This window comes from Parambassis ranga, chromosome 2 (genome assembly GCF_900634625.1).
Source record: "Parambassis ranga chromosome 2, fParRan2.1, whole genome shotgun sequence".
Classification (NCBI taxonomy): domain Eukaryota; kingdom Metazoa; phylum Chordata; class Actinopteri; family Ambassidae; genus Parambassis; species Parambassis ranga.
Window position 1 is genome coordinate 17,422,505 of NC_041023.1, and position 60,948 is coordinate 17,483,452.

Consider the following 60,948-nt stretch of genomic DNA (forward strand, 5'->3'; position numbering starts at 1 on the left):
GGATCAACTGATGATTGTGGTAGACTCTTCAGAAAACCATCCATCCAGTATGTGAACCCACTTTATCCTGCAGTGCAGGGTCATGAGTCTTCAGAAAACCAAGTGATATTGATTTATACCTAAAGTTCCCTTCAATCAGTACTGCACCTGAACGCTTCCTGTGTACACACAGATAGAGGCTGTTCACACTAAGCCTCCTGTGTGGATACTGTTAACAAAATGCAAAATGAAGGCAGATTTTTCAAAGCTACTTTATATTGTCAATGGATCAGATGCTTCAACATCCAACTGCAGCACTGAAAACAATATTTAATAGGCTGCAGGTCACAAGGAGTATGTCAACGGTAGCTACACAGGCCTGACAAAGTACAGAGTCGTGGCCTCACTCTGAACCATCTCTCATCTGTGCTAACTTTCCTAAAATAACCTCTATAATGCATAAATAACCCTGACTGACAGATAAATATGAGGGCAATGCTTGTTGGTACAGCGCTCCCTCTGCTCCTCTTCACAGAGCAGGACTTTCAGGAGCACCATAAATGCACAAGCTGCCAATCTCAAGAGGATTTTCACAACCACCCCTTCCCTCCTTCCACAGAACCGTCTTTGAGGATTGTGCAGGGGGTGGTGGGTTGATATGCCAGGGACAACCCCCCCTCCCTTTCCTTCCGTCCCTCACCAGACACAGCGGACGGGTACAAACGCTTGGCACTGAGCAGCGGCAGATTTGCCAACAGCCTCTCTGGCAATCGCAGACTCTGAAGGTTCAGTGAAAGGTGAATCATCACTCACAGAAGCCTGCCACATACTGTACAGAACACACACCGCCGCAAGCTGCAACTGTACATATCATCAGCTGGAAATTACACACCGAATTATAGAAATGATTGCTAAGCTAATGATAACAATTGAGAGTATTTGTAGCTGCTGAAACCAAGTGGTGGTTCATTTCTGTTATTATTTTCCACTCACTTTTATTGTATTATCCTAATCTTTCCAAAGCTGTAATTAGAAAGTTTCTTCTCCACACACAAATGAACTCAGTGCATTCTGGGTATGGAAGTCCTGCAGCATTTGTGGCATAAGGGAAAGTCAAAGCCCGTTTTCTCTCATTTTTCTTCAGAACTGTAAAACTGCTGATCTTACTACTCAAATACTAAAATAAAAAACTAAATAAAATATGCCTTTAATTTAATTTAGAATTCTGCTTAATGAATATGTGTCTGCACTGTAATATACCCCAAAAAGTAGAGCAGTGTGGCCACTTTTTAAAACAAGACATAGACATATGTCTATATATAAATATAAATATGTGATAGCACTGGTGACCTCTATGTGAGCTGGATGGCTATGGAGACGCTCTGCCAAGGAGATTCTCACCTTTTGGTTAGATCCAAACAACAAAAACCTTCAAAGTCCCTCAAAGTCAAATAAAACTTTAGATTTTGCAGATTAAATTGCTTTATGTGTTATGATAAGGAGATCAAGTGTAGTTTTTTTGTGCGTATCGACAGGACGGAATGACAGTCAGTGTTTCTTTACAGGCTCTGTGCACATACTAAATTGTCCTTTAGTGTGGTTAAAATGAATAAAATAGCATATAATAAGATGGGCCCAAAAAATATGTTTGTGAGACACAGAAGGAGACAGAGAATGCTGCTCGCCCGAGTCTAACCTGCAAACTTCAAGCAGGCACATCACTTAAGCAGTGCTTTGGGGAGCTCTTGATTTGCTTTGTGGTCCATTAGCGGAGCACACATTTTCAATATTGGTCAATTATGTTTGTTTAAAACCAGTGCTGGTAGCTATTTTATCTAATAATTATCGTTATCGTTAATAATTATCGATTAATTTATTAATCATTAGTTGAATGATCTCATCGATCAATTAACAATTAATTGATAAGTTTCACTCAGTTTCACTAAGATTAAAAGCTAAATATTGTTTACTGTCATATTCCTTAATGAGTGACAGTATGACATTTATGTAGTATAACAAAATAAATTCTTCATAGAAATTGAATAAAATATTCAGGCTACTTTAACATGAAAATAAGTTGTGCACTGGCTCAGCTGTTGCATGTTAAACACTAGTAACATAAAATAAATCCTGAATAGAAAGCTGAACAAAATATTATTCATTATTAATCTAGTGGGCTATTTACAAGTAAACATTAGCAGCACCTACAGACGTGGACAAAATTGTTGGTACCACTCTTTTACGGAAAAAAAAAACCTACAATTGTCACACAACAACTTGACACTGACTGAAAAATTTACTGAAAATTAACCAAGGTAAATCAGACATTGCTTTTGAATTGTTGTTCAACATAATCAATTTAAAAAACATAATAAATAAAATAATTTGATAATAGGGACATGTTAAACTAAGTTGTGTCCTCTAATTAGCATCTTAGGTGTCTTCAAACTTGTAATCAGTCAGTCTGCCTATTTAAACAGTGACAAGTAGTCACTGTGCTGTTTGGTGACATAGTGTGTACGACACTGAACATGCACCACATGCACCACATGCCTGACGAGTGAACATGAGTGATCGTGTGTCTGGATATGTGACAAAACCTTGTCACTTGTTTACGGTAAGGGCAACTACTGAGAACACGTGTTCTATTCAACTAGCATGCTAATTAAGAAAGAAAACAATTCCAAGTACTTTATTGGACCGCGTATTCACAACGAGTACAAATGGCAATGCTGATTATGACGTGGCAGTCTTGTAGGTTGATCTACTTTGGGACTATATTCTGACAGAGCACTGCTACATGGGCACAGATATCACGCAGCACAAAATGCCAGCATGGCTAGGCTGCTAATAACTTTTCAACCGAAAGCGTGGTGCTTGACACATTTTTTAATGCACACTCTCTGTTCACTGCTGGGAGTGTGCTCACATGTATGTGCGCACACTTGTGTGTGTGTGTGTGTTGGGGTGGAACTCCACTGTGCACAGTACAGAGAGAGGAAATGACACATCGAGCAGAACAGAGGCTGCCACTAGGGGGAGACTGATGAAACGTCTTCAAAAAACAATCCTTGAGTCCAGTTGTCTCGATTTAAAATCTTAGAAAATCATTGTAACTGGTTAGTGTTGACAGGAAATTGTCCCTGTCAACTCTTCCAATAGCTGCACAACACAACCTTGTTCCTGAGGCTTTCAGAGTGTAAGCTGGCCTGTCAGGTATCTTTGATAATCAATGCTCTGCCTTCAAACTACCGCCAAGCGGGTTGGAATTACACAGAAGATCAAACTCTGATGAACCGATTCAGACTTGCCATAATTAGCGACTCCACTCTCTTCTCACAGCAGGGAAAAGAACATGAGAAGCCAGCGTGAGCAGCATGAGTCTGTTCATCTGTTGTTAACTAGAATAACTCAAGTGTGCTTCATTACGACCGCCTACTTTATGAACATTAAAAAAAAGACACACTGCTGAGCAGGGAATGTGTTTGAACTCTCATTTTCCAACGTGGTGGCTTTAATTACCTCCAGAACATAAAGAAACAGAGAAATAAACTCATTAGAGGAGTTAAGGACGAGGAAAATAGAGAAGGCGGAGGGAGGGAGGTAAGGGTGGAAAAAAAAAAAAAAAAAAAAATCAGGTTTGTCTCTGCTCTTGTTATAGTCACCATTAGAACTACAGCGCTGCACTTCTCAGCTATTATGTCAAATAAAAATCCACATTTCAGAAAGTTTGACAGCAACTTTGCTGCAAAAAAAAAACAGCCTCCACCTGTTCTCTTCCATGCAGACGCAGCAGGAGAAGGTCACTGCCGAGCTGGGAAACTAACTTACACAAACTTTACCTGCATGGCAAACATTACTGTGTGTACCAAATGAGGTGGCAACAAAAATGTTCTTAAGGGTTGTTTGTGCTTATTACTAAAGTGTATTCAAAATTTTAGAGGCAGAAGTATGTACGATACGTTGTCAAACCAGAATGGAAATAAGTTTTTTTTTTTGCACCAGATAACTTCTCTATGTCGGAACTTCCTGTCCCATAGGGGGAGCTTTCAAGACAATCCAAAATGAATCAGGTTCAATAGAGCCTAAAAACGTTCATGTAGTTATAACAAGGGATGCTCAACATGCACAAAATTGCATGATATAAAATTGCAGATACCAATATTCATATATTATATATATATAGAATATATATAGAATACTCAATATTCAGAATATTTCCACAGAGTATGTCAAGCCTTTCCTATAGTCCTTAAAAAAGGAAATTCTGCTTATTTCGCCTACAACATTTCTCTGCGTTCACTGAACAGAGATTTGTTGCAACGGTAGCCAAAAATGGGAGCCGTTTTCCTCGCAAAATGTGTTTGATGTTATAAATTTGTGTTTAGCAATGATCGTTTCCCAAGCCATTACTTATTACCTAAATCCAACCAGGATTAAAGATGAAACTTAACCCACAGGTAAAAACATAACAGCTTGTGGAGTTAAAGTTCACTGCATTGCATGTATCTCCACTATCCCCAACCCTACCTGCTAACCTGGACTGTTGTGGCTGTATCAGTCCCATGATTGGATAATGCAAGGCAATCTAATCATAAACGCAATCTGTTGTATCTGACTGATATATTACCAATTAATCAAGTGTTGGATTTTTCTACCAAATATTGCAGTTCTAATTGGAAGGGCCAAGCTCTAGTTCAACATTCACTCTCAATAATCACTCAATAATAATGTCTGATTAAAAATAAATATATACATTTTTATTTTATTACAAGAACGAATCCATCCGTGATCATTAACTTGGAGGCAATCCACTTAATCCTGCTGGCAAGACAGTAGTATAGTACTAGTATGGTCAGCTGAAGCCAATAGGTCCGAATACATCTGAAATTCTCAATTAAACCAGATTTTTTCAGATATTATTTGACTTTTTGAGTGTGGCTGCACACATAGCCTTCTCCTCTCCACTTTAGCAGACTTTATGAAAATATTTTTCACATGGATGTACACAAGCTGTTGTGAACTAGCTGCTGTGTACAGTGTAATAACCATTACATTAAAATTCAGCAGCTGATATGTACACATTTGTGCAGAAAAAATATACAAAATATACACAATAATCTCCTATATCATGTCATTATAAACATGTAATGTTGCATTTTGATTGGCTGTCAGTCACTTTTTAATTTTTCGGAAATGTCAGCTATAAATAGCAGTGTTTTCCACTAATAATATCAATAATACAGGGGATACGGAGGGAGATACAGCTCCATTTTAAAACTGCAGAAGAAGAAAAAGAAGAAGAAGATCAGAGAAGCTGAGGGCTGCAGCCATAGGCAGCCAGCTAGGGTGTAAGCTCACACTTGTACAGCTATGCATTTATCTACACCAGTACACATTTGACGTGTTCACCTCTTTTCAAGCTAAAGCAAGGTATATCAGGTGTATCAGTATTAAGGCTGTGCAAAATAAAAAAATGTAAACAAATTTTAAAAAGATATTATATAGATATTTTTTAAAACAATAAAATAGGCGATGTAGCTTCCCTGGTCTGTGCAGCATGCATATTTTGTCTTCTCAGATCAAAAGTGATGCAAGTTGAACAATTGAAATGTCAAAGAAGTGTCTCCCATAGAGTTACATAAGTGGGCACAAACATTTTTGTGTTATTGCACGTTTGTCGTGGTCTGGCATCACAACCGCTAGCTTGCTTAATCAGTGTGTGTGTGTGTGTGTGTGTGTGTGTGTGTGCAAACTCCCCAGCGCTACACGGACAGCAGAGGAGCGTGACCATGTAAAGACATGACATTGTAAATAAGATCAATAACACAAACTTATTTAGTTTGTGTAATAAAACACACGGTATAGATGTTAGCTCCGACCAGCAGCTCTGCAACCCGCCATGCCAACATTGTGGCCCAAGATTAAGATGTATGTGTTTTAATGTCATTAACCTGTTCGAAAATAACATACAAATCTCTGAAATCAAACATTTTTAAGAGGGCAGATCTAACATTTACTATTTAAAATTCAATGTTAAAAAAGAAAGGATAAATAAATATAATAAACATTAAAAGCACCTTGATCATTTTACTGTAAAAGTGATGGCGTCAGTCCAAAAAAATAAATCTGTAAAACAACCTCCAAAGCTCTCAGCCATGTTTAGTTTTACATGACCTTCCCTGAACTTAAGGAACCCCCTCTAATGCCAAAGTGTAAACAACAACAACCACTGCCATTGTTATTTGGCCTGTTAGTTCAGGGAGAGAAAGGGGACTTCCACAGTGGCAGGCCTTAAGACAGAGTGTTAGGTAACCAAGAGGATTATTCAGATGAGAATGAAGTCATTTGCATTGCAAATGAAACCAGCATTTAAAGCACAGTAACATGCCCTTCAAATAACTTCTGCTGCAGAGAAATCCCACTTCTCCTCCCTGCTAAAATAGTTATAAGGCAGAAAGCACAGCACATGAAAGAGCCACAGCAGCACCATCACACTGAATTATCCTCCTCCTTTATGAGATACGTGTCATAATCATTTCATGGGCAGTTTTGTAAGGGAACTGAACATGTGATTAATTCATTAAAATCACTGTGTTCCTCCCGCAGGTTAAATAGCTTAAAGAATCAATAAGACCCTGTGACGAACTGATGCTGGAGAGGAAGATGCCAGTGCATTTGTGCGTGGGAGGTTAAAGATGATAGAATGAATAAGTATATATAAAGTATAAAGCATATGTCGCAATATATATGATATGATACGGCTGCTTAGCATAAGATGAAAAGAAGTTTAGACCTAGATCTTTGCTTAGGTTCAAGGATACCAGAGACTAGAGTCTGTTCAGGGTAATTATTAAAGGAGACCGGTGGGGTGTCAATGTTGTACACCTGGGTAAAAGAGTGCTGCAAAGGCTGTTGAACTACAGAATGTGTTCAGTTATATTTAGAAAAAACACCCTATTTGAATTGTATGGTTATACCATCAGAATAGGGCTGGGCGATAATAATGTTTCACAATAATTTCTTTCCATATCGATATCGATAATTAACACAATACGTAAAATCTAAATTTATTTCACATTTAAAGGAGAACAGTTTGTAGAAACCAGATGGGTAATTGTGGTCTTAAGCTTCTCTTTATTTGTCAAAACATGACATGACCAATTCTTCAACAAACTACGGTGTATATCTCTTGATAAAATCTCCATAAAATCAATATTACAATATAATATCTGGTCTAAGGGTGTTTTTGGGGATTTTCCTCGCCTGGCATTCTTTGTGAATTTTTGCTCATTCATCTTGTAATGCATAATCAGGTAATATACATATTTTTTAAAAAATTCTAGCACCATAAAGAGAAAAAAAGAAAAAAATAAAGCGAAAAATAACCTTCATATATATCTATTGAAAACACACAGAAAACTGTAATAAACAACTTCTCAGACATTATAAACTTGTAGTGTATTGTGTTAAGATAAGATAAGATAAGATAAAACTTTATTAATCCCGAAGGAAATTCTTGTGCCAGAGGTATCAAGTTACAGTTACAGTGTTAGGGATAAGTGTGTAAAAAATCAAGTCAAAGTCAAAGTCAGCTTTATTGTCAAATCTGCTATATGTGCTGGACATACAGAGAATCGAAATTGCATTACTCTTCACTCCGCAACATATAACATGTAACTAAAAACTAAAGATAAATATAAAGTGTAAAAAAATGTACCTACAATGAGGCACACACACAATACAAGGCACATAATGAAGGCACAATGCAGTAAGAGTGCAAAAGATGTATAGTGCAAGACAGTGCAGTTGGCATAATATAAACAGGAATGGTTTAACTTATAACAGCTTATTGAGACTGGTATGAGAGTGAAAAAGATGTAATGGTGCAAGACAGTGCAGTTGGCATAATGTAAACAGTCCAGGAATAGTTTAAGTTATAGCAGCTTATATGAGACTGGTATGACACGACTAAGGTGCAAGAGAATGCACAGGGTAAAGTGGCTGGTGCACAGAGTTCCTATCTTGGGTGGTAGGGCTGGGGGGATGGTGGTAGGGGTAGGGGGTGGGGTGGGGTGGGGTGGGGGGTGGTGTCAGGGAAGGGGGAGAAAGTGGGGCGCAGCAGGGAGAGAGTTCAGCTTCCTGACAGCCTGGTGGATGAAGCTGTCCCTCAGTCTGCTGGTCCTGGCCCGGAGGCTGCGCAGTCTCTTTCCTGATGGCAGCAGACTAAAGAAGCGGTGTGAGGGGTGGGTGGGGTCTCCTGTGATGCGGAGAGCCTTTCGGGTGAGACGGCTGTCGTAGAGGTCTTGGAGGGAGGGGAGAGGGAAGCCGGTGATCCTCTCAGCTGCTCTCACTATGCGATGAAGCGTCTTCCTGCAGGTGGCGGTGCAGGCTCCGTACCACACAGTGATGCAGCTGGACTGGATGCTCTCAACAGCCCCTCTGTAGAAGGTGCACAGGATGGAGGGAGGGGCTCTGGCTCTTTTGAGCTTGCGGAGGAAGTAGAGGCGCTGCTGTGCCTTCTTGGTCAGTGATGCAGTGTTGTTGGTCCAGGAGAGGTCCTCAGTGATGTGCACACCCAGGAACTTGGTGCTGCTCACCTGCTCCACAGCAGCACCGTCGATGGTCAGAGGGGTGTGCTGACTGTGTGCTCTCCTGTAGTCCACAACCATCTCCTTTGTCTTCTCCACATTCAGGGAGAAGAAGATGGGTCTAGCTATAGTACAAATGTAATTTATTACAGTATAAGTGAAAAAAGTGCCATACACTCCATTGACTTTGATGACACTGTTGCAGCACTGCATCTTTGATATACCACGTGACAGCAGAAAGCTCTACAATTGGATTTTGAGCACCTTGTGATCTCGTTCAATCGCACCTTGTGATCTCGTATACGAGCCGTTGACTCCGAAGGGGCAATATTATAAAACACAAGTAACGTGGCTGCATGTGCTAGTTCTAAGTGCTTTAGGTATAATTTCAACAAACAAAAAATTTCAAAAAACAAAATATAGCCAAAGTATCTCCACACTACAGATGTTTTATGACCTTTCTTCTTCACGATGTCTGTGCCCTCATCACTTCTCTGGGTCGCTGCCGCAGCATTTTCTTCATTACTTCTCTGTCCATTCATTTTTCTCTCACCACTCCTCCAAGTCACAGCTCCTCACAGTGACGGTATAGCTCCACATGTAGCACCCGAGTGCCTGGCATACAATGCGCATGCACAGCATCACACAACGTGTACACATTTTTTGAAGCATTATCAAACTTTTGTCATATTGTTATTGAAAAAAGTTATATCGCAAAAATTATCGGTATCGTTTTTATCGCTCAGCCCTACATCAGAATATAGTAGGGCTGTCCCGATCCGATATTGATATCCAAAAAACAAATATCGGATTTTATCGGAAGGCATCTAAAATCTCCGATATCAACGCTCTGATAAAAGTAGGTGACGCTTCACACTATCACAGTAGTTGGCGGTAGTGCACCCGTTGCTGCCGCCCACTGAAGAAGAAAAGCGCCCGGCTCCAGCATGTAGAGATCACGTGATCACAACAACAAGTGTGTGTACGTGTGCGACTGTAGCAAGGAGAAGACATGTCGGCTGTGTGGCAGTATCTTTCCTTACAGTCAGAGGTACAGTATCTTTCCTGCTCTCAGTTGTTCTCACCATAGTGAGCTTGCCGTGAATTATTTGCACTTTAAAAGTATAATTTGTTTTTATTTTATTACAGAGGTTATTTTTCTGGGTCTCCTAATTTTGTTTTTTTACTTTTGTATTTTATTGAATTATTAATAAATGGGTCTTTCTCATACCTACTGCTTCTGACAATTTATAAAGCCTTTTCTAACATTCCACTCTACAAAATTTGTAATTAAAGTATGTATGATATGTGTTGATTTAGTGTTTAGTGAATATCGGCTCAATATCGGCATCGGTCGATATTCATGGCTGCAATATCGGTATAATATCGGCAGTGAAAAAGTTGTATCGGGACAGCCCTAGAATATAGTGAAGAAATCATCTGATTGTTAGCAGTACACCCTTATTGTTTCCATAGGGATTAAGACGGGAAGCAGCAGCCAGGTGCTGCTGATCATCAGTAGTTGTACAGTTCTCTATAAAAAGGACAGGGTTTTCTGTCAGTTTGCTGCTCTGGACAACTGTGTGTAAAAACAATGGCAAGATGGTAACATAGGCAGTGGTGTTAGAGAAAAACTGTTGCTGCACATCAGACTCTTCTCACAAAAAAAATGGCATGGCAACTGAGGTTTGATTCCACCATCAACTCCTCTTTAAAGTATGTAAATTCTGCAGATTAAGCCATGCAACAAGGCACTGATCCAAAACACAGCAGCAAATCTCCAAAGGTTGGCTGAGAAAGAAAAGAATCAAGGTCTTGCATTGCACCCCAGTCAAAGTCCAAACCTCAACCTGATGTGGTGTGAGAGGAACTTATGCATAAACTGTGGTTAAGAAAGAATGGTCCAAAATTCCTTAACAACCATGTAAGAGACTGATAAAGTCATACAAGTTGATGATTATCTAAGGTTTGGTCTTTCTTTTTACCATGACCTTAAGTTCTTACTACACTGACAAATTTCCAACTTGACCAATCCAATATTGCTGCTCTGTACATGAACATCATGGTAATTTAATGCCATTATTAGTCCATTTCTATTGTAGACACGGTATTATCCAGGCGATGGGGATTCTAGACCCATTTCATGGAGACAATTATCACAAAGTGAATAAGTATGGCTGGCCAGGCTAATTTTACCTTGTTTACCCTGATGACTGTATATACTGTATATATAGGTGTGACAGCTTTGAGTGACAGGCGAGTGCCGGGTCTTCACATGTCAGCTGCACTGCTTTGTCTGGGTTTAATCGGTTAAGCTAAAAAGTCTGACAGATAATTTATAAACCCAAGGATTTATTATTTATATCTTATATATGTGTGTATAAGGTTTAAACACCACATACTTTAGAGTGGAAAACAAACAGCTTAGATTAGTTAGAAAACAAGGGAAGGTGGAAAAATAAGTGGTCTTCTTTTCTTTGTTGTTCCTTGTTGTTTTAACACCCCACCCATTCTCCTCCATTGTTGTCAGTGACAGCTCCTTATCTGGCTAATGAAGCATAGCAAACACCCTGATGCAATTTTTACATAAGGTTCATGGTAACAAATCAGTATGCCAGTTAAGTCAGTCTTCCACTGAACAAGATATCTTTCATTCATTATTGATGTTGTGTGAGAGGAGCTTTCCCCTGAAGGCACACTAGGATTCCCATAGCCAGACTCGGCATCAAAGGCTTCTCTATAATCTTGTCTTCTCTTTTTCTCACCCCCTCCGCTCCCTGACTCTCCACATTACACGGTTCATCTTACTCATTTACAGCTTTCCCTCGCCATACTGTACGTGTTTAATTATGCTATCGCTTGTAGTAGATGATACGATAGTGGGAGGAAACAGAGCCGCGGCAGCTATTTGTGATATCATTATTAAGAGATGGATTTGCATGCATGAGAACGTCGTGCATGGATGTATTGTACTTCAGGTCTGCACACTTTTCATTAGTAACTCACCTTGTCTTGCTCACACTATTTTTTTGGCTAAACAGCAGTGACAGCTTTGACAATGACTACCAAGGGCGGTCACTCGATGAAGTGATTTCTACTTTTATGAGTTGTCTCGAGTGGCAAGTGGTTTGTTAGCTAACCGTGCCAAAAGGAGTCATCCAAAACAGATGCCCGAGCCACCTCAGCTGACTCCTCTCAATGTGAAGGAGCAGCGGCTCTACACCGAGCTCCTCACCCTATGTCTAAGGATGCGCCCAGCCACCCTTCAAAGGAAACTTATTTCGGCCGCTTGTACAGCTCATGACCATAGGTGAGGGTAGGAATATAGATTAAGCGGGAAATTGAGAGAAAGACTCTTCTTCACAACACACTGGTACAGCAATTGCATTACTACAGAAGCTGCACTAATCTGCCTGTCAATCTCCCGCTCCATTTTACCTCTTACTTTTGAATGAGACCCCGAGATATACAAACTCCTCCACTTGGGGCAGGAGCTAGTATATATCTAGACTATTTATAGCATCCACTGTTTCAATGACCATAAAGTAGAGCAGCCACCGTACCATCAACTTTCCACATACAAGGCCAGGTGTACAGCAATCAGCTGTTAGCATTTATGTAATAGCTAATTGACCTGTTTTCTTACATTATAAGAAAACAAGTCAACTAGGCACTCTGCTATTAGGATGTATTTTTTTTTCTAATCAACATGACTGAGGTCACCGTTAACACTCTCAAGGATCGATGATCAAGTCTAGATTTTCCAGACCGCTGACAGAACAGTGAATTGTTGACCTGTTCCCTTATCAATGCACTGCTGCTAATTCGGCATCAGTTGATCAACTGAACCACAGAGTGAGCTGCAAGTCAACAGTGTGTTTCAAACATCTTGATGCCTGTTCACACAGTGGCTGCTACTTAGCTTAACATTTTGACTATCAAGAGGGCTCTTTTGTTTAAAAGCCACTAGAGACAAAGTGGACAATGTTTCCCTGGTTGTTCACTCTAAAACAAAAAATCATCACTACATCTAGTGGCAGTATAACTGTATGCCACTAAAGCACAGTTATAGTCTCTTGACATTAAAAGCTGACAATAAATTGTTATCTTTGGTTTCACAAAACTACATTTTCAATGAAAATGTGATGCTTCAAAATATACATGTTTACTGGGCGCTTGAAGCCAAGACCAGTTACCTGTCTTGTGTTTGATTAAGCACCTCATTACAGATTTGTCCAACAAACCCACTCAGAACACATGTAAATGTCAAACATAAGAAGATCAAGTATGGAGCCTTGTGGAACTCCACATCTTAATTTATGATGTCAGAACACTGCAAAGCAGAGCCTGTCTTTCTGACAGGACTAAGTGGCACAGTCAGGTGTAGTACTATGCTTATTATATACTGTAAGCTTTTCGAAGAAAATGGAGAGATTATCAGTAACACAGACCATTATTAATTTATAATAAAGTACTAAATATGATTTACATTTCTATAACAAATATTATATGTATGTTTTTCTTTTGACCTCAAGGCAGCCATGAAAGACATTCCACTGAGTCTCACATCCAGACCTATAGCACTGAGAGCATTTAGCTCAGGCTAGCTTACAAGAAATTACAGTAACAGAAGTAATAGTGATTTAGCCTCTGTATTGAACAAGACTTGGGTCCACAAAAAATGCCGAGATTGGAAGTCTATTGTTGGACAGGCTGTCTGTAACTAACATGATTGTGTCCACACTGCCAGAGTTTGGGGGTTCCATTCCCTCAGAGCATGCTGGTATGCAGGCACAGGGCACATCTCCAAACAATTCCTGGACAACATGTCCTACACACAAGTATTAATTATTACATGCAATTAGGGGTGAAAAAACACTTTTTTGGGGGGGGGGGGGGGTGTAATTTATTATAGGTAACCATAAAGGTATGCCATGCTAGCTCTTGTAGATACAGAAATGTGTTTTTAACACTGTATTATCTACATTTTGATGTAAATGTGAACTACAGCTGTTTTACAGTGTATAATGTAGTCTTTTGTTTTTATTCATTTATATATTGCACATACAGTATATCTCCCGGCATACGCACACACCCACACATCTGTCCCTGTGTACTGCTGCATGTGAATTCCCCCTCTCAGACTTTGCCACAGGGCCCCCATACCATATGTGCATGCAGCTTATATGATGCAGCAGGTAATGTACTTTTGTGGCACAAATCTCTAAACAAACTCTCTCTTAAGTGTGTATTTGTGACATTGGAAACATCCAGTTAATCTCTAAACTTTCAGAGGCTCATATGTGGGCCTTAAGGAACCTGTCTTAAGGTCCTGTTATTTTGCTTTTAAATAGTCCAGCTACACTCTGCTCATGATTCTAAATTAGTAGTACCTGTTTGAGGTCATCAGAACCAGCAACAAGAAATTGGGGGAGCGCTCCTTAAAAAAAATGATAAACACAGTCAAAGAACTAAATCAACTGTTAGAATAAAATTAACTAAATAAATAAAAACTAAAGAAACTTTACAAAAACGAGTCTTTGCCTTAGCAGCCAGAACACAGCAAAAGGATCTAGCTCTGCAGTAAGACTGAATATCTTTTTTTTTTTTTTTTTTTTTTTTTTTTTTTTTTAAAGGGCCTGTGTTTTGTCCTTAAAAGACTTCTCTGGGATGAGGAGCACCAGCGACTCCTTTGAAACTCAGCTGAGCATCTCTGACTCCAGAGGCGCCCTTCAGAATGTCACACAGCGTCCTGACAGATCTCTCTCTTATCCCTGAGAGCGTTTTGCCACCTGCTGACTGTTAGTGGTAATCACATGACTAATCTCATTTAACATTGTACCTTCTGCACTCGCTGTAAAAGTAATATAAACATAAATGGAGGCCATATTTATGGGAAATTTGAAAAAAAAAAGTGAAAACTCGCATGTGAGAATATGAAAATGTATGGAATTATTCAAAAGCTTTGATTGTGGCTCGTGGCTCGACATGAAAGCGCTGAAGAAACACCACTGATAGAGTTAAGCACATTATTAATGTGGGCTTATACACTTCAGGCTATTGCCTCTCTGAGGCTCATCCTTTGATATCTTTCTAAGTCATTAATATTGCATAGTGTAGCTGAAGTCTTAATCACAAACTCCAACTACTACACTGTACAAATTCCTCCATCCGAGATCTCCAAATTAAGGACAATGCCAAACGTCATCATTTAAATTAAAAAAAAAAAAAAAAAAAAAGCACCAACTGACTTTGACAACTCCCTACTGACAGCGTGTCATTCTGCGTCGGCTCCTCTGGCATTTCACAGACGAACAATGCTGCGCCGCGCATACAAGTGGGTTAATTACAAGATTCATAAGTCAATCAGAGAACATTAACATACTGAGAGAGCAGGGTTTCAATGCGCAGGGTGGTTTGAGCGCGAGGAAAACATCAAAGGAGGCATGAAAGGCATGGGAAATGAGCTTTCAAAAGGAGAGGCTGCTGTACCAAAGCCTGCAGGAGGAGAGGAGCCTCTCGCTGACTCTCAGGTAAAAGAAGCCCCTCTCACACCCCGGCTGGAGGAGGAAGAGGAGGAGGAGGATGAGGAGAGAGGATGCAGCTCAATTCTGTATTTGTGCATCAACTCGCAATATTGCGATGCGTTTTATTACTTGAAGGTGCACAATAGCCAATGACAAATGCAACCTCTCTGCAACAAGTAAAAGAAAAAAAATTGAAGGAGCATCATCCGAGCGCAGGATGCTGTGACCCGCGCCGTGCGTTCACACAACAAAACAAACAAACAAACCTCGGACAGGTGCAAGCCAAGCAGCCACGCGAGTCATTCCCACGTCACAGCGATAACTTTTCTGACACATTTAGAGTCACTGCAGAAACGGCACCCAGACATGCAAAATATGGAGAAACTTACCCGCATTACGCAGCCAGTCTTGACATCTTTATTCTAAACGCGCATCCTATGTTTGGCGCTCCTCGCCCTCAGCGGCGACACCTATGCCACCTATAGCAGGAGAGAAAAGAGGAGAGCGCCAGATAGTTCCTCTAAGGGAGCTGAGGTAAAGTCCTTGTATGTATTTGTTTTATTGTTTTTTTATTATTATTTTGGCACAGGAGAGCAGCCTTCCCGACCCGGCTGCGCGCAGCCGCTGCTCTCAGACGGAGCTCTCCGTTATCACTAACGGGCGCGCTGCCGCAACATGGCACCACGGGTCTAACCCAGCGATGAGGGGAGCGCTCCTTAAACTGACACCGTTAACCACATGACACGAGCATTTAGGTGACGCTTACGCGCGCGCACACACACGCACACACACATGAACACACAGTTCATCTTCACTGACACAAAATTAAATCTGAGAATTTCTGAGAAACAGTCCTCTAAAATGGTGTAATTTTTTAATGCTTTTTTTATTTTGGAATGAGCTACTAATAAATCAATAAATTTCATTAATTATTCTTACAGCTCACACAGGACAGTATCACACTGGCCAATCTTTCTTACCCTGCCTGGGCTCTATATGTGACAAAGGTATAAAGTCCCATTCCAAATGAGAGAATACAATCTTAGGAACATATTATATAACTATTACATTAGCATATTTACAGAGATTCAGACAGCTAAGAATTGTTGGCACACTTGCCACATCAGGGGTTGCCACACTATATCCAGGATCATTTCACATATTGGATTATCAAAGTTATTAAATCATAAACTTTCCTCTGGTTAAATGGAGGTTTTCTTAGCATCTGTTGCCTTAAGGGTATAATATGTAATAAATATACTTGGATTATACATAAAACAATGTGATGGTGCTACACACAATAAGCAAAAGTTAAACAGAGTAGCTATTCCTTGGACCTTTGTATTATGCATCTTTTCCAAAGAGCAAAGGAATTTCTGTCATGTGACTGCTGGTCACAAGTAACTCAATCACTGCACTGATCACCTCTTACTGTTGACCTGCAAAATAAGCAAAATATACTGCTAAACTAAAGGGACTGAGTAACATCTTTGTGGTGAATCCTCCAGATTTGATGGTCTCCTGGCATAGACCCTGGTCTTTAATCCACTCCACAGAATTTGATCAGATTTAAGTCAGGTCTTTGTGAAGACCAATCAGTAACACTCACTTTTCTCTCCTGAAGGCAGTTCTTCACTAGAGTCGATGCGTCTGGTGGTTGTCATGGTGGAAGAGGAAACCACGACCAAGACCCAGTTTTACTGCAGACTGCTTCAGGTTTTCTTTCAACATACACTGATAGTTCTTTTTATTAATGATTTCTTCTACCCTGACCAGACTTTTAGTACCAGGTGCACTGAAGCATCCTCACAGCATTATACTGCCACCACCGTGTTTGACTGTGGGAACTGTGATCTATACGTCTCTCCTTTCTCTCTAAACAAAGTCAACATCTCCAAAGGACACAGTCTGTGTAATCTGTCTCCAGGTTGTCTCTAGCAGACTTCAGTCTGTCTTGGAGGTGTCTTTTCTGCAGATGTGGATTTATTCTTGATCTGCAGTCTGACAGTCAATTCCTGTGCAGGACTCTAGTGGCTCTTCAGGTCCAGACTTGGTTAAATCCTTCATTAGTGACTCTGCAGGTGTCTCTTTAGACTCATCTCTTACTAACCTTCCACATGTTTCTCTTTCTGTCTCTGCCAGTATAGTTCTGTTTGACTATCTTTGAACTATCAAGCACTATCTTTGAATAAAACCTTTCACAGCAGTTCTTGGAATTTTGCAATTTGATAAACTTGAATGTCCTTCATCTACTCTCTCTTATATACTTATATATATTTAAGAGAATGTGGGAAATATTCAACTGTAAATAAACCCAACACTGCCTACACTGAACACATCTTTTCTGCTCAGTGTGTGTGGTAGAGCTTGAATGACCTCATGACTCTTGAATTCACCTCAACTCCGACAGCATTACATCATCAACAACATGACAGCTTTTGTATTGTTTTAAGCTCATGACTACAGATACTTTGTTAAAACCTAAGATACCCCTTGTGGAATAAGTCTTAGTGGACTTAGTAATAAGACTTAGTGGTACGGAAATATGACTCACACTGTTTGTTGCCAAATTTAAACCCATAGAACTTTAATCTTACACCCCACTGAGCTTGTCTGATGGGGGGCATACTGTTCTATGTTTAATTTCCTTCCTAGCTGATATTGTGCTTTTAAATTGCAATAAAACTTCATACACGGTCAGTCAATTTTCACCAATCTGATTGGATAGATGAAAACAAAGTTATAGTTTTTGACACTTGACAATATAATTGTAAAAATGCACCCACTAGATTTTTCAGTCAGAGTATGAGACGACTCTTCTTGTAACACTTCACAGTGGCGATTCCACAGACATGAGACCTCACAGAAACCCACGTGATCAAATGTGACTTGCGAAGAATCATATGTGATATGTTCTGTATGCTCTGTGTGTTGTTGCCATTATTATGGTCTTCTTTTTCTATGTTGCAATTTTGTCATAGTTGTGCTACATGTTTAGGTTGCCGCCATGTTTGTGAGCTATGCATGCAACATCCAGGGCAGATATGCTATTGCATTCCAACCAGAGTCCATAACCATGATTAGAAAGGCTCCTAAACACAATTAGGAGCAATAAAATTGCACAACACAGTTGAAGATTACTTGGACAAATACTCATTTACAACAAGCCTTGTACTGGGCCACACCACCCAAGATTGTCAAAAGGGGGCAAATCGGTCCGTGGCACAATGGCCGTCGCTACAGCAACCAAACAGATGTTAACTGAATGGAAGAAATGAATTGCATTAGAGCTGGAGGACATACCAATGGAGCTGATTATGCACTGAAGTGTTATCAAGATATACAAACCAGACAGAACAGCCTTTTTGTTAGATTATCTAGAACCTACCTTCATTTCTGCAAAGTGCATCCATAAAAAGTATTACTGGCTTCTAACTCATTTAAGCGAGGACAACAGATGGTGTGTCCTTGGAAGTTGTATAGCAGAAACTCAGGGTACCTACATTGGACATGAACAACTGCTATCAAATCATCCCTACTACAAAAAAAAACAATAACGGTAGTCTCAGTTTTGTCCAGAACACCACAGATGGTAATAGCATTCACCTGAACACACACACATGTAAGGCCCACCAGAAGTCCTCATAAGGAGGTTCAGGGTTGGATGGTGGCTCCAAGGTTGCCATCTTATGTTATGCCATTGAGCTGATCCAAATTATGCGGATAAGAATAAGGATAAGAGCTGACAATAAAACACTGTCAAGGCAAAGTGGGTTTATCTTCTCTTGACTTTTTTTTGTTTTTGGCAACCATGGCAGGCCCTGAGTGGCTAATCAGGGATGCCCTATGACTGCATTAGAGAACCAGATACATATGTGCACATTGATCATTCTAACGGACTGGACAGTGAGGAATGTACCAATGGGAAAGGATCTCCTGTTGCATATCAGTCAATTGACCAATCAGCATCTGGTGAGCAGAATGTATCTAATAACTGAACTATTAGAAATAGACTAGAAGAAAGAAAGAAAACACCCTAGACATTGCTCAAATTATTGGTTTAATCCCAGAAGTTTTAGATGTTTGGACTCCATAGAGCCCCATTTATTCTGGGAAATCTTGCAAGCACCCCCTATGGACAGGAAAGTGTCACCATCTAGGTATGCATTCAGAATTTCTTTGACTGTACTGTGTGACCTATGTGGCAATAATCCTGTATACTGGGATTATGGGACTACCGTAATTACTTTGCTTTCATTGACTGTGTATAAACATGGAGGACATGACAGCTCCCCAAAAGTCAGGCCAAAATATCTGGATTGCCCCCCTGGTGGCTGGATGCAGTATATGTCATAAACCTAGCTTCCTCCATGTGAGTGAATAGGATACAGACCCGACTAAAAATGGGCTTAAAAGTTGAGACTGGTTTAACAATGTCCATCTCTGACTACTTTCAAACTTCTTCCTGAGTTTTTACCAACAGCTCCAAAGTATGCAGTGTTATCAAACATTCCTCATATACTGGAGGAACACACTGCATTATTAATCCACATTTGGTCCTCTAGTGGTTACAACATGTCACTCAGTGTGACTCACTCATGTGTTTCAATAGTTTGGGAGGGTAAAAAAAAGGGAGCCCTGTGTCACAGAGGAATAAGTTACATAAAGCTCTGACACACACACACATGCTTGTTAGCAGGATAAAGTCATTGTTGGTTTGGGGCTTTTTTTCCTGAGATTTGAATAGGAAAAATATAGAGCAGTGTCAGCTTTAACAAGACAGAATGGAGGCGATGGCGTCAACATCGTATTTGGTATACACTGACCTACTTACTGGAACATCACAGAGACTGCAAAGAGCCTCATTTTCCCCACAAACAATTACGCAAGCAGGTACACAAACATTCTTTATTAGCACACAGTGGCACATTTAATGTATGTAAGAGGCTGTGGTAGGGAAAGAAAACTTTCTGGGGCTGCCTGCAGTTCACCTGCATGTAACTAGAGACCACTATAGTCAAGAAGACACATAACTAAAGCTAAGCTAAAAGGTCCATTACCATGGAAGTTCAAGGGTGTCTTTGCTACATTTGGGAGCCTGACCTGGATCACATTACACTGAATGAATTGTCACATCTTTACTAATCACACCTTCTCAGTCAAGTCAATGCTATAAATCTCATCTGTCATCACCATGCACATACAGACAACCACTAGATGGAGTGCTTGAGTCCAGGAGACAATCCTATCATTTTACCTCATAAAAATACATCCTTACATACAATACGCACTCAGTCAATAATCGCCTACAACAGGAATGACACATGGCTTTGCCGGATGGCCAGAATGTCTAACCTTGGTACCAATACAACAACAAAAGTCTGCTCACCATTATGGGACATCACCAGTCAAACGTTTAAATGACAAGATGAAGCCAACGATTTTCATCATTTTTTATTATTTTCTACATTGTAGTTTAATGCTGAAAACAAACATGTATGAAATTATGTTTTCAACAAAAATGTCCAACAGTTTAAATCTAGGCGACTGGACTCTTTTTTTTTTTTTTTTTTTTTTTTTTTTTTTAGATTGTACAGGGGGTGATTTTGAACTCACTTGTTTTAATTACATTACAACTTGAAATTATGTATGTGTAATTGTATGTAATATGTATCAAAGCACAAAATTCCTGCTTCTGTCTACCTGCCCACTTCAGCTCCACTCCAGCTACCCCATTTGGAGTTTTGGCAGACTGTGACACTGCCAACATGGCAATCAATGTTTTTTCCTAGTTCTCCTGTTTCCTCTCACATACCAAAGACATACATTATAGGTTTCTGAACAATGCAGCCCAAACTATTCCCCGATATATAAAAACATAGCCCTAAAGACCGTTTAGGCCAAAGAACCTTCCGGAACAGAAGTTTTTAAAGCAGCAGTTCCAGTAACCTTGAAAAGTAAATAATACCTGCAGAGCACAATATATAATGAGGAAGGCTATATAGGTAAAATAAAAATGTCAACTTTCGATGGAAACTAATGCAAGTATTGTTCATCACAGTCATTTAAACAGGACTGAAGTATGTTTCCCAAGGTAAAAAACTAAATAAATTATTAAAACGGTTTGAACAGAAATGAAAGAAAAGAAACTTGAGGTTATCTCTTAGTGCAGTGTCATTTAGAACACAAATTATCAGTCACTTCAGTCACCTCTTTCCACCGTTTGCTGGCGTTTTCATATGGATCGCCTATATCAAATGCCTACGTTACACTTGCTTGTTTCGGTTTAACATTGTTAGCTGTTGCCTCTGGCTTCAGTGTGGTTAGTCTCTCTGTTTGGCTCTCAGCAAAGCCAAGCTGTTTTGAATAGCTAGTTAAAAGGACACATAGATTTTACATGGTTGAAAAAATTTAAAATGACCGTTGTGTCCTTCCTGTATGTGTCCATGTATCTTATACTGCAGTCAGATAAACCATCAAATGCTCTGATGAGGACCGCCCCAGGAAAAGGAAGACCAAGCGTTAACCCTGCTGCAGAGGATCAGTTCATCAGAAACAGCAAATGAAGAGCACCTGAGAGCAGAACCCACATAAATGCTTCACAGAGTTCAAGCAGCATAAACCTGTCCAACTAAAACTGTCCAATACAGACCTAATGGTCAAACTTGGTGTGACAGACCTCCATGTTAAGATGTGGAGGTATAAACATAGTCATATAGATTAAGGTCAAATGATATTTTCATGTCCCTATAATAAACTGAAACATTCTGTTATTAATAGAAAGAATACTAAATGCTACAGAACACAGCTGTGGCCCCGCTGCTGCTACTCCACACCAGCTCCGATGTAGCACTGTTTGATATTGACTTCCTTAATGTACTCCAGGTCCCCCTCCTCTCCCCTCCCTCAGCAGCCCATTCAGTGGCAAAAGATGATGTTGTTATCAGCACTAAGGGCTGAGTGTGCATTCCTCTTCCTGGAGATATTATCTGCGCCCTCCTCTGCAGACAGCCACAGAAAGGAGAGAGCGATGGTAGCAGATGGGAGGGAAACTCCTCTTTTTGACACCGTATCAACTTGCCGCTCCTTATCGCTCCCATTTGCTGCTGAGCCAGACGATTACCAGAGTGGCTTTATTCGCACGGCCCCGACACTCAATTAGTCTCCCACGCCCACTCGCTCTGTTAGAGCTCAGCGTAAGAGAGAGACCAGACAGAAATGCAGATGAGTTGACCCACATCAACAGATCGAAGCAGGGCGTGTTTTAAGGAAAATCCACTCCTGACCTCTTGTCTTGGATAACGATTTTCTGTGTGTGTGTGAGTGTGTAGTGTGGTAGAAACATTTGTTTCCTGCAGTGTTTTGTGCTTCACAACATATCTTAAATAAAACAGAACAGATAACCACAGCACACAACTGGCGTTCCTGTCTCTCTCTTATTTTGCACAAAGTAATTCCAAATGCCAAAAAAATCTGAAGCTAAGACATAAAGATGGTCACACTCACAAACATTTTCTATGAACACTTACAGCTGCGTACTTTTCCCATGAGCTAGCAATCTGTGCATAAAATTCTGCAGATAGAGGAGGATAGAAGGAGAAAAAAGTCATCCAAGTGATGAATGATGTCTTAGCATTTCACTACAGCCATCTTTATGGTACTCAGAGTGGAATGATGCAAAAGTGAGCAGCAGTACTGTAGACTAAGCTAAGGTGCATGAGGGGGATGAGAGATGCAAAACTGGCAACCTTACACTATCAAAAACTTGAAAGCGAATCATGCAAGCCATCAGAGTCACCACAAAGGTTGGAAATAAATGTGACTTACTAGTCATTGAGGAGCCAGGGGCCGCCTTGCAGTTCCTTCTGCATCCATGCGTCTTTTGGGGCTTCCTCTGCCTTTTTTCTGGTCTCAAGTGCGGCCTAGAAGGTATCAGGTGGGACCACTGCGCCCTGCCGATGTCTTCTAGCATCCTGGCAAGCCTCTGATCTCCGGTGCGGCCTGGCTGTCTTCCAGGTGTGCCCTACCGGTGACTTCATCTGCGTCTTGGCGCGGTTTTAGTGCGGTCCTGCCGGGGCCTCCATGTCCGGCCATTGCACTCGATGTTTCCTGATGCCTGCTCAAATGTGATTGAAGACGGTTTATGCAGAGCCTGTGAATCAACTTGGAGATTATTTCGACCTCTGCGCGCAAATTTCGCGCTTTGACATGAGAAAGAAATTTGCGCTTTGAATGAGCAAAGGGCATAATAATTGCGCAGGTGTGTGAACAGGAAGGGGTGTGTCAGAGGTGTGGTCCTGCTCCTGACCACACCTGCTGTCACTAATGCTCACACCAGACATATTAAGATGGGAAAAGGGTCAATTTAATGATATGTAACCACATTTGTTCACATTTTGAGCTATTCAAACTCCCACATTTTCACATTTATTTACATTTTTTAACTACCTACAGTTATTCTGTAAAAAAAAAAAAAAAAACAAAAAAAAAGAAATGCAGTGGTACTGTTACCTTTTGGGTGTCAAAGAGCCATGTTTTAGGCTGTATCATTTAGAGTCTGGAGAAGATACTGTCCCTCAGATTGTAATCTCTGTGGACAGTCCAGAAGCTTTGAAAAGTATTTTTCCCACAATTGCCATTTGTGCTGCCTGTCTTTTACAAATAACCAAATAACATCCGTATCAGGTCCAGATCTGCTATGACCGACCTCCTCTGAAACAAAATGGGGATCTCAATCTTCCTGACGGCTCATTGGTGATCTGGACGTGCGCTGAATTAGTCGTCTTCACCTAGTGTTTTTTTCTCTGGTTGCTGTTAATGTGTTTCTGTGTTTGACAGGAATACTCATTTGTCTTATTGACTCCCACTCAAAGCACGGAAGACACACTAACACCCAAGAGCTGAGAGGATGAATTCAGCTTCCCTCTGCTCCAATTCACCAACATAATTACACAAAGTCTATTTGCTGGGAAGTAGATCAATGTGCACACTGAAGCCCTCTCCCTCTTTCTGTTTTTTCTCTCTCCATACCTGTCAGTTCTTCATCTGACATATTTACACAATTGAGAATGTAAACTTAGCAAGTGAGGTCTGATGTCAGTCATATTTCACAGTGATGCCAGAGTCTCGATCCTTGCAGTCAGCTCGTTTCCTGCAGACGCAGTGGGACTTCCAAGAGATTCTCTTTCATCCATGTTCATTCATGTTTCCGTCGTTGCTTGTGTGTTTATATTCCAAGTGCACAGAAAAAAAAATTAAGGAACATTATTCTGGCAGTGGGTTAAGACTTTCACAAATCCCAATATACACTATCACTCAGATTTGTGTATAAATTTAAAAGATAATTAGACAATAATGTGTAGAAGATGTAATCAAAAATGAATGGATTACAGAAACCAGGGAAATACAGTATTATGAGTCTATGGGCCCCTGAGCGGCCTCATTAAGGTATCAGTGCTTAGTTGATTATGGGGCTCTATAAGATACCACTTGTTATTTTATTGCGGGGGACCCCTTCAAGTATCAGGGGCTCTATGAAGGTAAATCACATAACATAAGCAGTGTTACTTGGCTACAGGGTCCCATTAGCATATCATATTAGCAATAAAAGCAAAGACATCAGTTAGGATGACATAGCAGAGCACAGGTTTGGGCTTTAGGGCCCCTGGAGCGTATCCAAGCTATTAATGGGCAAGAGGTGGGGTACACCCTGGACAGGTCTGTCACAGGGATAACATAAAGAAGACACAGAAGCAGTCACACACACTGTGGTGATTTTTAATGTCTCAGATAAACCTAACATGCACGTCTTTGCTATGTGACATGAAGTCCACAGGAACCGGAAATCTCAGGCCTGTCCTAATACTACAATAAAAAGTAACCAAACCAAACTAAATACCACAATCAGCTTGTTGGCCTTGTAGGATAGAAGTAAAAGGGTGGGATATATCATTTCAGACATAAATATCTTTATAAAGACATACATTTATTTGTGAGACATCAGGCCTCTCTGCCTGGTGTATGCAGAGATTGAATTTATTTCATTTGAATACATTAAGATTTTATGAACTGTGTCACATTATGAAGTTAAACCAGATTCACAATGGTCCCACGGTCAGTATGTTCAGGTTAAGTGTTCTCTGTCTTAACCTGGTCCACATACAGTTGGAGACAAAATAATCTTCCCCTATGTCATATGTCATTGTATTTTACAAGTGCTGTTTAATAGAGCAAATAAATGTTCACACTATATTTTTAGCATAGTATTTCTCTTAAGATGCCCTAATTACTTAATTACTTGTGAGCATTTGATTTAGTTTTAACTTTTGTTGAAGCATCATTACAAATGCAAAGAAATAAGTTCATACTTGTAACTTGTTAAGTATGTTTAATGTCTACAAAGTAGGAGAAGATCTACAAGTTTGTCAAAGAGCTTTAACTGCTGTGAAAGATTTTATTAAGAAGTTCGAAGAGAGTGAAACAAAACAAAACTGGCAGAGACATGAAGAGGGACATATGAAAGGAAAGAATATATGAATGGAAAACTAATTTGGTGAAAAGCATTGCACCCATGGACAGAAATCCATCATCACCATTATGAATGTTGCTCCAAGCACCGCATCACCTAGGCCCTAATGAAGGACGTTATGAACACACACAGACTGATGCCCTGTTTGTCCCTAAAAATAATATTGATCTTCTCTTTTTGAGAGTTTGTAGAAAACATACTTGTAACCCAAAAAAAACCCCCTAATTGTCCTGTTATAATATAACAGTCTGTACTCGGCCATATATAAACCCATCATCTCTTAAAGGTCCGTGTTCAATGAATCCAAGGACTGTATCACTTATCACTGTACAAGGGCTCATAAAGATCTTTACGCTCTGGCCGACTGACCTTGACTCCATCCCACCTGTGCCCGATGTCCAAAACAATACATTTTAAATTAAATATTCATTTTTATTTAAAGTTATATTATTTATTGTGATCATGGTCAACCTGGAAAACACTTAAGATCGGATGAAGTGGAGAGAACCTTGCAAAACAGCAGGACCACTGCTGAGAAGAAGAAGGATTCACTTGTTTATATTTATTTATTTATTTTAATATTTTCAGATTTCAGATGGAGACATACATACAACAAGAGAGGTAGAGAGAGAGAGAGAAATAAGGTGCAGCATGTACAGCTAGTGCTCACAGTTACCAAATTAAGAGCCTAAAAAGAAAAGGTAGTGAAATCTCTCAGAAAACAGCCTGGGTTTTATATTTAATTGGTTAAATTATGTATCACAAATCAATAAAAAAACTCATGTGGTGAACAGTGTAAACTTTAACTCCCTGCAGCTCTTATTCTTGATCAGATCAGATAAGATGGAGGAAAATAGTAAAATTTGTGACGCATGACTTGGCGCTACCGTTTCATCAAGCTCTGGGTGATGTAATCTGATTCTGCAGAGTCTCTTGGGCAATCAGAAAAGGTTTGATGCAGTGCAGACAGTGGTCCTTGAATGCATCATGGCTGAAAACAGAGGAATTCATCAAAACTCTCAGCATTCATCAATCAATTGCCACATTCCCATTTCTCTCTCTCTCTCTCTCTCTCTCTCTTCTCTATGCCGAGCTTCCGATGCTGTATAGTTAAATGATATCGTCGGAAGCCTTTTTTGTGCTGAGAACAACACCTCTCCTCTCAGGCGGATGATCGTTCGCGTTGGCCCTGTGGTGTATGATTGCTTATCTCTGATGACAGGCAGTGTGGTGTAAGCTCACCAGGCTTCGGAGGACCATCTATCTGAGTTTGCAGTACAGCTCAGGGGAACTATTGAAGGGGTCAAAGCAAGGGCAGCCGGGGAAACAATAACATGGAGCAGATAATGACCCAATACAATAGAGACCCCCCCCCCCCCCCCACTGAAAATGGCTGTCTTATCATCAAGGATATCATATGTCGGGTCATATTGTGACAGCAATATGAAAAACAAGCACTCCCCCTAGTGAGGGAACACAGGTGGGCCTGTCATGTATCACATGTTCCATCTGACACTTGAGACTCTGAAAATACTCTACAGTACAGGAAGTACTGATTTACATGTATTTTACACTTGATTGCTTGATACAAAATGTTTAAGCTATTAATGGTTAATATATGTTGTTTAACGTTAAAGACAGCTAATATATAGATTCAGTACCCACAGTGTGTCTTTTGATTGTAACGATTATGGCTTACAGTTAATTAATACTCTCACAAAACTTCAATATTGTAATATTCTAGTGATGCCACACTGTAATCAGTCAATGAACTCAGAACACCTGCAAAGGTATCCCAACCCTTTAAATGGTCTCTTAAGCTGGTTCAGTAGGAGACACAATTGCGGGGAAGACTGCAGACATGACAGATCTCCAGAAGACAGCCATTGACACCCTAAACCACAAAAACCTATTTGCTAAAGAGGCTGACTGGGAAGCGTATCGGAAAGTGTGTTAGGAAAAGATGAACAAGCAGCAGGAATGTCTGCAGACTTGGGAGGATCGTCAAACAAAAGCCCATCCAAGAATAGTGATGGGAATTTGGTATCTTTTAAGAGAACAGGTTCTTATGAATTGGCTCAGTAAAAAGAGCCAGCTCTTTTTTTATGTATTGTTTTGCTTAAATTAATTTATTATTAAAAATAATGTCAAATTATTTGTGAAAATAATTACTAGTGTACAAAACCTATGTGATATCAAATGTTTCTTATTTTTATGGCTTATTATACTGAACAGAGTGCTGTGTGTACAAAAAATACATTTTAAATTACAAAAAAATATTAGCCAATTTGACAAAAAGATCCAATGTCCAATGATTGTATGTAGCCTATAATACCTATAAAATTTTAAACTACTAGCTACTACTAGCACTGATGGATGTACAGCTCTATGTGCCCATGCAGCTGCTTGATATGAGATTTTAACCTTGCAAACTGCACACTCACCTTGTATGTAACTGAAATGAGAACTAACCCTAACATCACTTTTCAAGAATTTGGGGGAACTTCACAAGGAGCCAGTGCTCAAGACTCACCACGCACAGATGTGTCAATTAATTTGGCTACAATTGTTGAATTCCTTGTGTTAAGCCTCACCTGAACCAGAGACAATAACTGAAATAAGAAGAACTTTATGAAAAATGATGAACAAAAACCAAGACTTGTTCACTTGTAATGTGACTGACTGTCTGCATTGTATTTCAGCATAGATAAAGAGTTATAGTCAAATAGTAATAATCAAACAAAAATCACCTGACACAATCAGGCCTTCTCTCACTGGCTTGTTCCCTCCTATACTGTTTCTTCCTCCTGTCCTAGCTGTGCTGTGGACTGTATATAATTAGACAAATGCTAAATGGACAAAATTATGTGGACACCCAGCCACTACATGCACACAAAGTTTTGTCATCTAAACCTTCATTATATATACACACTAAACTGATTGATCAAATAGCACGTGCAGTGGGGTAAAGGCTGAAGTAAAGATCATGTTTTGTGTTTGTACATTGTACAATCCTGGTTTCACCGTTTTTGGTTGCCATGGTAATAAGTCCTCCCCGTAAGATAACACAAAACTATTTCTGTGAAAAGCATTGCACCAATTCATAGAAATCCATCATCACCATTATGAATATTGCATCACGCATCACAACACCTAGGCCCTCATGAAGAGCTTGTGTGTGTTCTTAACAGGTTTATTACAAAGCCAGATGCCCTGTTTGTCCTGAAAAATAATACTGATCTTCTCTTTTAGAGAGCCTATTTGATAGAAAACATACTTGTAATCCAAAGGTCCTGTTTATTTTCCCAGGTAACACTCTGTACTCGGCCATGTATAAACCCATCATCTATTTTAAAGTCCCTATTCTGCATCAATCCAAGGACTATAATTATTGATCTGATGGGGGAAGATAAACTGTGGCTGATCCCGGCTTAGTGGACAACTATACATAGGAGGAGAGATGCTGCTAGTAAACTGCTCACACTGAAACCGTAACAGCTGACAGTAGTTGTGCTCCTGAAGGGAAAGCACTCGTTCACAAGAAGTAGTGTGTGTATCAAGGAAGTAGTGTTATGATCCTGTGTTCTGTGTTCTTGTTTTTTGTTTTAGATTCTGTTTGTAGTATGTGTACTTACATGGTCCTGTTTGCATTTCTGTTGTTGGGTTTTATTTCTTACCTAACTAAGTCTTGTGCTTCTCTTTGTATTTGTCAGTCCGTCTGTTTCCCCGGTGTCGTGTCCTGTGCTGTACCGCTGTGTCCCTTAGTGTGTTCCGGGTCACCAGTTCCCCCGTTTTGGATTGTCAGTACCTTGGTTTGTTTAGTTTATGTTTTACTCTTGGCCTCTTTTGGTTTTCATTGTGTTTTTGGCTTAATTATTAAAGTCCCCTTTTGTTTAACTTTTGTCTTTGATTTGAATGCGTTTGGGTCCACACAACAATTTGGCTGCAATTGTTGAATTCCTTGCATTACCTGAACCAGAGACAACAACTGAAGTGTCTTAACTGGGCTAAAGAGAAAAAGAACTGGTCTACTGCTCAGTGGTCCAAAGTCCATTTTCAACTAAAAACAGACCAGGTAAAGCTGCACGTGGTGTCCATTTTCTTTTGATCACATAGGCCTGGCTTTATTGCGTCATCAGGAACCAGACGAGGCTCCTGTTCCTATTGTACATCCCAGGGTTTCTATGGAAACATGAGAAGGTTTTTTAAAATTGACAGTATTCAATCATAATATGCTACAGTTAAGCTAATCTCCTCATAGTTATCACAGGATAACTGTGATGCCAGGAAAACAGTTATACTACATAATAAAATTGCCATTGACCATTGGCCCGTTTGTGTAAAATAAAGTACACTTTTTATCTGTGAGTGCACTGTCTTGACACCATAATAATATCAAACTATAGAACAAAGACTTTGTCCAGATATTATTATCCTCAGTATGAAAAAAAAACAAACTACATTCTTGCAGTAGAAAGTTGTGCAAGTGGAGTAATTTTAGTCTACATTTGCTAAGGCAAATATGCAGTAAGTTGATTACACACTAGATGGCACCAAATCACAGCAGCATTAACACAGGCTTTGTTGAGAAACCTATATGCAGATTGACACAAAACAGAAAAAGTCAGATGCTCATCTGCCAGTATGCAAACATCCTTCACTGGGGCACCCTGCTGCTGCTGCTTTGGACAGCCATGTCAGACATGTCAAGTGATGAGAGGTTCTGTGGGTCTTGATTGGCTCAGACTATGCTTCTTCTGGAGGCAGGAGTGTGACGGGCTCCCTAGACTGCTCCTGCTCCAGAATACTCAAAGGATGTCGGAGCTGATGTAGTTCTACCCAGCAGAGAAGTAGCAAAGTCTATTTGTGGATACCTTCACACTGTGTTGCTCAAATCCCACAGAAGCTTTTTGGTAGCTTCCTTGTGTATGGTTGTGTAACTGCTCCTCTTAGATTTGTTAGGGTTTGGATGTGAAGACGGTGTTCTGGCATGAGCACTTAAAGAACTTCCACTTCGAATGCCAGAAAGATACTTTTTTTAACTGCTTTTTAACGGTGCTAAATCTTTTTGCTGCTCTCCATTGTGTCTATCAGCATTCATCGGTGTCAGAGAGAGTCAGACCAACAAACCCAGGACATTTCCTTGTTTACTTTCAACTTCATGTTCAAAAAGTTACATAGTATTTTAACAATTAAGATGTGCTAAAGCACCGCATTCTAAACTTCTAAAAGCTGCTTCAGACAAATACATAACATTTCAATGAGCATAAAAAAAGAAACCTCTATATGTATCATAATAAAAAGTGTAAAACACCTACACAATAAAAATCATTAAACGTCACCATTAATGAAAAGAAAATGAAACAGGAAATGTACAAAAGTCTGTGGGAACACGCAAGGAGGAAACTTCCTTACAAGTGGAGTGTGTCTGAATGTGACTAACTTTGCTTTAGAACATGTCATCGTCTTCATCGTCGTCTTCTTCGCGGTCGGACTCGTCGAAGTACTTGACATCCCTCTTGGCACGGCCTGGTCGGTCGCGGGAAAGGGCGCTCATGGTGTTCAGGTCGTTGCCATCATCGTCATCGTCATCGTCGTCGGATGGAGGCTTCTGTGGCTTCTGTGGAGGAAGATGAGGGAGGAGGGTTGCTTTATGAAGGCATTCTTTGCATGTGGCTGATATAAATACAGAAACACTCACTTTGCTGCTAGCTGATTTTGGTGCTTTCTTCTTCGGATTGTACTCATCTTCGGAGCCAGAGCCCTTCCTCTTCCTCCCCCGGCCCTTACCTGCAACAAGAACAAAAACTGACTAAAAGTCCAAAATTGTATGCGGTTTAGGGCAAAACTAAGAATGTGTACAGTACCTTTAAGGGCTGGTGTGGTCTTTTTGGAGCCAGTGTCGGAGTCAGAGTCCCAGATGGATTTATCTGGCTTCTTTGCTTTTGGTGCTGGTGTTTTCTTAGGTTTAGGAGCTGCATCAGAGGGCTTTTTAGCTGCTGCACACCAGAGAACAAAAACATTATTTAATAGTGTGCACATACGTGACCTTAATGGGACACCTATGTTATTACAATGGTGATTATCTACTTCAATATCATGGGGAAAACTGCAATTCAAAGTACTTGGAGCACCCTCTGCAGGACATAAAGGGACATTACCTTTTTTTGCTGGCGATAGTTTGTCGAATGCAGAGCTACTGGAGAAAGCAGAGAACACTGGGCCGTTGTCATTGTCGCTGTCAGACTTGAACGCATCTGGAAAACAAATGAATCAGGTCAAAGGCGTGCAAAACAAACCATTACTCATACAGACATCTCCAAATTAAATACTAACGGTAGTGTTTGTAAAAGCTTGGAGCTGAGCTGATACTCACCACTGTCATTGCTTTTTTCAGAGAAGGCTGACTTGGATGAGAAGATGCTGGTTGTTTCCTTCTTTGTAGCTGCAGTTGTAGACCTTTAGACATAACAGAATGTGAGAGGGTAGACAGGGTCACTGACATGCAACAAAACTGGGGACATAGTAGGCCTAAAAAAAAGCTGGAAAGCAAGACAATCTTACGTGGTCTGTAGTCTGGAAGAAGACGTGTAGGACTCCAGGTTGTCGTCATCTTCGTCATCGTCATGGTCATTGTAGCGGTCCTTGGTGTCAGAGAAACTGAAGTCCTCTTTGAATGACCTGACTGGAGATGTAGCCCCGTCGTCATCTCCATTCTCCTCTTCATCTGCCTCCTCCTCTGAGAAGTCGAACGTGTATTTTGGCTTGGAGGCTGAGAGACGAGAGTCAGACATGTTTAGACTGGCAGGGATTCTGACACTTTGCACAATAATTATTAGTGTTACGGCTGTGTTACATCAGGCGGTGCTGTCAGTGGCTAATCAGCTATTTACAAATATAAGTGCAGAGCATGCATTCTAAAAATGCTTTGAAAATTTTGTTCAGCGACGTGTGCGTTTTAAACCTCTGATCCCCAGGCAGCTTTGGGCGTTTCTCCTATCAAATTTTTAGTCATCATGGTTTCATTTATATAGAAACGGCAAAATCATGTAAAAGGGAAGAGAGCCCTAACATGACTTTGTGCACTATGCTACTCTCTATAACTACTAGACTAGGTATAGTAAGGAGGATGCATCCTCTTAAAGATGTGGTCTACAGAGGTCTGTGCTTCATAGACCACAGCTGTAGTCCCTGAAGGTTGCACCAATGATTTTCAATAGGACAAAAGACTTCCTTATCACAATGTGCTGCTCCTGTTACTTAGCGACTCAATGTACATGTTAACATATGTTAATAGACAATGGTCAGCTGCATTTGAAGTAGCCTTTAAAAGGGGACAGTCATGTAATGCCACAGTGACACAATTTGAGACAGCAGGGCAGTGGTTGTGAGTCATAATACTCTACAAACTATATATTCTAAGTAGGGATGTCCCGATCCGATCACGTGACCAGAAATTTTTTTACGTGATTTCAGACTCGTTAGGAATTGGACAGTACCTCCCAATCGGCAGATACTCAAAATCAAATGACTCGGAGGCAAAAAAATCTGATCGGGAAATCCCTAATTCCAAGTAAAGATGCCATCCAGTGCAGTAGTGGATAACAATGGAGCTCTGTGGTGCAGGAATCAGACTTTTTGTTTTTGGATTTGTTGTAAATATGAACAATAAACTGATGGTGATGCTGGACATGGCTGTACCTGATGCCCTCTGGGACTTCGTCTCTCTGGGAATGACGGGTTCGCTGTTCTCTAGGTCACTGTCAGAGTTAAGCTCATCTTCAGACCATGGGTTTCTCTTCTTCACTTTCTTAGCACCTTTGGGTGTTGGCACTTTCTTCACTCTCGGAGTTGCTGTAACAAAAATACAGCAACGAGTGTCAATATCAGTACTAATACTATTGTATTTTTCACTGCACTGGAAAACCTGGAGTAAACCAGTCCAAACCAGTCCCCGTTCTGTTTTTTTGGAGTGGAACGATGCACAGTAAATGGTACACACCAGGTTCTTTCTTCTCTTTCTTGACACGTGGAGCTTTTGGTTTGGGTACAGAGTTTTCTCCCGTTGCTCCCTCGCCACCTAAACCATCATCATCCAACTCTAACTTCACAGTCGTGTCTATGTCGCCCTGAGTGAAGAACAAATCCTTTCATGTTACTGAATTTTTTTCAGTTAAATGATAAATTGTTTTCTTGTGAATGCCACAATATTCTTTTGGCATTACCGTACCTTCTTCTTTTTGGTCAGTTTCTTGGATGCATCTGATTTGAATGGCTGAGTTGGAGGCTCCACCCTGCGGCCAAAAGGTGACGGCAAAGTCTCCTCAAGGTTCAGCTTCTTCGCTTTAGGTTTGCCCACTTTTCCTTTAACCAGTTTGATGGCCTTTCCAGCATTCTGCATCTCCTCTCGCTCCTGAGCCTCCACATTCTGAAAAATAAAGCACCAGCAATTTATTCACATAACAGTAATAATAATATATAGAACTAATATATGCATCATGTAGCTATCTATGTATCTATCTATGTCTCTTGACACTCTGTCGAGTGCGATTAAGGTGTGTTTAGATGATGCGCCATTACCACGGGTTGCAGTTGCAAACTTGCAGGCACTATCCAAAGAACACAGGTGTGTTTCTGTATGCTAACTTGAGCTTATGAATTGCTAAAAAGAAAACAAAAAGCTGCTGAAGATCTTCAAAAGCTAGCAAGTAGCAGTTAGCATGTGGATAGATGATTTTGCAGTCTTTGTAAGAAGCATGTGCACATAGAAGGCACTAAAAACAACCGATGCATCTCGCTGTCATTGCTGTCATCTATTGCTGACAGATTCAAAACTTACATCTAGCTCTTCAATGAAGACCGCCAAGTCCTCCTTCCACAGATCCTCTGAAGATTTCTTTTGCAGGTCATTTAGCTCTACTCTCTGCACAAACAGACGTTCACTTTGTTAATCAACACATATGTATCACACATTTTCACATTCTGTATCTTAAGAGTGAAACAAAACCCATGAGACTGTGATCAGTACAGGACAGGTTTATGTGATATGTGACAAAACAAACCTTTATGTCTCTCTGTTTAAGCAGCTCCTCCACCTTCTCTTTAGTCAGGCACCACAGAGACATGTTAAGGATGTAATTGAAGTTTGGTCCTGATGAGGAGCCTGAGTCCAATGAGCTGTCGCTGTCATTTCCTTCACAGTAATCTTCTTCCTGAGCCTGTCGGTGAAAAACAAGATTCCACTCATGTTGTTCTCTTGGGTTTTCTGTCATGTTTAATGTCTTTTCTGTCATTTCTTTAGCACTTCTAGCAGCTGTGTTGTACCTTTTCCTGCGCCCTGACCCAGGCAGCCACTGGATCTGATTCATAGCCTTTCTGTACCAGCATGCGGATCAGTTCACGCTTGGATTTGTTCTCTGTTTGAATCAAAAGAAAAGATACTCTAAGTCTCTCGTTCTCTGAAGGAGCTGGAGCATAAATACTATATATATATACATATATACACATATAAATTCAGAGTTCCTACCGATTGAAATTTTTCCTTCGATTTTCTCCAGTACAAAACGTGCCTGGTTGGAGAGTTTGGCAGCCTCTGCTCCCAGGCTGCCCAGTAACCAGTCCTTCCTCAGTTTGTAGTAGTGCAGGCGGAGCTCAAAGAACTCCTTAAGTATGTCTTGGACTGAATCGTACCTCTTCAGACAGCCCATGTGGTCAAACAGCACCTGAGATTTGAGTAGTTCATAGTAATCTGATCAATAACCATGGAACCATTTTTCTACATAGAACAAAAAATTAGAAGCCAATGTGCCTATTTACCATGGAGTTACAGGTGAGGCTGGACTGTAGTTTAAAGACTTTGTGAAGGCCAGCTGCCTCGGCCTGAGCCAGCTTCTCTTCAGACATGCGAACCACAAACTTGACTGTGGTATCTGTGTGGTATTCTTTATAGTCATTGATGAGAGCTGGCGTCTTCTCAGTGCCCTGAAGCATGGGCTCCAGTACGGACTCCTTATAGGCCTAAACGCATGAACAAGATTTTAATATTGAAGACTGTTGTGTTTAATTACAAATGACAGATATGAATTCAAAATATTTCAGGGGACAAATACTGAACAGTACCTGTGTCCATGTCCGGACAGGAAGCTCTGTGATCTCGATTGTGTTTTTGTCTAAGACTGACACCTCTCCACTGACCAGGTACTGATTCTGACCCAGTTCATGGATCACACCTTTGAAGTTTTTGTAGCTGGGAAGCTGTAGATTAAAAAAAGAGTTAACTCTCTGGCAGACTACAGGATAAATCATTCTATGTTTTACAGTTTAGTTTTTCTAGTGAGAAGGTTGAGATACAATGACACCGCATAGCTCTACTTATGGTCAATAGTTTCACATTATGCTCCAAGACATGAGTCCGTTTACCATTGGCAGGGGGTCCTGGTGCTTGAGCATTCTATTGATGTTGTTGACGATCTCCCGGGGGTCGTAATTAGGGATCTTACATGCCCAACCCGTCCCGATACCCTCTGCGCCGTTCACCAGCACCATTGGGATGATAGGAATGTACCACTCTGGTTCAACCTTCTGGTTGTCATCGAACAGGAACTTGAGCAGGTTGTTGTCCATGGCTGGGAACAAAAGCTTGGCCAGAGGACTGTGGGAAAAAAAACACCACTGTTAGGAAGCTTGATAGAGACATTAAACTAATTTAAAGAACAGAAATATAGGTATGACGAAAACAGAAAAAGACAGTTTTTACCTGAGCATGGTGAAAATATAACGCGGGCTGGCAGCATCTTTGCCTCCATTGATGCGGGTACCAAACTGACCCAGAGGCTGCAGGATGTTTACATTATTGCTGCCCACAAAGTTCTGGGCCAAGTTCACAATGGTCATCATGAGAGCTTGCTGCATGGACAAATGAGATGTTTATGTTGGTGGTCAGTAACCATACATAGAAAAGAACATAGAGTAATCTATAACCAAGATAGTAATAATTGTAATCCTTACAGTCACATAAACACACTCAATACCTCAATAAGCTAGCATACCGGTACAAAAGATGGTACGGTACTTTGGAACAAATTCTTTTGTTACCCAGGTCACTATGCATAGTACACAGTTGAAAACGGGACTGTACCTCTCCATGATGGTAAGCAGACATCTCTGCTACTGAACCAGCTAGCTGCGCAACCTTCACTTCCCTTTTGTCATTCCTCTTCATGCAGGTAAACAGCACCTTCCTCTGACCAGGCTTCATACCTGAAAGCACATATACATGTTTTTTCCCCAAGTCAATACAGATAAGAGATATCAGAGTTTTAAGCAGTATCAACTTTATGTGTTAACAACATAAGCAATACAAACCATCAACCAAGGATGGAATGGATCTCTCATTGTCAGAGTTGGAGAACAGAATTAGCTCTTTGTTGATGAAATCGTTGTAGGAGAGGTGCTTGGCTTGAGTCCCATAAAGGTATTGCTATGAAAAAAAAGAGAAATGAATACATTAATGTTAAGTCTTTTTGGAAAAGAACTATTTTGAGTGATGCCACAAACCACAAACCTCTGGCAGTCCGTGCATCCTCCTTTGACGCCGGTCCTCCATGAAGTTAGTTAGCCACTCCTTCCTGTCATCTGTCTTTTTCTTACTGAAGGCCTACAGGAAAAGAAAGATAACAGGCGATCAGGGTCCATGTACTCATTTTAGCACACACATATGCCATTGAAGCTCTTATTTCTATGAGAAACCTGAAGGCGAATGTTGCACACAGTGCAACAATGCTATTTTCCACCTGCAGTAATTTATTATTATTATTTTTTTTTAATCATTTCTGTACAGAACAGAAGCACCAAACTCACTAGAGTGATGGCAGCATCATCTTCTGCACCACCGTATCTGAATGTGATCCGGTGCTTCTCCATGTCAGCAAAGTATTCCTTTGCCTCTTTGCTTGTACTTGTACCCAAACCTGAACAACAGAAACAGGATGTCTTCAAATGGAAAATAGAAAGTGGAAAAAGTTCAGGATAATAAATATTTCAGGAGCAGACCTTTGTAATACTTTATGTGCCAAGTTTTATAATTCTCTGTTTGTTTCTTCCATTCATCAAATTCTGGAATGCTGTAAAACGCCACCTCCTGCTTGTTCTTGGTCGCCTGTGGAAAGGAGGGGGGGTTAATATATTAACTTGTCCACCAATCAAAGGAAGCGGCTTCATCTGAATATCTCACAAATGATGACAATTATGTGCATCCTTCTGTCTTCATTCTTACTTTGACAATGGGTGTGATAAACTCCTCCAGGAATGTGTGTTTCAGCAGAGAGGGCCAGTTGTGATGGAAGAAGTTGATCAGCAGACCTTTGATGTGGGAACCATCTTGATCCTGGGACAATATGAAAATGTTATCACAACTTTCTGAGCAGAGCTGCTAAGACAGCAGGAATGAAGCAGCTAACCTGATCTGTCATAATCATGATCTTGCCATAGCGCAGACTCCTGAGAGATTCTGGGTCATCGTAGCTCTTTTTGTACTGGAGGCCGACGATTTTGATTATGTTGTTAATCTCTGCGTTCTCCATAATCTGTTGGGGAAAAGGATAATGTCAGATCCAAAAAAAAGCATTGATTATCACAGGATAAATGTCGTAATTCAGTCTTATACCTGCTTGTGTGTGGCCTCTCGCACGTTCAGGATCTTTCCTCTTAGTGGGAACACTCCGTATCGATCACGCCCGATGACACCAAGTCCGGAGACAGCCAGAGACTTGGCTGAATCTCCCTCAGTCAGGATGAGTGTGCATTCAGATGAGTGTTTGCCACCTTGAACACAGATAAGAACACAGCATTTAGCATCAATCACAGCCAGCTTAGCATCTGGTGGCTAGCATTCAGGATACCACCTTCTTACACACATTTGTAATAAATGTAAAAACACACCTGCATCGTTGGCATCATCTAGCTTGGGGATGCCTTTGATTTTGCTGTGCTTCACAGATGAGCACTTTTTATTCAGTTGTGTCTGAGCTTTAAACTTCACCCAGTTGAGTATACTCTCCACAATTCCACAGTTGGTTGCCTACGGGTGACAAAGTTGACAAAATTTTCTTTTGAAAAATGACCTGCTACTCTAGACCATTCATGAACATCAGGAAATATCCTTACAGCCTTGATAAACTTCTCTGACAGAAGGCACTTGGACCCAAAGCTCTTGGTCTGGAGTGTCATGTTCTCCTTTGTCTGGGAGTCAAACGTGGGGTTCTCGATCAGAGCATTCACAAACACCCACAAGTGGTTCTTCACCTGGAGCACAAATAGCAGGAAGGTCAACACATGTCTGCAGTAAAATCACCACAGTCGCAGATCCTTTGATAAGTCACCTGGAAAGGTTTGACAGACACTCCAGCTTTGTTTTTCTTCTTCACCACCTCAATAAGTTTGGATACAATCTGGTCCACCACATAGTCAATGTGTCGGCCACCCTGAAAAACACAGTCTCTGTATTAAAAAACAGTTCTTGCTTTAAATTCATGTTTATTTCCTCCACTTTTATCCACTGCTGGTATTCACCTTTGTAGTGGCGATGCTGTTTACAAAGCTGATTTGCTGGAATCCTTTCTCGCTCATGGTGAGGCAAACCTCCCAACGATCGTTCACAGTTTCATTTACAACCTTCAGGGCCACACCTGTCTCGTCCAGTTTGTCCTTCACATACAGATCCACATAGCTGCGGAACCCATTAACCTAAGGTGCCAGAGGAAAATACAGGTCAGGTTCAATGACAAATATTCATCTGCATAATTGGAAAAAAGTCAACTGCTTTCAGGCCAGCAACAACAAAAGAAAAAAAATTAAACTTACAGGTAATTTTTTGCCATTTAGCATGACTTTTACCCCCCGACAGGAGCCAGCTACATCGTATGCTCTGCGGGTAAGAAGTGCTACAATGTCCTTGTCAAGTTTCTCCATCTTGAACTTGGCCAAGTCTGGCTGGAACATCACACAGGTGAAGTCGTCCCCGTCAAAGAACTTGATTTTGGGGTCTGAGGTCTTGGTCATGTTATTCTGCCATGTCTGAGGAGGGTTAAACAAAATACATGAAGCTGCTGTTTCCAGAGGAGTATTATTTTATGCCATCCACATCCTATTGCTTCACTCAAACCACCCTGTATGTGTGTTTAGTCCAATATCCACACAACCTTGATATAAAAACACCCAGTGATGTGCCTGTACAGCCCATGAGGGTGCAACACAACCTTACCGGACGTGTGACCACATATGACGATCCTATAAAAACAGCAATTGCTTATTTCATAGATCAAGTAGCACTGGTGAAGATTATATATACAATTAACATATTACATCAGGTAAGACTATGCCCTTGGAATGACAATGACTGAAGTGTAATTTACAAATTGCATAAAACAGTTTCTACTATAAACATCCATGTACTACTTGGAGTTCACAAGAAATGTGTTACTCTGACTGTAATTTGAACCTTTTTTTAATCCCGTTACACTGCAGCCTTTTGGGAGAATGGGCACCTTACCTGTTTGAAACTGTGTCTGTACTCCTTGCAGGCAGTTTCCACTGTGAACTTGGTACTGAAGATGTTGCAGAGTTTAGCACCGTACCCATTTCTTCCACCTGAATATAAAATGATATGGTAGTTAGAGGCATTCAGCAATCTGCATTGCTTATAATTACTACTAATTAAGGCGTTAAACTCTAACCTGTGACCTTCTTCTCATCATCGTCATAGTTGCTAGAGGTTAGCAGGTGGCCGAAAATGAGAGCTGGGACATACATCTTCTCATCTTTATGCTCCACCACAGGGATTCCTTTCCCGTTGTTCCAGATAGAAATGGTGTTGGACTCACTGGAAGAGGAAGAATAAAAGGCACAAATGAGGGCAAAAAGCTAACTACAGAAAATTATATTGGGTGTTCTTTACTACTAAGAGGCACAGGGCCAGAAAATGAAGTAATTCTTGACAGCATTCATTAATTTTCAGCCAAGCTTATAGTGAAGAGAATAAATAAGTTAAATCCTTTAGGATAGAAATTCAGTCAGTGTCATTTTATAAATAATCGATGAGGTTTATATCAAGATATTGAGCTTTATCTGCCCTCTTGCAAATGTCTCAGTCTAATGTGAAGAAATACAACTTGTGTTCTTTATATTTTAATGCTGGCTAGTATATTAACAACACCGATAGTTCACAGATTTATGGAGTTTAGAGATGATATACGTTTCACAACTATACTGTTTTATTACTGGTCTATCCACCGCCTCTGCTGCGTCTGCTAATGTTTTTTATGTAACTTGGTTCAAGGACTTCTAAATGACCAGCAGATGATTTGTACTGCTAAGTTGTTTAGACAGCAGAAAAAGCAAGGGGTAACATGGTGCTTCTTGTCTGGCTGTCATCATATTCCAATAATAGGGGGCACATTTAAATTAAAAGAGGTGCTACATTGCAATTAAAAAAGGATAACAAAATATGAAATCATGTCCGAATTACCTAGGATCCAGGACCCATGGTTGGTGCTGACTCAACACAAGACATAAGCTTTTAATAAGGTCAGTACCAAACAGGCAGAGGGAGCACCGAGATTACATTATCAGCAGAGAACTGACTGCAGCAGGCTCGCGGTACTGTATCATTTATACGGCAGGGGACGTGAGACAGAGAGCAGCAGCTCAGCTGAAGGACACGGTGATGTTTGGGCAGTCAGATGTGGATGCAGATGGCATATAAAACAAGCACTAAAGCCTCATTCTACAATGAAGATCCACGTATCAAATCTACTCTGACTACTCTATGCATTCACAACACATACAATAGAACGCACAGCTAAATATAAGCAGTTGTGCTTAAGTATCACAGCATACTGACAAAGAAAAAAATTACTGAAGCTTTATTGCTTCAAAGTATGCAAGGCAATCTTAACAACTCTTATTAATGAGGAAAAAAAACTATGTGTTCAAAGATCAGCATCGGTCATAGAAAAATATATTTGCCTACCAAAAACGTCAATTTAACTACATTTAGACAGAAATTCACTCTGTTTATTAAATCATATAATGATGCACTCACGGGTCAATGGTGATCTTAATGGCAGTCATGTTCTTGTCCCTTTGTTTGTTGTCTGCGGCATTGACTGTCAAAAAAACAGAAGCATTAAAGCAAAGTTCAAGTAGCAAACATTGCTTTCAAAACACATATTTCATTAAGGACGCCAGCAGCTGGACCTTACAATATAGAGCAATTAAATGCATCTTCTGTATAATTACATGGACACAGCAGTAATATCTAAGTAAACGATTATTAATCAAACACACACATACACACACAGACAAAGAGGGCAAGCGCTTCAAGGAAGAAAGTGATTTTCAACAGCACTCTCATGTGGTAAGAACAGTGTTGTGTAGCATCACTCTAATATGATTACAACATAGATACTCTTCTAGCACAGCATTCATGTAAGCAAGTCATTAAAGACAATATCTAACAGACAGATTACCTAATTAAACTTTAATTTGCAATAGAAATGTGTGTTTAATACAATAACCAGTAGCACTGATCTGCACAGTGTGCTGTTGATGCTGAGCGGTACCAACAGCACACTGACTCCATAGATGATGCTGATAATTTTACAGTAATATTATGCCTTTAGTGTCAGTCTCAAATGACTATTCAGATTTACTCACCAAGAATTTCATCAAAGATTTTGTAGAGTCCAGGGACATAGGTGATTTCCCTCTGGTTCATTCCAATGTCTTCATCAAAGACCCACATTTGCTGAAAATAAATGAATGAATGAATGAATGAATGAATGAAATAGATAGATAGATAGATAGATAGATAGATAGATAGATAGATAGATAGATAGATAGATAGATAGATAGATAGATAGATAGATAGATAGATATAGCTTATCCATGTAATAACATTAATTTAACTACTTTCTATTGGCTGCAGAATTCTGATGCCAATACATCAACACTTAAACCAAAGCAGGCCACTGACAGACCATGCTCCAATTGTTTGGGAAGCTCGATTGTAAATAGTATTGCCTTTAGACAACATACTGTATACTTAAGTATTTTACATCAGCCTCCAACCATCTGTGCACATACTTCGCCAGCTTCTGTTTTTCACACAGAGTTGGTTTCACAGATTTCTGCCACTTCGAATGTGAAACTAAGCAAAGCAGGAAGTGACGTGTGTGTTTACAACAACATGCAGCCAATATATCTCCTCCTCTGCCCTTTTGTATTTTCAGCATCTGACCACAATCCACATATTGTAATCAAAGAGTATCTTTTTAGTCATGGGTGTCTCTGTGATCTGATGATTATGATGAAAACCTTAATTTTTCTGACTGTTACTTGTTCACTTAGTAGCCAACCTGGTGTCATATGACCTGGTGTCAAAGACATGGCACAGATGTGAGGAACAGATAACAGCTAATACTACATATGTTCTCTCATGATTACTCTCATTTCACAATATGTAAAGAGTAACATGCAAAATGCTTCTTGAAATGTCAAACCTGCAAATTTGGCCAAAGATTGTGTTAAAGTAGGTTCTATAGTCTGTGGAGAGCACCAAAAATATTTTACCATTTAGCCCTACACCTATACCTGTGCAGGAAGTGTTACAAAAATGTCAGTGGGTCAGACAAACATTCACAGACATTCTTGAAAATAATAACATTTTGCAATTCGCAGCATTTATTTACCTGAGTAATAGGCTCCACGGTACCAATGTATGTGTCAGGACGGAGAAGGATGTGCTCTAACTGGGTCTTCTTCTGGTACACTCGCTCTACAGACAACTTGCTTGCCTTTTCTTTCTTGGCGGCTTCCATCTTTCCAGTATCGCCTCTGCCATTTGCAGCCTCCTGTGTAGCAGAATTGTTTTTCTTGTTAGCAGATGCATAACATAAGGAGGACACCGGGACGTGAAAGAAAATGATCTGTGCTGTGGTTTTGATGGCAGTATCAGTCCTCAGCACTGCTGGGAGCACGCCCTAGTCATCTCTGATGGTTTATGAGTTGTAGTAAACAACTGTCTACTGATCATTATGCTGTAACTAAATTCCTCTTCTCTACTCCAGAATACAGTAAACCTTCTAGAATCCTTATTGTAAGACTGAATTCAATATTTAATATTCAAAGCAAAAAAATGCACTAACACCTTATTAACAGGAGACAAGGCTCGAATATATATATATATATATATATATATATATATATATATATATATATATATATATATATATATATATATATATATATATATATTACTCAATAATCGGCAGGAATTCCTAGCAGCTAAGGGAAAGACAGTTTTCAGAAGACTAATGACTGCTCTTGTGACCCGGACACCCATAGACCACTCAGCCAAAATCCCACCCCCACCCTTCCACAGACACACACACACACAAAAGACATCAAGTATGTACTATAAGTCACAGACTTTAGGAAAAGTGGATTCATTATAGATGAAACAAAAATGCAATAAAATAGAATTGGCGTCTGATTTTTAAGCCTTTAAGGCCAAGTAATTAAAATCAGGAATGTATAATAATAATAATAATAATAATAATAATAATAACAACAATCTATAATCTTTTTTAGCAAATATTTGACTTCAAATAAACTATTGGCCATCAGCAAATGTATGAAAAATTATGCATTAACTGTATAAAGGGATACTGTATGCCTGTGGTGGTGTGAAAAACTGGTACCACGGTTGCTCTGCATTAACATTTGTCCAAAACCATAAGTTTAATTTAACCAGTTGTCTAGTCTGTCAAGTCTATTCATTGTAGGTAAGGCTTAGGGCCAAAAAAAGCATTCGGCAAAACATCATCAGTTTGTCACATATTGGTAAAAATTCAACATAATTAAAATAACTTAATAAGAGGGACAAAGGGCAAAAAACAAGCAAAAATAGTAAAATAGTACCCCAGATGTTATTACATTGCACTCAAGCATACAGCTGCTTAAATGTTTTGTATGAAATATGCATTGCTGCCTCCTGTACACTGTAGTATTTGAAGCATGTAATTTCATTACAGCCATATTGTTTACATGCATGTAAACAAACCACCACACGCTGACCTGCTCTTCAAACTAAAATGCTACCTCTTAAATAGTACACATACAGCAGGGAGTTAAGTAGATATAGACATGCTAGTTCTGCAAAGGACAGAAAATACCAGTGAATGTAAGTAACTCAGTGGAGTTCTGGGTCACTATGGTCTTTATAGCGTCTGATCCTACGGAATTCCTGCTCATCCTTACGGATTAAACTTGTAGTAGTAGTAGTAGTAGTAGTGATTTATAATCTTAAGTGTCACCTAAGAGTGGGGATAAAGAGATGCACTCTGTTCATTGATGATAACACTGTAATTAACATCGTACATAATGATTACTTTAAGTTTACTTATGTTTCTGCGGACTAATGTCCTCATTTTTGCAATGAAGATATAAACTATGTGTTCTCGTGGCTCCTGTAAACCCCAGGTTACCTTACCATGGCCCCGTGACAAGATACTTTTGGGTTGTTTGTTTTGTTGGCTTCGGAGAAACTCTTTGAACCGGGGACACGGCCTTTGTAACCCGGTCAGATTTTTAAATGGAGACCGCAGCTGACTGGGTTTTAACAGAAGCGTGTATGGGCAGTAGAATAAACATAACTGACTCGCAAGGGGATTTAAATGCTAACTCAGGCTAAAGGCGATCCAGTGTGTTGTATAGGAATAAAATTGTCCTCTACACGCCAGAAAATTCAATAAAGTTCAAACAAAATCTAAGTTGTGAGCCAAACTAACTTACCAGCCAAGCCAGAGCCCCGCTTCCTGCAGCGCCGTTGGACATCTTCCTTTGTGATCCTAATTTTTTTTGTGATGTAGCTCGCCAAATATTCCGTTTCAGTAAAATTACAAATCCCCCAACATAACAAACGCCTCACTTGCTGAATGGTACCCAACCCTGTTTATCTCCCATGTTCTTTCTTCGTTTGCTTCGAAGGTAATCCTCAGAATGTATCAAAACAAGCAAGAGGAGGGGAGTGTATCGCAGCTATTGTTAAAATCGACCAGCGGTGGCACAGTAGGCCTAAACTTCCAACAAAGATGCTAACCGGGCTACTTGGTGTAAAATAAATACTGTACAAACGCACGCATTAAATAGGTTTACAATTTCATAGGGATATTAAAAACAATTAAGGACTAGTTTAACTGAAACGTAGTAAAAAGGATAGAATTAAATACTTTTTTATTTAGAAATTAATCGAATATTAGCTAACAGCAGCGCCCGCTGTCCGGCTCCGCCATCTGCAAGATAGACGGCGAATCGTCTCGCAGATAAGCCGACCAATCAGGTGGCTGCTTTTCAAAGGCACCGGTATTTTGACCAATAGGAAAAGTCAACTTACAGTGACCCTTGTTTTGTTTTCAACGCAAGATGGCGGCAAAAGTCCACTGAAGCTTTCCACCCTGCAAGACCAGACAGTGTGTAATGTACACACATAACGTTATCATAGCTTTACACGAGTCTGCAAAAAATATCTTTATTGTAACACAACATATATTCAATGCTTATGGCCACACCAATATTAACATACAATTGGACGCGTGTATCGGGGCTTAAGAGGATGTAAAGAAGAGCCCTTTATAAATAACACACAAATATGACTATTATTTGCAGGAGACCTGGAGCAAATGACGTAGGGTTTAAAATGTCTCCATGCATCACATATAACAGACACATTCACAGTGAATGCAAATATCTCTATGACTTAATGATTTAAACTGGGTATGTTAATTGGTCCTTAGTCAATTTAGAGTAAAATGTGTAAGGGGTCACCCACCATTTGGCCATGCATGTCTAACCATCCTGGAGGATATACATGTGTATGAATATTGCACTGATTTGTCAACATATATCAATTTAAGAGCTCAAAATCACCTAAAGAGTAATTACCAAGGAAGAACTACTAGAGATTAAAGTAAAAACAACTGTTAAGCATCTTGTAGGTTGATTATGATTTCAAACGATGACTCCTCTGTCTCCTTCAAGCTCTGCCTGAAAAGCTGAGTGTGCTGCCATGATGTCTCCCCTTCCCCCCCGCTGAGTTCTGCTGTAACAATGAGCTCTGTAGAGCCGCACAGGCTGGCGAAGGACTGCATCTTTCCATCTGAAGGTTCAAAAGCATGGGGGGGGGGGGGGGGACCATCAGGAGTGAGCACATCTCAAAATAACATGGGTATGAGTATTTTATAACTTAACTGTACCTCCAGGGAACTCTGTAGTAATCTGGTCTGACTGTAAGTGCCAACAGACGTTGCCGGAGTGAAAGGTCTGGCTGCTAGCCATGATGGAAACTGACTTTATCTTCATTCCTGCTGGAGCAAAGTCAAACTTCCAGCTGATTCTTCCCATAGAAGAGCCTTCTGTACGGGCTATGTACACCTAATGAAAGAAGCACAACACAATAATCACATCTACAGATGTATTTTCAGAGTTAAGCTACTTTAGTTGTAGTTGTTTATTCACATGAGAGCTGCAGTGATTAATTAACTACAACAAAATAAAAGTACTTTTCATGCAATGATTTATTGTTGTTTTTAAATCAGCCCTCTCTGAGTACTATAACACAAAATGTGGTTTGCAGACCAGGAACCAGGTTTCTTTTGTTCTGTTCTGATGAATCTCAAACGACAATGTTTAAAATGCAAACGTGGTCCATCAGCACAATAATGGAAAACATGTTCCCTTCTGACACCAATGTGTTGCGCATAATAGGGGTTTCAGCCTGTTGTGTTATCACTTCTTTGCAACTGCAAAGGTTCATGGGGCTTATTTTAGCTGATGTATATGCCTCTTGTTATTTCAAAGCGTATGCTTGTCTTCATAAGCTGTGTTAAAAGATTAGACTTAATAAAATTTGATTTGATTTCAAAAACTATAATTGAAGTGTGTGCATGTGAAAAAAAATCTTTTTAAAGTAAAATTTAAAAAACACAAATTATTCTTATGCTTAATTTTAGGATGACAAGAAATGTGAAGAAATTGTTTGTTTTGTCAGTAAACATACCATCTGCCAGTCATTCTCCACCTTTCTGAAGACAGACTCCTTCCTCCACACACACTGATCCCAGCTCTGGATTATTTCAGAGCCGCTGGACACTCGAAAGTACTGGTCTTTGGTTGCACTGTAGCGTACATGCAGTAACTGGTCACTCTTTTCTTTCTCAGTTGGAGTAAACACGAAACCTACAGTCTGAAAAAAGTAAATACATACACAAATCCACTTACTTAAATCACTGATCTGCCTCTGTGCATGTTTCAGGGTTTTCTATCTCTATCTTTTCATTGTCTATCTCTGGTTTCTAATATTTAGGATAAGACTGTTTTCACCAAAGTTACATACAGTTTAAGAGGACTGTCTTTTTCTGAAGTTTGTATGAGTCCATGTTATATATACAGTACCTGTGTGCCTGTATCAGGTTCTCTTGTCTCTCCCCTTGCTATCCTCCAGGCCATAGAGCCAGAGTTGCGCCCACCCAGCTCTCCAGGTTTTGGTGTCTTTGGCGATATGAACTCCACCAGCTCAACAAGTAACCTCTCTGTCAGCTCCTTTTTCTTGTCTGGACTCAAGGACTGCTGTCTCTTCAGTGTTAGAACATAAGGAGAGTGGTTAACATCACAACCACAGTAGAAAGGAGACTTATATAGAATAAAAAAGACTTACAGATGCATTGAGGCTATTAATTGTGTGCAGCAGCCAGGCCTCCTGAACCCTGGTCCTTCTTGTCAAAACTTCTGGATGTTTGCAGGAATACCTCCATGTCACATCGACCACCTACAAGCACAAATACTACTCTCTATACAATCAAAACAAAATGGCTAACTTAAACCTAACATTTAAATAAAGAAAACAACCCTTAAAATGATGAGAAGAAGCCTCAGTTGGGTTACATCTTGAATAAGTTGTCCAAAGATAGCAATACAAGCTCACATATCCAATGAGAAACAAGAATAACAATGTGACAAGCAACGCAAATGTAATTGAACTGATATCATTACGGGTAGTCAGCTGTACTGCTGTATGTTATAGTTACTAAAAGGTGTATGTGTTCAATGTCACTCTGTTAGTCCTGACTTTTGGGACCAACTTTGTTTTTTGAGAGTGAAATATTATGATCTATACACTGGCTGATATTCATACTTGTTATGTTTAATTTAATATACTCACATTAACTGACTTGCTACCTTTTTACACATGCTGTAAGCATGAGTAACCCAAAGTTTTTAAGGGACAAGGTGATGAAAAGATAGTAAGACTTCTAAGGCTCATACATATATTAATGCATATCAATAATACATTTCTCAAACTGGTTAATATTCGTCATCTGCTCAGCTGTAATGTGTACTCTGACACATGTACTGTAAAACCGCGAAGAGTATTCAAATCAGATTGGAGTACTATATACTGAGTGACCAAAACTAAATGGACACCATGTGCAGCTTAAGTGTCCTGCTGGTCTGTGTTTAGTGATAAGTTGGGGAAACATTTGATTGTTTACATTATTGAGTGATTGTCCAGGATTAAAAAAAAAAAATCAAGGTATTATGACATTTTATGGATAAACCAGTGGACTAACAGTCCCAAACTTCCATTCATTGACTAAATATTGCAGCTTGAGAGAATAAAGTGAGGCACAACAAATCTCATACAAATTATCTCCGCACCTTGTTGTAGAAAAGCTTGCCTGTAAGATCAGACATGAAATCAGACTGATTATAACAATGTTCGTGTGCGTCTTCTTGTCTAACCTGTTCCTTAGAGAAGGCCAGAATGTAGGCAAGTTTCTTTCCCCAGCCGACCTCATACAGCAGCGGTTTATCACAGACATTTTCACAGGAGTCACAGTGGAGCCAGCGACGCTGAGAGACTGAGTAAACCTCTGTCCACACATGGTCTGAAACAACACACAAAACAGGTCAGACGGACAAAGGATTCAAGAGATGTGCTGACACATCAATTAAAATAGAAATAATACAACCAGTGTGCAGGTAGAAATCACTCTTTTGTATGAGAAATGTGAACGAAATAAAGAGTCACACCGGTGTTATTCATGTTCATACCTGTACTGTCCCAGATGTACCTGGCCTCTAGGCCAAGAGCTCTGCAGCACAGAGTAAAACAATTGGCCCACTCCCCACAGCGCCCTCTCCTGGTTTCCAGTAGCTTCTCAGGATTATTATACCTGGTGTTAGGACAGATAAATGCACAGAATAATTTTTTGATTGCAAAAAATAAATACTTTTTTGAGTAGCCACTGTTTCCCTCTGTAGGCATTTAGCAATATCCTAACCAGTTAACTTGTATTTTGTAAAAGTGCATAACTTCTTCTGATACATAAACATAGTTTTAATTACAAATCTAGTCTGTGAGCTTGTACTGAACTCACTATAGTGGTAAGAAACAGTAAAAACAGATACATACACACCTGGGGAACCTGGTGGAGAACTGGCAGCTTTGACAGAAGTGGTTCTCTACTCGTTGAGCTCCCCAGCAGAGGTCATCATTGCTGGGACTGAGAGAGCCACTGTTTTGGGTTGAACCACCACAGGAGCTGCATGGCAAACAATCCACCCAAGAGAAGAAGTCCTGTTTGAACCACCTGAGCAACTCCAGCACCAGAAAGTCTTCTATTCCGAGCTTACATTCTACAAACAAGACAGAATGATATAAGTAATCATATTATACTTAAGTAAACATGCATTTTACTCTAAGGGGTTTTTACCTGGGTCAGCCTCTCTTGCCTCCTTCAGCTTGTGTTGAGCAGCAGAGGACAGCTCCTGGTGAGGGATGCAGCATCTGGCTTTCTGCTGCAGCTCAGGGCTTTCATACAGCATCACATGTTGGAAGTTGGACTGTAGAGTCACAAAGAAGCTCATGCTGCTTTCCTGAAAAGACAAAAAGAAAACATCCAAATAATGTCGCATAAGGTGATAGATGATCTTCAGAGTCATAAGGGATTATGTTGTATGCTATTTATCAAATTCCTTGAGGAAAAGTGGCACAAAGCATTTCACTCACTGATGAAATCATATCTACCAATGAAGATGGCTGATGTGCAGGTGGTGATACGGGCTGGCTGGGAGCAGCAGCAGAGCTTTCCGGTGCTGAAGCTGAGGCTGAGGCAGCGACGGCGGTGGCGGTTGGCTGAGCAGCAGGTTGAGCAGGATGTCCCCCAGACAGCCTCTGATCCCTCTCTGCCGCAATAGATTCCCTGATGAGCTTCAGCTGTTCCACTGACGCAGACTTTGGAAACACCAAGTGAGTCTCAGCCTGAAAAGAAGTACTGTACTCAGAGTTGTACAAATGGCAGGTCCTGCTGCAGTTTTCACCTGGTCGTTACTTATTATTTACCTCCTCAAATCCCATCTCAAAGAGACATTCCACAGCACCTTTGATGGGCAACAGCTTGGTGGAGAATGTAGGGTTGCCTATTCGGATGGATCTGTACTTCTCCTCGTTGGGATATCTGTTTAGTAATAATCATATTAGGAAGAAATAGCTTGTAATCTTGGCCTTTCTGAAAAGCCTTCTTAGCTATACGGAGCTTCCTGGGAAGTAGTTAGAATGAAAATTTATCTAAAACACCATTCTAGTTTTAGCACTAATGGTCTGTCAGGATTACTGTGCTGCTATAGGAGGCCAAACATATTAAAACAGAGCTTAGTTTCACGTAATGTAGGGATGCAACAGCTACTTACAGCAACTTAACCGACTGAACTAGAGGTTTGTTTTTAGTTACACTATTTTAGTTACATTATGTTGCATATATCTGCAATGTACAACACATTTTTTGACATGTTACACCGCTACAGTTCCATAAACTTCACTCTCTCACCTTAAAATATTGTCCGCGTACGTAAGTAACAACTTAGCGACGTCTAAGAAGACTTCGTTTGGATTCTCACATAGTGTGGTGACTGCTGGTGACACGGCCATACTAATATTTGTCAAGAAACTGGAAAAAATCCTTTCAGTTTTGGAAGCAAACGCGGATGTGCAATCTGGCTAGGAGCTAGCAAAGATGTTTGGGGTCTTAGATGAAGCTGCCTTATTTGCGCCTGAATAAATGTTCCGAAATGAAAAAATATAATTCTCGGTGTAAAACTTTGGTCTGTCTTAAGTGTGCTTACCTAAACTCTGCTATGTGTTTTCCTACTTTTTTATTGGTTAGTGACGCTTTTCTTTAATATTTAAAAGTGAAACCAACCTGGCGTCCACGTATACTACCTAAATTTAGCTAAACAAATGCAAGGATGCCGTGTGCGCATGTATTCTTAAGTGACAGCTGAATAAGTGATCTTAAATGTCTTTTTGAATAGATATTGTACCTTTCTATTTTCTAAGCTTCTATTTTTTGGATATAGAAAATTTAACAAAGCTGTCAAAGTATTAAAATGTATTTATCACGTTCGTGTTGGATTAAATCCCCGCTGAAACCAAATAACCTATGGACCCTTCTTCAGAAGAATGTTTGCATCTTTCCAAATCAACCCTCCAGACATCACAGCTGTGGACAGCGGCGGAGAAGGAGCGTTGTTATTACTGGCATCGGGATTGTGTGTCCTCTGGGCACAGGGACTGCTCTGCCCTGGGAGCGCCTGATCAAAGGTCAAAGTGGGATTGTTGCTCTGGACACCGAGGAGTACAGGACTGTCCCTTGTAAAGTCGCAGGTGTGGTACCGAGAGGGTGTGAAGAGGGTCAGTTTAAAGAGAAGAAGTTTGCCTCTCGCGGAGAACTCAAAATCATGTCCCAAGCCACTGTAATGGCAATTGGGGCAGCTCAGTTGGCTCTGAAAGATGCAGGGTGGCTCCCCCAAAGTGAAGAGGAACAGCTTAATACAGGGGTGGCAGTAGGCATGGGCATGGTGCCACTGGATGAGATTGCCCACACCTCCTCTCTTTTCGAAGAAAAGGGCTACAACAAAGTGAGTCCTTTCTTTGTGCCCCGGATTCTTGTCAACATGGCAGCTGGGCACATAAGCATCAAACACAAACTGAAGGGTCCCAACCATTCAGTGTCCACAGCGTGCACCACAGGTGCACATGCAATAGGCGACGCAGCCAGGTTCATAGCCCACGGTGATGCAGTTGCCATGGTTACAGGGGGAACAGAGGCCTGTATAATGCCTCTTTCATTGGCCGGCTTTGCCAAGGCACGCGCCCTGGCGACCAAATGGAATGACAGCCCTACGCAGGCATCGAGACCCTTCCACCCAGAGAGAGATGGCTTTGTGATGGGAGAAGGAGCGGCCGTTCTGCTGCTGGAAGAGCTGGACCATGCAGTTAAAAGAGGCGCTAGGATATATGCTGAGGTTCTAGGCTATGGTCTGTCAGGGGATGCTAACCACATCACTGCACCCTCTGCAGATGGAGATGGGGCATTCAGGTGACTTATTTAAGGGTTTTGAGACATTGGTGGAGTTTTGACAAAAAATTTACATGGTTGGGAACCTAAATCTAACTTCCATCAATATGTTCACAAAAGCTCTCTTACCTTTTAGAAAACAATGAGGTTTCTATGAAAACTGATTTTAACTGGTGTAATCACATACAGAAATTAGAAAAACAAATTGTTGTGCCCTAAAAAAGTTAAAACAGGTATGGCAGTCTACCAGTCACAACTCCTGCAGGAAGTTTCAAATCTGTTTTAGCATTCAGCAGATGGTCACCCTGGTGGTGAGAGAAGAACTGCAAATCCTCACAGAACACATTTTTAAGCTTTAGTGGGGGACTTTTACAGATAAACATGAGTTAGTTTAAGCCAAAAAACCCACACAATTATAACAACTGAGCTTATCAGTGCCAATTAAATCTGTATTGTGCAGTTTGTCAGTTTGCAGTTTTAAATCTAGAGTCAATAGTAATGCCTGGTATGCCAGAGCTGTAGCATAGGGGACATAGTAGGCAACAAAAACTACTAATATGAAAGGAAAAAATGTTTTGGCCACCAGATCAAATGAAAGAAGCACACTTTCAACAAAGTGTGTGGCTGCAGTTGAGCAAACAAAAAGTAAGGTTGGCAGCTTGATCTTCAGCCACGTACTGATATGTCCTCTGGCAAGACATTTGTAAGTTTCAGTGTCAAATTCATTTACATAGAACAATAAAAATAACCATCATGTGCTGCACAAGGTCATTAAATACCAAGAGAAATGTGATCACAATAGCGAAGTAAGCAAACCATTGCATATACACACATAAACATGCTCACCTTTTTTTTAAAAAAAAAAAGAAAAGGTGTTAATGATCTGATCTGGACTGGTCTGTTCCAAAGGTGTGGTGCAGCCACAGTGAAGGCTTGTCCAACTGGTTAGGTGACAAATTGTAGATGTTTAGGGTGGGGACAGCCTATTAAACAAGTGATGAAGTCAGTCCAGGAAGCCAGTAGAGGCTAAAACCCAGGTGTAATCTACTCCCTTTTATGCATTCTGATATCAGACGAGCAGTTTATAGATTTAGGTGATTAATTGATAGGGGTAGTAGCATCGATCCTGTCTTCCTGTCACAAATATTTAAACTGTTAATCTATGTTTTGATGTCTGTTAAGATAGGATTGTTAGAAGCTGTTAGCTTTTGAAGTTACCTCCAGTAGTTGCACAATTTCAACATGTGTGTGGGTTTTCAATGGGTAAAAGTGAAGCACTGTAAAAGTGCTTTGAGTAGCAGGTACTATGTAAAAAAAAAAGTCACTGTGTGTGGGCAAGCTGTTCAGAAAACTGTTGCCTACATTATTTTAGAGTCATACTCCATTCCACCCAATGCATGCAAGACCAGTGTTCACTAAATGTAGGAAACAAGCGTTGCAGCAGAAGTTGCTGACCTAAGTAAATTAAGCTAAGTGTCTACCTGCTGTCTCTACAGATGCATGTCTGCAGCCCTAAGAGATGCAGACGCCTCTCCAGCAGACATCACCTACGTCAATGCCCACGCCACCTCCACACCGTTGGGCGATGCGGCTGAAAATGCGGCCATCAAGAGACTTTTCCAGCAAAGCTCAGAAAACCTGGCTGTATCTTCTACCAAAGGAGCCACGGGGCATTTGCTTGGAGCTGCTGGATCTCTGGAGGCAGCATTCACCGCGCTGGCCTGCTACCATGGAGTCCTGCCCCCGACTCTCAACCTGGACCGAACAGACCCAGAGTTTAATCTGAACTATGTTCCCTGCACGGCTCAGCCGTGGTGCACCCAGGGACGACGGGTAGCCCTCACAAACTCATTCGGATTCGGTGGCACCAATGCTACGTTGTGTTTGGGCAGCTTGTGATAACAAATTTTTATCCCACAGGAGAAGGTGGAGGGGTGGATACTTTCATCCAGGAGCCTGGGTCTGTGTACCCTAAGGGAGTTCCGATGGATTTTCTAATATACATGGGTTTAGATCTGGAGTCTGTGGTGTGATTTTCGCTGTGTTGGCACACTGGAAGCAAAGCTGTAGGCACAAACAAGTAGGAGTGTGAAGGTGGCAGGAAAACCTACAAAATAAAAGCTTCTGACACATCAGTAATTGTGTCATCACTCTCAGGGCTAGAGGGGCGAGTATAACATTAGATATATACAATTTTCTGCATATATCTGTATACATATGACCTAAAACAACAGCTGATTTTCACACAAATGATCTGTCTATAATATTACATATCTGTGGGTGGCTTGAACATTTTAGCCCATTCCTCAGTAACAGCCATTCTAAAACATATTTTTTTAACTGTTGTTTTGACTGCTATAATTCAGAATTCATTGTTCAATCAATGATGAACTAACTAAACGTGAGGTTTTAATAATGAAAGTCCAAAACTCAAATCCAAATCCACAAAGTACAAATTAAGACAAAGGGAAAAGAAGCAAAAACCAACCAAACTCAAACAAGGAGATCCAAAGGGAGGACAGGAGGACAAGAACACACGGGAGGACTCAGGAACACGGGGGAACATGCAGAAGATAACACTGCAGGTAAACAAATGATGACAAGAACAAATGGGAGCACAGGACTTAAATACAGAAGGGTAGCAAGACACAGATGAGACACATCCGGCAATCACTAAGGAGGGAAAACACTAGGATGTAAAATAGACAGGAGAATACAAAAGGGACACAGGCTTTCAAAATAAAACAGGAAACACTAGACAGAACTGCAAAACACACGCAGGAGGTCAGGGCAACAACTGAGGATTTACTAGAAAACAACACTAACATGTTATTTTGTAACATGTTGTAACATGTCCACAGGATCAAAACAGAAAGAAGGAAAATCAAAACCCAGAACACAAGATCACAACAGATGGCAAGTTCATATGCAGCAAAATCAGTTCAAATCATGATACTACCACCACCACCATGCTTTAGAGCTGGGATAAGGTTCAGATGCTTGATTGCAGTTTTTTTCCACCAACATAACACTTTTTATTTAAACCAAATGATTCTCTTTTGTCTTTATCTGTCCATAACACATTTTCTCAGCAGCGTTTCTCCTGCTCTAATCAAATGAGTATACACTGGACTGAACATACTGTGGCTCCCATTTTCATGTGTGTATTGCTTGACACCAGTAGGTGGCATCGGCTCACAGCAATCAAGTCATGTGGAGAGCTGCATTGGTGTAATGTACTTCTAGACAAAAGAAACAGAACAACAACAGACAGCTGTACCCAGGGGCCCCAAACCTACAGCTTTACTCTGATTCTGTCTAGATTGATGGATAACAAGTCCTATTTTTTTTAGGTGAGCTCATTTGTTGTTATAGTTGTGCCTTTACCTCCTGTGAGGTGGTATTATTCTATCACCCTAATGATCAATACACCTGAGCAGCTTTTTCTGTGACTGAAATGTCAAAGAAAAATGAAAAATGTCCATTATTATTTTCACTGAAAAGTCATTTCAAGTTTTTCTGTTTTCCCTGATGAGCTGTCAAAACACATAGATGCTGAGTTTACTGTGTAAATGTCCCCCATTGTTGTATTAGTAATTCATGCTGTTCAATAAGATCTAAGTGAAAAGTCTCACATGGTTCTCAGGGGAATTATATCTCCATACATATTTAAAAAAAAAACAATAAATAAAACAAAATACACAAATTAAATAACAAATATTCACACATGGAAAACTGAAGGTGGTTCAGTGATGAGACTGCAGCCAAGTTCATTCACGCCTCTCCTCTGTCCTCCTGCCTCCCACTCATCCCATTCATCCAATCCTGCATTCTATTAACAGATCTTCTTATTCAAAAATGGTGCTTATGCTCACTGTCCGCCTTGCTCATCTCGCAGGCACACCAACACCACCCTCAAATCCTTAATGGAGCAGGTTTAGACGCCCTCCTGCAGAGTGCTCTGATCCGCTCCAGCCTCATTCACACGGTCTATGAAGTCTGCACCCAATTTCTATATTATGACATCTCTTTCATGCACCGAAGTCTCTTTTTAGCAGAGGTAAACAGAATAGAATAGAACACATATAGTACACTGGAATTATTTTTCCATTCTTCTCCAGACTAAAAATAAAACAAAATAAAAAAGTCTATATATACACTACCGTTCCAAAGTTTGGGGTCACCAGGCCAGTTCTATAGCTTTTCTTTTTTCAGCATAACGTAAGTTCAGATGTGCTAACATAATTTCACAGGAGTTTTCTAATGATCATTTAACCTTTTTAACACGATTAGCTAACACAATGTATCAATGGAACATAGGGCCTCTTTATACCTTTGTATATATTCCATTAAAATCAGCCTTTTCTAACTAGAATAGTCATTTACCACATTAACAATGTCTAGACTGTATGTCTGATTACATTAATGTTATCTTCATTGGAAAAAAAAAACATTTAAAAAAAATAAAGACATTTCCAAGTGACCCCAAACTTTTGAACAGTAGTGTATTGCAGACATTGCAACATTTAGAATAAACCAAATACACCGCTGTATTAAAATACAACCTTAAAGATACGTGAATCGATTATTTTAAACATTTTTTAAATACAACTTTGATTAATCAATTAATAAGTTAGTCTTGTAGTGCTGGTTAGCTTCTGTGTGCATGGGGAGTTTCGTAAAAGCTTACTGTATAATAGGGAGTCCATAGCACCCCTACAAAAGATACTCAGTGCGTAAGTGCACATATACAACTATCCATTCTTTGCTGTTCATCTAAATGAGAAAAATATAAAAGTGGATTGTTTTGCAAAAGAACAAATCAAAACTGTCATTTCCTATTGCAATTTCTTGTGTTATTGTAAACACTTATTGGCTGGAGCACTGCATTGCTTGGAGCATCACTGACAGTTCACTGCCCCACACACTGCTCAGTGCAGCCATTGTTTAATTTTCAAGATGGCTGGTTTTCCTATTTCGACACAATCCACCTTCCAAACTTTTTTAAAAAATTTTTAAAAAAATGACTACGTGCTGTGCTCCTTAAGATTCTCCTTCAGCCTTTTTATGTTTAATTAGGAAAAAAAAACCTCAGGAGAGGATGTGAAAGAAGACAATAAAGGACAATAAAATGGAAGTAATAGCCTAATGAGTGCCTGGACTTTTGTTTTCTTCAACATATTACTCAGCAGCTTTTTAAAAGAAGTTTCAGTTTTTGTCTTCCCTCCTAAAGGGAGACATATAATGACTATGGGGATACTAAGTGTGCCCTGGGTCTTTTGTATCCCTGCTGATAGGATGGATGCAAATTTCAGTGCACCTAATTCTACCATGATGATTTGAAAGAGCTTTAAGGTCATAACACAATAATAAAAAAAATAATTAGTTAGTATTTGTTAGACTTCCCTGTTAGTCCAGGGGATGAGAGGAAATGACACAGTATTATAGGGTGGTATTATTGTGAAACACATTTAAGTACACACACACACACACACACACACGCTAAAATATTCATAAAATAAATAATAAAAATAGCTCTAAAATCACACATCCAATACACATTCTGGTAGTGTGATGACAACTCAACAGCATTTGAGGTGTTTATTATATCTGGATTAAAAAAAAACTGTGGAAAAAGTGTCTCTGACCTCTTATAGGCTTCTGCAGGGCTGGTTTAGTTGCCATGTTTGCAGCATCTGCCTAACCTCCGAATACAGGCAAAGAGGTGGGTGGAGAGTTGCAGAAGCGGGAATCCCACAATGTTAATTGATACCTGTCTCAGAGTGGTCATGCCCATGTCAAATTTTAAATCGTAATAAGTTAAAATAAGGGATGTCCAGATCCAATCACATGATTGGAAATCGGGCCCGATTACGTGGTTGTAGCAACGTAATAACACCAAAGTGTCAAGTACCAAAAAGCATCTGATCTGCAACAAAATGTAACCAACACATTTACTGATACTGACATACACTATCTATGATGGGCCAATGTCAGCCAATGATATCAGAAGACTGCAGTTGGAGCATATATGTTTTACCTTTGGGAGCCTCTGGTCATTTGTCTGAGGGCCAGACTGTGACACTGAAACCTCTGTTTCACGTCCACCTTGGACTTCCTGCTCTGTTTTTCACTTGATGAATAGTGGTACGGTCCCTGCTGAATATAATAGCATGATGTAAAGCTGGGCCAGGATGATGAATTACCCTACTGGGGAATGTCTTTCTCCAAGCCCATTTTTAGACATTTTATTAAGTCTCTTAGATGTCACATCCAGCTAATGAATAAATCAATTATTCATCCAATTAAAAAAAACTGAAATAATCTGACACAGATTGATTTGCTGCACAAAGCTTCTTTTGGATTAGGTTAGAAAGGAAAGCCCGGCATCTTTATGAAGAATTTTTTTTTTTTAAATAGAGTCCATTGATAATAATCAATTGGCCCAATAACTATTAATTCATTTTGTTGTAATGATCATGACTTTTGATTATGCTATTCCATCTGATGCCCGATCCTAATTATCTAAGATATGCAAGCTGAATTACGATCACCATGGCAACAGAGTCAGCATGCATCCCCTTTGATATCACCCTGTCCCACAGGGAGCACGGCTCATCACCAGGTTCTAAAATTAGACCTCCCCTCTCACTCTGTGGCACATGCTGGATGGCCTTCATTCCTCTGCTGTGACCGCTATTCATCTGAATTGAATCAATTCAATATGAGATTTCTACATAGCATCTTTGTTTCCGAACTCTAACCTATTCCAGTCTGCACTGGACAAAACACAAGAATATTGCAATAGGTGTTACAAAGCTTGTGAAAAAGATTGTGCAGATGTTTTATAGTTGACCCTTCATCACAAAGAAAACATGGGATACATTTTTTGGTTGTTTTTTTAATGGTTTTCCAACGGTCTTGACCCCATAGTTGTTGAGCACTTGTTGGCTGCTTTGCATTCACTCTGTGATCCAACTCATTCCAGTCCATCAGTTGGGTTTCAGTCAGTAATTTAATTAGTATATAGTCATGTAATTTAGCACTCTCTGTGTCACTCTCCTTCTTGGTCAAATAGTCCTTAAATAGCCTGGAGGTGTATTTGAGATCATTGTCCCATTGATAAACAAACCAGGTGATAGTATTTTACTGCAGAATGGTTGTGGAAGTCATGTTGATTAAGTGTGCTTTGAATTTTGAATAAAAGTTCTTGAAATTTTGTCATCTACTTGACCCTTATGTCCTAAAATTGATGGATTGTCATTTATCTTTACTTAGTTGAGTGGAGTAGAGAACTGTGTACCAACCCTATCTCTGCACAACACAACTGATGGTGTCAAACACCTTAAGACAAGAAATTCACAGATTAACTCATGACAAGGTATGCCTGTTCATTTAAAACCATTCCAAATGACGACCTCGAGAAGCTGCCTGAGAGAATGGCAAGAGTGTGCAAAGCTGTCATCCATCCCTCATCTGAACCCGCTTTGTCCTGAAATGCAGGGTCACAGGGGAGCTGGGGCCAATCCCAACTATCAACAGGTGAGAGGCAGGGTACACCCTGGACAGGTCGCCAGTTCATCACAGGGCAACACACAGACAAACAACTATTCACACTCACACCTACAGGCAATTTAGAGTGACCAATTTACCTAACAGGGACGTCTTTAGAATGTGGGAGGAAGCCGAGAACACAGAGAAAACCCACGCAGGCAAACGCCACACAGAAAGGCCCCAGAATCTAACCAGGAACCTTCTTGCTGTGAGGCAAAGCTGTCATCAAAGTAAAATACACTTAAATCTGTCTATGCATCATATCATAAAGTATAGTTACATAACAAATGTTATGT

The 60,948-nt window shown here is 40.2% G+C and overlaps 3 protein-coding genes across 5 annotated transcripts; 1 reads left to right on the plus strand and 2 right to left on the minus strand.

Annotated features, from left to right (window-relative positions):
• Window positions 1–28,165: 28,165 nt before the first annotated feature.
• Window positions 28,166–45,983, minus strand: top2b (DNA topoisomerase II beta). Of its 2 annotated transcripts, XM_028396016.1 has the most exons (37): window positions 45,477–45,983; window positions 43,373–43,534; window positions 42,339–42,429; window positions 41,725–41,788; window positions 40,358–40,503; window positions 40,174–40,271; window positions 39,486–39,698; window positions 39,195–39,368; window positions 39,005–39,106; window positions 38,790–38,927; window positions 38,565–38,703; window positions 38,290–38,447; window positions 38,084–38,209; window positions 37,900–38,010; window positions 37,677–37,782; window positions 37,485–37,594; window positions 37,189–37,281; window positions 36,990–37,104; window positions 36,763–36,884; window positions 36,382–36,530; window positions 36,045–36,276; window positions 35,745–35,879; window positions 35,442–35,642; window positions 35,152–35,347; window positions 34,950–35,041; window positions 34,688–34,843; window positions 34,465–34,548; window positions 33,856–34,053; window positions 33,628–33,754; window positions 33,327–33,479; window positions 32,190–32,397; window positions 32,002–32,084; window positions 31,787–31,882; window positions 31,493–31,624; window positions 31,327–31,415; window positions 31,069–31,245; window positions 28,166–29,807 (listed from the first exon to the last, which is right to left on the minus strand). In XM_028396016.1, the coding sequence occupies exons 1-36, from the start codon at window positions 45,516–45,518 to the stop codon at window positions 31,075–31,077; spliced, it is 4,812 nt and encodes a 1,603-aa protein (XP_028251817.1). In that variant the 5' UTR covers window positions 45,519–45,983; the 3' UTR covers window positions 28,166–29,807; window positions 31,069–31,074. The 2 variants fall into 2 exon arrangements, with proteins under 2 accessions (XP_028251817.1, XP_028251813.1); XM_028396012.1 differs by lacking the exon at window positions 28,166–29,807 and having other exon boundaries at window positions 30,755–31,245.
• Window positions 45,984–46,186: 203 nt separating this feature from the next.
• On the minus strand, window positions 46,187–51,755 carry ngly1 (N-glycanase 1). Of its 2 annotated transcripts, none has more exons than XM_028396617.1 (12): window positions 51,569–51,755; window positions 51,085–51,199; window positions 50,770–51,003; window positions 50,456–50,618; window positions 50,159–50,378; window positions 49,794–49,915; window positions 49,482–49,627; window positions 48,397–48,507; window positions 48,135–48,314; window positions 47,740–47,925; window positions 46,937–47,114; window positions 46,187–46,839 (listed from the first exon to the last, which is right to left on the minus strand). In XM_028396617.1, exons 1-12 carry the CDS (start codon window positions 51,667–51,669, stop codon window positions 46,664–46,666), a joined length of 1,932 nt encoding a protein of 643 aa, XP_028252418.1. In that variant the 5' UTR covers window positions 51,670–51,755; the 3' UTR covers window positions 46,187–46,663. The 2 variants fall into 2 exon arrangements, with proteins under 2 accessions (XP_028252418.1, XP_028252412.1); XM_028396611.1 differs by having other exon boundaries at window positions 50,752–51,003.
• A 221-nt stretch (window positions 51,756–51,976) lies between these two features.
• oxsm (3-oxoacyl-ACP synthase, mitochondrial) lies at window positions 51,977–55,221 on the plus strand. Its single transcript, XM_028399204.1, has 2 exons — window positions 51,977–53,119; window positions 54,595–55,221. Exons 1-2 carry the CDS (start codon window positions 52,128–52,130, stop codon window positions 54,995–54,997), a joined length of 1,395 nt encoding a protein of 464 aa, XP_028255005.1. The 5' UTR covers window positions 51,977–52,127; the 3' UTR covers window positions 54,998–55,221.
• The last annotated feature ends 5,727 nt before the right edge of the window (window positions 55,222–60,948 follow it).

Bases quoted from the DNA above. Each gene is read 5' to 3' on its own strand.
- top2b (XM_028396016.1), bottom strand. From the start codon at position 45,518: ATGTCCAACGGCGCTGCAGGAAGCGGGGCTCTGGCTTGGCTG. The intron at 40,504-41,724 runs GTGAGTGCATCA...TTCCTCTTCCAG, and splicing joins ATTAAGATCACCATTGACCC to TGAGTCCAACACCATTTCTA. The intron at 39,107-39,194 runs GTGAATACCAGC...TGTGTTTTTCAG, and splicing joins ACAGCATCGCCACTACAAAG to GGTGGCCGACACATTGACTA.
- ngly1 (XM_028396611.1), bottom strand. From the start codon at position 51,669: ATGGCCGTGTCACCAGCAGTCACCACACTATGTGAGAATCCAAACGAA. The intron at 50,619-50,751 runs GTGAGTGAAATG...TTGTCTTTTCAG, and splicing joins TGGTAGATATGATTTCATCA to GAAAGCAGCATGAGCTTCTT. The intron at 49,916-50,158 runs GTGTGTATGTAT...TCCTAACACCAG, and splicing joins TTCTCCACCAGGTTCCCCAG to GTATAATAATCCTGAGAAGC.
- oxsm (XM_028399204.1), top strand. From the start codon at position 52,128: ATGTATTTATCACGTTCGTGTTGGATTAAATCCCCGCTGAAACCAAAT. The intron at 53,120-54,594 runs GTGACTTATTTA...CTGTCTCTACAG, and splicing joins GATGGAGATGGGGCATTCAG to ATGCATGTCTGCAGCCCTAA.